At 38.7% G+C, this 72,089-nt stretch overlaps 1 protein-coding gene across 5 annotated transcripts; it reads right to left on the reverse strand.

The window, feature by feature from the left end:
- Positions 1-2,962: 2,962 nt before the first annotated feature.
- Positions 2,963-60,024, reverse strand: dph6 (diphthamine biosynthesis 6). Of its 5 annotated transcripts, none has more exons than XM_023951413.2 (15): positions 59,856-60,024; positions 59,391-59,482; positions 58,447-58,631; positions 44,742-44,815; positions 43,660-43,778; positions 37,074-37,135; positions 35,724-35,818; positions 35,552-35,645; positions 33,614-33,764; positions 33,091-33,216; positions 31,333-31,462; positions 31,074-31,248; positions 15,629-15,877; positions 10,275-10,662; positions 2,963-4,387 (listed from the first exon to the last, which is right to left on the reverse strand). In XM_023951413.2, the coding sequence occupies exons 1-15, from the start codon at positions 59,879-59,881 to the stop codon at positions 4,269-4,271; spliced, it is 2,085 nt and encodes a 694-aa protein (XP_023807181.1). In that variant the 5' UTR covers positions 59,882-60,024; the 3' UTR covers positions 2,963-4,268. The 5 variants fall into 5 exon arrangements, 4 of the variants coding, with proteins under 4 accessions (XP_023807181.1, XP_023807182.1, XP_078796967.1 ...); XM_023951414.2 differs by having other exon boundaries at positions 31,333-31,459; positions 59,856-60,023; XM_078940841.1 differs by lacking the exons at positions 59,391-59,482; positions 59,856-60,024 and adding an exon at positions 57,839-57,854 and having other exon boundaries at positions 58,447-58,578.
- Positions 60,025-72,089: the final 12,065 nt, after the last annotated feature.

The following is a 72,089-nucleotide window of genomic DNA, read 5'->3' on the forward strand; positions in this document are numbered from 1 at the left end:
TTAGTCAAAACATGTCTCCAACAGCAATATTTAATCTAAAATAATGAATAAAGGACAATTAAAATACCCCAAAACAGCTTTATTCAAAACAAAAGAATGAAAATGATAAGCTTTGCATACATTAGAGGCATATTTGACTGTTTCACAGTGTAAGATGTCAACTGTCAAACATGGAAGTGTAAGTGTAATGGCATATGGCTATTTTGCTGAATTCAGGGTTGGTGAATTTGGTCTTTGCAACAACGTCTGGTATGCACTTTGTTGGTAAGAGGCTCAACCTACAAGAAGTGAATACCCCAAACAGTCTAAAATATGCCATAGCTAAAGAACAAGACGGTAACCTTTAAAACATGGAGTAAAACACCTCCAGATTGGAATCCCATTGAGATTAAAAAAGAGCATTTAGGCTACCAACATTAGCTTCCTTTATAAATTAAATTAATATAGACGCAGATGCTTTATGGTATACAAACCGATTCCAGGATTTGTTTTATAATTCCAGTTGCTCAGTTGTAATACACTTTCATTTCAGACACTGACAACTTTCCAGTCAAGACCTTGATACACTGAAGTGTTCTATCAGTTGACTGGTTGTGTTGTCCCCCCACTTTTTTTGGTGTTGCTCACTCTTGTAATTTAGAACTTAGACTTTCAGAATCCCATCATACCCAACATAATTTAAAAAAAAAAAACATTTGCAAATGGACATTTTCATTTTTTGCTTTTACACTGATATGGACAAATTAACTTATATAAATGAAGCTTTTTTTTCTTGGTATAATCATTAAATTTATAATTCTCAAAATTCTAGCATCACTTGCAAGATGCTGTTCAAGACAAGTCTGCAGCTCTCAAAATGTTCTGTTGAAACGCTTTTCAGTTCCCATCTCTTTCCTTTATTTGGTGGAAAGGTTTAAAACTGTATACAGTTTTTTTCCCTGTTGCATTTCTTATTGACTTACACGGTGTGAACAAATTTTTAAAAACCTTTGATCAGAAAATTACAGCAGTGACTAAAGTGTTTAAATTGGCAAAAAAGAATGTTGTTCTTACAGATACAATGGATAGTTATTTATTTATTTTACATGTGAGAAAGAACTTTATTTGCTTGTGGTAAAGATGTGGCAGTTTGAAGAAGGGTCATGTTGATAATGTATATTCCAGAAAAATAAGCAGGTTTATGTTCAAACCCAGACTAGGTTAAGTCAAACTCTGACAGAAATGTTTCTAGTGGGTCTCACACTTCTGCTTCAGTTGGCAGTCAAACTTGACAGAAGGATCTAAGATCAAAGGTTAGACCAATGCTACTAAAAACATTAAACAGTTAATGTTTGCAAATGATTTAGTATTTTAGGAAATGTATTTAAGTTTTCCAATCTATTCTAGAGCATATTACGTAAGTTTGGAAAATTACTATACATGAAGTTATAGATAATGTTATAGTTATGTATGTGCTTTACGTTAAAAGTACATTTTAATTATAAACTGCCTATCCCTCCTCCCCTGCATACTCTCGTCTCAAAGGCCAAAAAAAATAGTCTAAGATTAAACTAAGAATCATTCATATCTTAGAACTAGCTTTGCAGAACCGCCAACCAAATCTTGGCCGCTGTTTTTACTTATATATTTTTTAATTTTTTTGGTTGTTCTTGCTAAAAAAAAAAAAAAAAAAAAGTCAAATTAACTTTCAAAGCCCAAAAGAAAATTGCCCTTGGGTTCACTTTGGTTAAACATGATTTTATTATCTGCAAAAATTGGACTATTATTGACATGTTTTGGTGAAAATATACATTTTTTGCCTGTCTGAGACAAAATGTAGGAGTTTGTTTTTTCTTTTTTGTCTGATTGGTGGTATTTAAAAAAAGCTATGCTCTTTGGCACATGAATAAACTGTTTCTTAAATACAATAAGTGTCAGATAATTGTTATTTTTAAATTAACAATTAATTTCAAGCACAAAAAAGTTTCTACTTTGAAATAGGATAACAATATATCATCTTATAAACTAAATAAGTAGTTTTTAAGATGAGTGGCAATAACGCTTTGCCAAGTGATTTGAGATGAAAGGTCTAAAAACTGGTTTTGAGATATTTAAAAAAAAAAAGTAAAATTCAGGTTTGTTTTGAAAAATCTTAGAGAACATGTTAAGACATTCAAGCCAAGGAAAAACTGCTGTACTTCGATTGACCACAAGAGGGGAGCACACACCACTGAACAGCATTTGTGACCGTCCCTTCAGCAAATGGAGAAAGTTTGATAAAGTCAATGCTGTGACTATAAACATGCATGCTTTCACAATCGTTCATGTGATGGAAACAAAGCATTACACAACAAAAAGAATGTCAAGACAGAAACAAACAAACTAAACCACAATGACTGAGTCAAGAAGACCACGATGTGAGGAGACGCCTCATGTGGTGAGGCTGGGCTCCCCCACTCTGAAGCCCACTGCTATGAGGAAACCGAGTCACAGACATCAGCAAGGTTTGCCTGGAGGAAGAAACACACTGTTTAAAGTCCATGTGCAAGGCCACGATGACAAGGGCCGTGGGCTGGTAGGGACAAGAACAGTATTAGCCAAAACACAGTGCTTCTTTGTGCAGTGGTTGCAGGTCAGCATGGCAGAAAATGTACATTTGACAAAATGCACGAGAAAAATAAATGTCACCCTGTCTTTGCTCATTTTATGATGAAGCGCTGTGGCGAGGATACAAAGAAATGTGCCTGCCATAGGCCATCACGATGTTTAAGACAAGGCTGTGAAAGTACACTTGTGGGTTTGCCAGAGTGTGTTTTAAAAACAAGCATGCTGAAAGACAGAGCATTATGTTTAGTGTTTGATGGATAAGTGGTGGCCATGCAGTGGAATCTAGCTATTGTGCAAAATTAAACCAAAGACATTGTCTTTGTGACATTGTCACAAAGACAAACAGATCAACAAATCATAGAGAACATGTTAAAAATTCATCTTCAAAAAGCACTATTTTTATTTATTTATTTATTTTAGAAATAATCAGGATATAGTAGAAAAAAGGTTTACAGTCTTAACAGGAATTATGCTAATGATCCACAGTTTGAGTATTTTCAAATTAAATTGTAGCTAAATTGACCTGACCAATGTGAAAAGAGTGCACAAATGGAAAACTCAAGGTAGAAAACATAGAAAGAAAATGTGATCTTGAAGTGGTTCTTTTTAGCTGTGTCGCTCAGAAACTCTCACTTTGTAAAGAGTCTTTACAACTTAACAGCTCAACATTAACACACTGTATGTTTATGGGGAATTGGATTGCGCCCTCATAAATAATTGCTTGTTTGTATTTTTCAACCCCCCGATACACATCTTCAGGCTCCGTTGGCTACCACCATTGTTCAATTTTTGATGACAACAATCAAAACAACAATGTGTAGGGTGGAGATCAATAGTCCACTTCAAAAGGGCGGCAAAGAGAAAAGCTGGGGTGAAGATGCATCCCAACTCCAACTATCAATACGGTTCATGATCTCTGAGAAAAGAAATGTTGCAGAAGCGATGGTTAATGGAGGTATTTTCTTGCAACATCGTCACACTGTTCCCAATGACTATCCCCCTTTAATACTTGCTCACTCATAGAAAAAAAACTTGCCCTGCAGCCATGTGTGCTAGTGTCCTTCTTCTATTAACCAGGCTGCCTTAGAATCAATAGAAAACATAAAAAGGTCTAATCTTTTCAGGTACTTGGCACTGATTGCCTATTACACAATAATAACACACCAAGGGCTCTATGAAGCATGAGAAGGAATCCCACTCACATCCTCTGAACATATAACGCACAGCTCCAAACCAGTCTCACAGTAAATCTCTAGGTTTACAACCCAACTGATGGCGTCAGAGATGGTGGCTCAGCCTGTACAAAGGATGCAGGTTAAGAAAGATTCCACCACAAACAGCGGGGTATCAGGGTGTGCTGCCTGGTGGAGTGAGGAACTGCTGGAGTCTTCCTTTGCAGAGGAAAGTTCTGTGGTATGCAGATGTTCCAAAAGTCTTCTCTGTGAGCTGAAGGGACAGCTGCTGTGGGAGATTAAAGAGTTTCTTGTTGGTATAAAACCCTTCGATCTAAAACGGAATAAAATGGAATAAATACATCTAAACAACTTGGATACATGTGTACTTTCAATTTTAACCAATTAAAAGCGGCAAGCGGGTCACATTAATAGGTGGTGCTTATTTTCTGGTCCCCTTAGATCTTCTGGTAGGCAGATCAAGTATGTCCGTTCACTTCAACTTTGTTTCTATGAACTGAACCAGCCAGACAGGTGGAGGATCTTGGAGTCGGGAAAGTCCAGGACAGGGACCAAAGCCACCGACGGACTGGACTCTAACAAGGAGCTTTTCAAGCTTTCTTCAAGTCCTATGGAAGGAAAGAGACAAAATCTGTTAATCTTGTGAGATTAATCTTGTGAGATTTCGAGCTTTAGTCAACATTTGGTACTTGTGTGGGTGTCCCAGTGGGGCTGTCCCAGTGCTGTGGACACACCTAACCCTTCAGCCAGACACAAAAGGCTTATTTTCAATTTATTGGCATGCTCAACTAGATTGCAGCCTCTTACCCCCCCCCACGTCTAATTCAGCTTCCCGCAGTGCTGACATATGGTCAGAAAGGACTGAACGCCAGACTACCCGTCTCAATTTTGTACACAGAGCCACGCATGACTTAACTCACACATACAAACATAAAAAAGGAGCAACCGAGCAGCTTGTTGGGAGTCTCCGGTGTAATAGATCCTCTGCCCCTGTTGAGTTGGGATGTTATGAAGCTGTGCTGGGACCACCAGCTGACACATACTGTTAGTATGTGTGTGTGAGGCTAGACTAGTGGACTTGGGAGAATCCATCGAGTGTCTCAGAGCTGTGCCTGATGACAGCCTGTCTGTTTAGCAACAGCCAGCTGGGCGGTGGGCATTCTCTCTTGTGATCTGTACATTAATTGGTCACAAGTCATGTGTCTTAGGGTTGACAGTTTGGCCTCATATCATCTGTATTAATGGCGTGCTGGACGGAAAGTGGGTGTGGTCAAAATGAACTGGCATTGTCGTAATAAATCCTGGAGAGCACCACTGTTCCACTACGGCCATTGGAAGTGTCAACCTAAATACATTCAGGGTGACATCTGTCTAAACTAATTTCTGTCAAAGCATCATTCCTCTGTGGTTTTTCTGGTAGACAAGCAAACTAGAGTTCTTTTAATATCCTCTACTGTATTCCCTATTTCACATTTGAACTTCCAGAGATGAGAGCCATTCAGCACAATTCATAACCCTCATGCTCTCTCATTTGAAGCCCACTCAGCATGCCAAACATGTTACAAAGAGCCCCCACACTCTAATTAGCTAATATGCAGCACGGCTTAAAATGCTACCATAGAAAACAGGATTTTTTGGGAGCATAAAAAGCCTAAAAAAAAAAAAATTGTTATCAGAGCACAACGGGAAGTCGGATCCTCTGGAGATAAGTTAGCTGACAACCGATTCACTAAGCAGATCACACACAGCGGCCTGTTTCATTGAGAAGAAACAAACCCTTCATCACACCTTCAACGCTGAGCCTGTTTTAAGTCAGGATGTTTTAATCTTTGTGCCACCAGATGGGAAATAATTGCACTCTCTCTTTTAGTCTGTGCGTGCAGTCGTGTCATGAAAGGTGGACTTCGAGGGTGGGAAAGGTGACATGAACGTCAATGCACTTTTCTGCTTTTCATCTGGCTTTAGGTAAAAATCGACCAAAGGCAGCACATGGGCCTTCAGACCCAACATTTCCTTTGGTTAAAAACAGAACAAATCCAATGTGAACCTTACATTACACACAGTGTTACCAATCATTGTGCTCTTCTGAAACCTGCACAAGAACCCAGACTTGAAGGTTAACCATATCTTAACTAATGTAAATTTTTCATACAAGCCCAAACTAAGACTGCTAACCTTTGCTAAACACCTAAAGACCCACTCCAATGAAACATCCAATGATGTTCTTGTAGCCTTTTTCTGATGATGGTGAACATATATAAAGGAATTTAAGCTTAAAACTGCATTTCTGAGTATTCCTTTAATCAAAGTGATGTAAATCACGAGCAGAAGAAAAAAAAATGCAGTTTGAAAATGCTCTCTGTTTTATGTAGAAAGAGAGATGGGCGGGCCACAAGCTCCCTGCTCCACTCCATTCTGATGCATCCACCTGCAGACGACTAGGACCACTCCGTTTTCCTCGTCTGACCTGACATCTGGCTCAGAACTGTACAGCTGGATAACTCAGATATTGCTCGCCTTTTTTTTGCATTGCTAATGTTAGCTTGGGGTTGTGAGGGGCTGTAAGGTAGCAGAAGAAAGGATTAACAAAGGGATGATGGGATATGAAGGCAGACTTACGTCTGTGCCAACAGTCCCGCCCCACAACAAAGAGGCAAATTTCTGCTCTGCAGAAACTACATCCTAGAAAGCTACACAGGTTTGATGGATTTTATCTTAAAATGGCATAGTCATAATTAAAAGACCAATGGGAACGCTTTTAAGATGGATCAAAAGGTGATTGCAGTGGGACTTCAAAATATCAAGAATTTTCAAAAAGGAGGAGTGTCATTTCAGTAACAAATAGCAATAAAGGGAGGGTATTTATGTAACCAAAGTGAAGTAACAGTTCTGTTTATAGCCCTCCACGCTGGTTAAATTGACCTTTGAAAGCCGTTTTAAAAACGTAATAGTTAAAAGATGAAGATAAATGTCTGTGCATGCAAAGATACAGAGAAACAATTGTTTTTAAACACCTGTTTTTCCTTTTTGAACATAAATATCTGAATTTAAGTAAAATATCAACTCTGCTTCTAGTAAAATTATTTTTGTGAATGGGTTTTAAAACTCAGTAGTTGGTGGCACTTTATTTTATTTAACTCTTTTTATTGCATTCGTATCTGTCTTGTATTGTTTTTTGTTTTTTATAATTTTATGCTGTTTGAAAAAAATGTTCTTCATCTGCCAAATTTTAAATGTTCTTTGGTCTTACTCTTTATTGTAAAGCACTGTGGTGCCCTGAGGGAGTGGAAAAGTGCTTTATAAATAAAGCTTCAATCATTATATTTCATTTGGGCCCCAAACTGTGTTCTTGATCATTTGAAAATTGTCTTATTTTTAAAAACTTTTCATGAAAAGTTTTATTAGGGGCGAAGACAATATTTAGTAAAAAATAAAATGAATGCACCTGTTTATGAAGTAGAAAAAAATACTAAAGGGGGGCAGAAGTTATTACATTAAACATACATTTTTTCAAATTAAAAAAGATATTTTACCAGAAACCAAAGAAAATGTTATTTTTTGGACTTCTGTGGACTCATCCAAATATTGGTCTTTTATTGTGACAACAGAAACATTTCCTTTAAAAGTGCTGAAGATTACTGGGAAAAAGTATCTGCAGAGCACCTCCTGTTGTGGTTTGGGATGCATCCACACAGACTTAATACCTGCGTTTCGGATTACCCAGGGTGCTTGTAATATCGGATATGAGTAGTTTCTTTGAGAAAACCTTTCAATTGTAAGTAACAAGTTGAGACAGGATGTTTAAAGGCTCATTCGGAGCATATGCCATGTCTATCAACTGTAAATCCTAAGAAAAAAGGGGGTGTGCAGCCACCTCCTGCTGCAGTGTTGCCTGTCTGCGTGCTGACAGCAGCGGTCAGAAGGCTGTGACTGCTAGCGCCAGAGGTGTTACTTTTTCTCCTTTGACTTTTTGGATTCATCACCCAGTGATTACAGTCTGTGACCCATAAAGACACCCGTGAGCAAGCTCACAGGGCTTAGATGTGCACCGACTGTAAGGTAACAGATTACAAATCAACGATGAGTAAGTAAAAGGTTTTAGAGAATCAGTTTGTGCAGTCCACAATCAAAGGAACATTCCTGTCAGGGGGAAAGATTGACATTCATTTTGCACCCGAATTACCCAGATTCAAGTGATTGAGGACACAAAATAACATTTTAAAGCTGAAAAAGCATTTTTTTTAACTTAAACATCATAGTTATTTAATTATTAGTAAGAGTTTTGTCTAAAAGAAGAAAAAAAATCATTTTCCCTTCTGGTACAGATAAACACAAAACCGACAGCTAACATTTATGATGAAATATTATTCGATATGAATGACAGAATTAGGCAACAGCACAAAAAAACATTTTTCCTCTACCTTGCATATCGAAAAATACTCAAAGTAGATCAACCTTTTCCCGTTTATTTCTGGCATCCATACATTTCATGTTTAAAATACACAGTTTGTCATAGCTAAATATGACAGTTAGATGGTCAGCTCAGCAAAGACTCCAAAATTTTATTTGATTGTCTCTGGGAGGTTTGACAAGCGGGTCTGTGTGATGGATGTACTCATTGGCCTTTTTCTCTCAGAGAAAACATCTCTTAGGACCAACAAATACCGCTTCCCGTTTGCATCATCGAGAACTGAGAACCCTGGGAGCTTAGAGACAGAGGAGTATAAAAGAGTAATGATGACAAAAGACCGTGCCAGCTGCTAGGATTACTGTACACACTGCAGACACAGCAAATGACTTACTGTAATTAAACACATGAAGAAATCCCGGGAAGGGTCTGTATTTTCTAAAAAAATACTTTGCGTAAACTAAAAGCACTTAAGAAACTGAGGTTGAAAAGGAAAAATCTAATTTTGAGTAAGTATAGTACAACTGTCTTCATTCACAATGGATAAAAGACTCCCTTTCTTTTATTAAGCTGGAAAAAAATCAGACTTTCTCGTAATGGCTCTGGATTTAAATTTTCTGAAATTGGGTCACCTTTTTTTAAAACATGTCATGTCTTTGACCATAGAAACAACCCAGTGAACTTTCAAATATATTAACAGGTATGAGGTGTTTACTGTCTTTGCTGGGCACAGATTGGTAGCACAGTATATTCATTCATTCATTCATTCATCTTCTTCCGTTTTGTCCCTTTCAGGGTCACGGGGCTGCTGGAGCCTATCCTGGCCACTTGTGGGCGAAGGCAGGGGGGAGCCTGGACAGGTCGCCAGGCTGTCGCAGGGCCACAATCATACACCCTTTGACTCTCACACTCACACCTATGGACAATTTAGAGTTGCCAATTGACCTATGAAGCATGTTTTTGGACGGTGGGAGGAAGCCGGAGTCCCCGGAGAGAACCCTCGCATGCACGGGGTTAAAGACATACTCCAATGAAAATGATGTTTTAGGTGTTTTTTAACATGTTACTGTGGCATTTTTCTGATGATGGAGGACATTTATAAAGATTAAAATTGCATTTCTCAGTATTTCTTTATTCAAATTGCTGTGAATCAGGAGCAGACGAAAGAAATGCAGTTTGAAACAGCTTGTAGGTATGACGTACAAACTACAATCTGCATGTCACATGATCTCTGCTCCGCCCTAATCCGATGCATCCACTTGCAGACAAATAGATCCATGTGCATCTTTGATTTTCTCGTCTGAGCTGCCATCTGCCTCAAACTGTATGGCTGGACAGCTCCGATATTGGCCGCTAATGCTAGTTTGAGGTTATGAGGGGCTGTTAGCTACCGGAAGAGAGGGTAAATAAAAGGCTGAGCACAGGCTTTATCCACAATGTATGTCCTAGAAAATACTTTTTGATTTTGCCTAAAAATGCCATATTCCTTTAACAATAAATCAAAAGATGATTGAGTGGGTCTTTAAGTTTTGTCATTTATTTTTAGATTTTTAACAAGTCAGACAACTGAGCAAATGATGGGAAAAGGTCTAATCTACAGTCAGAGTGGTTTATTATTAGAATAAGCTTAAATCATATATTCTTCTTAACACAAAGTAAAAACACTTTCATAATTCATTATTGCTTACATTTAAAAGCTACATTTTAAAATGGATGGTCTCAAAAACAAAAAACAAGGGGATTTTTCTGAACTTTGCGGCTCTCACTGGGTTTTGGTCTGTAAGAAACTCACCCAGGTGGCTGCGAAAGGTTTCAGACCCCTGGTATAGTAGATAGCTTCCACAAAAAGGAAATATCAACCAGCAATGAGATAAAAAGCGTCTCACAAACAGCTTTAGGATCAAGAAACAAGCCCAGGGTTTGGATTTGGTCTTTCAATTTTCATGGAACTGAACATCTGGGATGCTAAAGCAAAACAAATCCATTGGAAGTCACATTTTTAAAAGTTTGTTCTTTAACTTGAGCTTTCAGGCTTCACTAAATAGAAAATCATTTGTCAGCTGGTTTTATTGCTATGATTGACATACCTGTAACAATCTGCTGTGCCAGTAAGTGGCTGCACTTGTAGAAGACTCTTGCACACTGTGGCACCAGCTTCGCGTCCATCATCTTCTTGGCTTTCACAAACGCGGTACTAAGTTCTTCAGTCACCTGCCTGGCATCAGTGCTGCCCAGGTTATCAGCAGGCCCGGACAGGGAGATGGCGAGTGAGCCGCTATGGCCATCAGAAGACTGCATCACGTGGCATTCAATGGTCCCACTTGCCACCTCAGAAGTCACGTGACTAACAGTTCTTCTGGTGGGATCGTCTTCAACGGCGGTCACGTGAATCTCAACGGCTGCATCCTTGGGTAAGGCGGGCACCACTGCGATTAGTAGTGGCAAAGGTTTGATGTCAGATTCCCACAATAAATCCTGAAAAACACACAGATGGTGCTTCAATTAACGATGTGGGAAATTACATACCATGTGCTGTTATACACTTTGATCAATCCTACATACCCCCCCCCCCCCTTCCCCCGCTGAGATACATACTGTGGTCTCTGAACACTCACCCATCAACATCTTTGTAAAGCCCATCAGAAAAGAGCCACAACACTAAGAGAGGCTTTCTACTTGACAGACTGACAGGCCATCAATTAATGCAATGCTGTGAGGTGACCCTTGGTAATGATAGTGTACAAACAATTGAAAAAGAATCCCATGCACCAGAAATAAGATGTACAAATGAAATCATTTCAAGATGCACTTGGTCTAATTAGAGGATCTATGCAAGATGGATTCTCACCTTTGTGTGAAGATCATTCCAAGCATGTTAATGCCATTTTACCAATAACATTTAGTGCCTCAATTTATCCACAGAGGCAAAATATCTTTATTTTTTTCTCCTTTGGACTGAGGACCATTAGCAGTAAGAAAATGTCTTGGAGCAGTGCTACCATGCGGTCCTTTAATAATACTTCGCTGTGTCTCCATCCGCTAATGGGAGAGAAATGAGTGTTTTATGTAACCGTCGTTTCAGTCAGTCGATAGGGCAAAAACACTTAACCCCTTTTTCAATTTGTTGGATCAATTTTCATCCACTTACACCCCACTTCGTAAATGCAGAATAATAACAGGTTACTTACATTTTATTTTGATATTCGCTCACAAGAAAGAAATCACTGACAAGAGCAGATGGCAGCTTTTCTGTCCCTTCAACGGACAGACCCGTCACGAACCGAACCGCCAAAATCACTCAAGCAGCATTTACCTTTAGATTAGACGTAGGCAAACGCACTTTGTGCATCAATGTGAAGCTCTTCTCTTTAAGAGTTTGACATAAAAACAAAGACAAAAAGTCTTTAATGAGTGTCTGACAGGGTTAAGTCCTTGTGCTTATTTTCAAGAGACCTTGTATGTAGCGATCAACAACAATCACAAAAGCAGACAACAATTCGCGGTTGCCACAGACCTCTCTGCATGTCAAAGTGACAGCACATATATGTGTCCACCGCTTTGATAAATGTTATATTAGCACTGCTGGCACAGGTTAGGTTTTCTCCTAGAGGGAACTGCTCCTGCGCTTGTCAATAGTGATTGAACATGGAACTGAGAGGGCAAAGTGGTGGGGAGGAATGACAGGGCAGGGAGTTCTTGCTCAGCGAGGCTTAAAGGCCACCCTGCAGGCCTTCAGCGCCGAGGTACTATACCCAATCCACAGTCTGAGAGGAGATTTGAGGACTTCAGCGCTGTGCTACAGCCCCTGGCAGGATTTTGTTGCTGTGGCAGAGTTGCTGACTTTTTATAGGAGCTGTCAGATGAGGTTAGATCAGTTCCCATTTGTTTCTTATTTTAAGTATCACAGTTTTGCATCAGACAGGAAGTTCATTCAGCAGTGATGTGGCCCATAGACTAAGAGTGAATTTTGTTTGTGTGTGAAAGACAGAGAACCCTTTCCATCCTCAATTTGTCTGATCCAACATAAAGTTCAAAATGCGGTGGAGCTGAGTGCTGGAGTGGCAGTCTGAGAGGGCTGGCAGACGGTAGAATGTGTGCACATGTGTGCTGAGGGTTTGTCCCACTCCTCACTCACCAGATAACGCAATCCATCTCATTACTCTGATAGCTCCTATGCTTTCCTCTCTGTGGGCAGCAGGTAAAAGCACATAATCTGAATCTGCTGTGTTCAGCCTTCTACACTGATGGGGTGTGACCTGCTTCTCTTTATGTTTGTTTTCTTTCTTCTTATTTTCCTCCCTCTAACTGGCGGCCGTGCGCCTGGAGCGTGCGGAGGGTCGGAGGGCTAAGAGGCGTGAAAGCCGAACGGTAAACACGGTAATAAGGAAGAGGTGTAAAGGAGGGAAACAGCAGGGAGCTGATGGGAGTGCACTGTTTAGCCAGTTCCCCTACATTTCCTGCCCAGCAGGACACTTTCAGCATGTGGTTCTTATATCTCAGCACTTACTATAGCACTGTCAGTCTGCTGTATTATCCTGTCTTATTCACTTTCATTTTCCTGAGATCCGTCTGCAGAACTCACCTGACTGTTTAAACAGAAAATTGCGTCAGTGTGCAAAAAATTATCTTGAACACTTTTGCCATTTTAAATTAAATTTGCATAAATGTGGTAATAATTAAAATTAGCAACAGTTAAGGTATAAAAACTAACAGAACAAAAGGCTTTCTTAAATTCTATGTATTGTGCAAATACAATAAGCATTTTTATTTAAACAAAGATTTAGTACTCACAAATCCAATTGAAATTTAATATAACTCAATATGACTTTACTATAAGAGACGCTTGTTTAGCATTTATTGATTTCCCGTCTCCCCTGTAAATGAAGCCTTTTGGGCCCACACTTGCATGCACAAAGACAAACAGACTCTTTGTGGTTTAATGCAGCGTAAATACAATTTCACACATGTAGCAACTCCGGTATGCTCCCAATTAACCCTGCAAGCTTCTTCATCCACCTGATTAGAGAAATTCTCAACGCACAACAACTGAGTTCATGGGCTGCACAGACACACCAGAGGTTTCTACCAGTGAGGTAAGGTTTTTTTCTCCATCTCACAAAATATGTTTTTACTGTCAATGTATGCAGTCAGTATCTATATAATACAACCAAACAGTATGCATTGTTCTGGCAATTTCTTAAGCACTGTAATCTAAAAGGAATATTCTCTAAAACCCCTTTTACTTACAAAAAAGAAAACCAGAATTTTTTTTTATGAACGCTTTAACCGAAGTGGAAAACAGTTCAAGGTTAACTGAAAAAAAATCATTAAAGCAAAACAAACAATATTTTGAATTATTTGATTTAACTTACATTCACTTATAAACATCAATATTAAATATTTGTAATTTAAGGGTAAAATGTAACATTTCCCTGCTAAACAATTCTTTTCTTAAGATATAGATCTAATGAACCTGCCTTTTTCATCTATGCTTTTTTAGAGTTCATTTCAAGTGGAAGGAGCGGAACGTTTGAAAAGCTGTTCTCAAATTCATTTAAGATGAATGCATTTATAGTTACTTTATTTTTACTTGTATAGTTAACATAAAAAACATGGAGCCAGTTTAGCTCGTGCTGGTTTGCGGCGCCTTCCGTCCGTGAAACCCGGGTTCGACTCCGGGCTGCTCCCTGTTCCCTTCTCTACCTCTGCCGGTTCCAAGCCCGGTTTGAGAAGGTTGCGTCAGGAAGGGCATCCGGCGTAAAACATTGCCAAATTTACCATGCGACTCGTTCGCTGTGGCGACCCCTGATGGGAGAAGCCGAAAGTGGAAGAAGAAGTTAACATAAAAAACATAAAAAATTCTCTCACAGATTTTTTTTTGTAAAAGAAATTACATGATTTATTTTAAGGAAGCTAAAATCAGACAAAACATACCACAATGCATTAGAGGTTATGATGAAAAGTGGCATTGATGGAATTAAATATTTCATCTGCAAAAAGTACTACTTAGTCTGCACCATTTGGTCATTTCTCCATTTAATTATTTTTTTATTAAAGCCTCCAAAGTGTTTGTGTATAAATTGCAACAAAATAAGGATTTCAACAATAAATGCGAAATCCAAGATGATTTATAAAAATCATCTTGTATATGCATATATATATTTGTTCAATTAAATACATACTGGGAATATCTGCTCCCCAGTTTAGGGTTGTGGGTTACTGACCCTGAGCACAAGATGGCTTTGTCTGAAAAACAATTTACAGGTGGGACCCTGAGCTGTCAATTAGTGCTGCTTCAAGGGGGAAATGTCTCGAAAGGCAATCTCTTGGCAGCAATCCTGGGTCAGTTAAATTAATATTTTGATTGTTGTGACAGGATTCAGAGGCACAACAGATAGACAATGCCATCCATCTTCACTAACCTTTGACTTGAACCCAAAATGCTAACTTTAGAAGCTTGGCCCCTGAGTTAGCCTTGTTATTAGAGTGATTGACTACTTTTAATGGACACTCACTGCCAAGGCTTTCAGGGTTTCTATTCCAATATGAACTGCAAAAACGAAAAACGTGTCAAATCACTGAACAAAGGCACCAGCTTATAGATGATGCATGTGAACTGTATGTTTTAAAATTCAAAAATTCTTTTTTTAATCATTTTCAATATGTATCAGCATGATTACTGGCTTTAACTGTCTTTATCATTTTACACAGAGTTCTACTAGTGACACCAAGTTGACATTCTCTTCCCAGTCTTTAACACTTTTTACCATTAAAGCAAGCCACATGTTGGAGGTGGGCTCCTGCCTTTTCCCTAAGGCCCCATCCCCATAGTTAGACAGATTACTGTGGGAGGAGAAGGGCTGCCAAGGGAGACTGAAGCCCCTAATAGATGTGCGGAGAAGGGGTTGTAAGCCAGGGCGGTAGAATAGAGGCAAGGGTGGAGGGTGGTGGCAAGGAAAAGGAGTTAGGAGGGGGATAAGCTGCTCTGAGAGTTCAACGGCGCTCCAAAATGGTGTGTGGGGGCAAAGGATTAGGGAGGCTCTGAGGAAGACATCTGCTTCTGTGCCAAGCTCGGCATTATCAAAGACACGAGCGCTTCCCACATCATCAACTTTTCATGAGTGCACTCACTGGTAAATATCAGTAGCAGCGGCTCCAGTCTCAGGGGGGCAGAGAGGGGAGCGAAACACTGCCTTATTTTACAACTACAAAACACAATTCTAAAGGCCTCTGAAAAACTCTGGTACCAAAGTAAAACTACCCTCTTCAACTCATCTCTGTCTTCTGATTCATTAAATATGGCCTCATCCTATTTGAGTACATTGCATAAGTATGATCAATATTTCCTCTACATCTATAATAAAACAGCTAGACGTTAGTATTCAACACAGCCGCTGCTTTATACTTCATAAAAAGAAAATACAGCTCAACAGCAACTGACCTTCTCCTCCTCTGTGGCCCTGAAGAGGCTTTTCCAGGCGTTTCTAACCAGCCAGATGTCCTGGTACCTTGTGATGTAGCAATGGGCCTGGATAACATGAGCCAAAGTCAAGCTGTGGATTGTAGCTTCCAGAACCTTCTTCACATGGCTGAAGACCAGCTGGGTTTGAAGATGGGTGCTACCCTGAAGCAGCTGCAAGGTGCAAGGGACCAGAGCGATTTGACCAGCACAGAAAACCTCCTTGTTCACCTGGAGGAGAGAAAACACACAAAAAGGTTGTAAAAGCAAGACCAGAGTCTACACAAGCAACTTGAAGTAGATCTTTTAATGCAGGATCAGGATGCCAGAGGGCATCATCATAACAGCTTAACAAAAAAAAAAAAGAAAGCAGACCAAATCATGAATCAGAAACCTCAAATGTCTGTTCAACACAAACAATCAATGCACACAGTAATGCTAAAATATGTATGTCCACAACACAGACTGTCTATATTCCCTTCGGCTACACAAGTATGGCCTGATTCACAATGACTGGGAAAAAGAAATAGTCAGAAATGCAATTTTAATCATAATGTTTTTAATATATGTCCACAATAATCAGAAAAATGCTACAAAAACCTGTTAAAAATACCAAAAACACAATTTAAATTGGAATGGGTCTTTAAACTACATACCGTATTTTCTGGACTATAAGTCGCACCGGAGTATAAGTCGCACCAGCCCAAAAATTAATTATAAAGTAGAAAAAAACACAGATAAGTCGCACTGGACTATAAGTCGCATTTTAACTTTCACAACCTTATATGACACAATCATAGCAGACTGTTTATCTTATAATTTCACAGTAATTTTTTCTCAAACTTATTTATTTATTCCTTTCATGAAGCATCATTGGCCAACTAATACTCTGTTTTCATCCTGTTTTTGTAGAAACAGTTGTCATTTTTATTGCATTTCTGAATCTATGAAATCATTGGAAAATAGAATATTATGTTGTTAGCCTTCAAGATCTTATTGTAAAAAAAAGTTTGCTGATTCTCTGAGTCACTGAACATACTCTTAACACTTAACATACCTCATACATCAAATTGACCCAGGAACATCATCTCTGTTCCTCACAAATGAACATAACAGGAGGGTTAGCAATGTATTCATTTCAATTTAGTTCTAATATAAGTCGCTGCAGAGTATAAGTCGCACCCCTTGCCAAACTATGAAAAAAAGGGCGACTTATAGTCCGGAAAATACGGTATACAAAACTCATATCAGTCTAATACGAGTGAAATAAAAATATTGTGGGAGAAAATAAGAGTGGGTTTAGGGACAGATACACTGCAGGTTGCCGCTAATACGGCTGGTTTCAGTGGTGGTTTAACCACTTGTTAGGTTTACGGTTCAATCGAACTTTGACATGGGCCTAACAAGTTTCAATAGCCCTTTTATCCTAATTAAAAAAAATACATTATTTATCCTTTCGCTTTACTTAACCTGAGTTCAGTTTTCCAAAAGTTTTTAAAAGCTTAATTCCAAAAAAAGAAGCAGACCATAAGGTGCTATAATCAAATCACATCAATTAAAAGCCTCTGTTTTGTTAGCAGTACATTAATTAACAAGTTCAACCTTCACCATTTTTCGGCATCTTATCACCATCATCCTATAGTTAACACCTCTGAAGGAAGCTGGTATTCTACGAGATGTTCACCAATACATCACACTGGCACCAATTTTAGTCATAAGGATAATTAACCATGTGATAATAAGCTTGGTTCTCTGTTAAATACCGTTGTTAGAAATAAGCTCTTTGAATAACGAAATGAGTAAAGAAATCTATCTGCTTAATGCATGCAGACGAGAAGCGACGAGGACTGGCATTAAAGAGGTCAGGCCTTATGAGACCTGGTAGCTCAGCAGTGTTTAAAGTTGAGCGGTGTTAATGCTGGACGAGCTGCTGGTCGATGCAAAAAGAGGCTTGTGATGTGTTTAGAGTGGCAGGGACCCATGTGGATATGCAGATCTCCTGAGAGGATCAATTGATACATGAACGGGGTTATTTACTGATTTGCTGAGACACAGCCAGGGGTTTTGGGTTACAAGTGAGATTAGAAGGGTTAGAAGGGACAAAAGGGACTTCTTGAGAGTTGGCACCCTTTACATGAAATGTAATTTGTATTTCTAAGACATTTTTAATTGGTTTTGATCAGTTTAGAACTGCCAAACTGAAGCATTTGCATATGATGGCAGACAGTGACACACCTCTTATTAAATTAGAAAATTTACTTCAAAATATTCCGCTTTTTTTAACATATGAAACCCGACTTTGATTAAATACTAGCAGAACATGATGTTGCCCAGATAACTGTTTGGCTAGAGGGCAGACATTGTCATTTAATTTCCATAATTGAATGGGTTTGCCATGATCCTCAGCTCCTGGGTTCACTTGTCAGCTTTGATGAAGCTTCAGCTTCCATCTCTGCTACTGCAAATTGCTAGGACAGTGCATGAGACGAGAGATGGAGGGAAGATGAGCTGGAGGTGCGGAAGGGAGTGAGAGGGCAGAGAGGAGGGAGATAAGGCTCTCACCGCTGTCAACCACTCGGATCAATCACTGGATCATTTACCTGCTAGCATGATCTGCCTAGGAGCCTGCATTACTGTGATGGCCAAACATAAAAGCTAAATTCTCAAACGTCAACAACAAATTGTCATTGGCATTCCATTTATGAGCCATCAAATGCCATCACATTGAGTCCAACAAAGGAGAGCTCCATCAGGTTGGACGGGTGGCCACAATCTTTTAACGCACTTTCTCCTCATTCGGAATTCATAAGGACTATAGCTCCATTTGTCAATTTGAATATCAAAAGGTAATAGCATGGGGTCCCTTGACTGTTAAAGGCAGACTCCCAGAGCATCTACCAAGCAGGTGTGTGATGATCAATTATTAAGGATCCCACTCTGGTTTCTCTTAGTGGGAGGTGGAATTGGGGATCTGGGGTCTTTTTGGTGTCTGTTGATCCTAGATGGGGCAAAGACAATGTAAAAGGGGAATGAATACTATTTACATAAAATTAACAGTTCAAAAGAATGAGTTCACACACCAATCAAACTTGTTAATTGACTGTCAATGGTGTGTTCCCGAATACACAACACAACTACATTATTCATCTAAGGCCTTGACAGGGAAGACAGTCCAATTTGCATGGGCGTTCTAAACGTGATCAACAACCACAACGCCACATGCATCTTTAATAAGCAGGAGACGAGAAGCTTTAATATTCATAAGGGTCAGACAACTGTGTATGACATTAAACTTTCTTTAACAAGGTAAGTATTTTTCAAATACTGGCCCTAGCAGTCTAAATGGCCCTCAGAGAAATGGGATAATGTCTTCCATTGGGACAGTAAATTAATACAACACATTTCTATTAGTTTATATTTGTTTTTCTATTTCTTAGTAATTTTGGATCTACAATAATTGAGGGAGGTGATTGAAAATTAACCGGAAATTAGTCAAAAATACGTTGTTTTTCGTCTTTGCAGTATCCCTGTTAGGATAAACATTCACATTTTTCCCATATTACAGCTGCATCAAAAAAGTCTCTCATTTTTAAACATTAAATGGACTTCAAGGCTAATTCCAAAACCAGTTTTCACAATCTTAAAGACAAGACTGCAATTACTGGAACAATTCTTTCTGGTTTTTGTTTTATATTATCCTTACTTTAACCTTATGGTCACACCACCATCATCTTTGCTAATGGAGCCAGAAAATGCTAAAAGGTCACCAGCATCAAAGACAATTATTATCCTATTTCTGTATGTTTGGACAGCAGCACAAGTAAATGAGCTCAGGAAACGCCTGGCCGCGTCTGCTTCCAAACCTTAACAGTGTCTTGTTTCACATTGGTGCGTCTGAGGTGTTCCTAATTGCAGTTTTTGTCAAAGGGCTTCTACGGATGTCTGTGCCAGACTACTTTCACGTCGGTGCTGGAGCCCTCTGGGCCCCCCATCTTGTTGAGAACGTCTCTGAGTGTCATTAGGGGAGCTTTGGAATGGTGTAGATGAACTAGGTCGGTCTGGATAAAATGACCTGGTATTGACTAACAGTCAGGTTTTTCCGCCTGGTTCCAAGGACAGAGAAAGGTGGAAAACTGTCCTACCATTCCTATCGGATATGCTAATGGTCACATTTCTCCCCGTTGAGACCTCATACATAATTTAACTAGGAAAATGATAATGCAAAATGAGTAAAATAGGTTAGATTAATATGATATAACCTTTCTCTTAAGCATTGAGCCATGTAACCAAGAGGTAATGAAGGCCCAAAAACAGATAACTATGTGAACTGATTTTTGGGGGGCAGAAGTTATTTTGCAATTAGCAGTTTCTAGTTATTCTAGTTAGGACTATGTAAAAGAGAACATTTTCAGGTTAAGGGTGTCCATGATTATTTTAGAATTTTGTGTGTCCTTTTCAAATCATGCTTTGTGGTCAGCAGCAGTGATGAGCACCACATCCAGGTTCAAAAAGTGGATATACGCTTTGATACTGTAAAATTAACTAAAAGTTTGCCTGTTATTTGTCAGTTTTCTCTGTTGTAAATCTCTTTAGAAATTCAGCTGAAAAGAGTCAAAAGTATGAATACTGAAGTTCGTTTGTATGTTCTGCCTTTAGGAGCATGTATGACTTGAACATTTTGGCAGGGATTTGACATGCAAAGGCCGTTTAATCCTTGTGTGTTGAATGGCAGTTTGTCAGGTTTGTGTTGCTGTGATTTCATCTTAAACTGGCTTCAAGTCTGTGGGGCTCTTTCAGCATTAGTGAATTCAAAGCAGATCACGTCTGGAAATGGGAAATGATAAGAAATGGGCTCATGTTGTGCGGCGCCCTGAGGAAATCCTGCCTTTTCTGACACCTTATTTCTACAAATGCAAAGCTTTGAGGGGAGCCACAAATTTCTTCCATCCTACAGAACCTCTCACTTTGTTGGTCGTCTTAGTGTACGACTTTATGGAAAAAGCGAAAATGCATTTGCCTTTTTCCATTTTTCCCTCTTTCGCCACTATCACTCCTTTTCTTTTCGCCTTTCTGTTTGCGTTCCAGTTTGAGTCTAACCCATGTATGCTCAACTGTCACACAACATCAGTGTAACTTAATTGGTGACATAAATAGCTGTATAAAGTGCACAAGGGAACACAAATAGAGCACAAGGTTTCTGAATGCATTTTTGTGCGTCTAAAATTGCCTAAATATGCTCTGAATTGTTAATATTTTCAAAATGACCTACATTAGCATTAAATTACGCAATTTTCATATGATAAGCTATTGTTTTAAACAATGTGTGGTCAGTCTGGGGGACACTGGCCATTCCCCAACCCCCCACATCCTTCAGGCTGTATTTTTATTTTGCCGTTTTTAGCCTGATTTTCTTGAAAATGCTCACCCCACAGAGCATCAACTGCATGGAGCAGTGATTCAAAAGGTCTAGACTCAACTTTACATTCAACTGAACCTGAATGTTAAATGCCCACAATATCTACCTGAAAATTAGCACGCGAACAAATAAATAAATCAATAAAGAGAACGGGGACACATTGTTAATTTTTAAGAAATTGAGCCCTTTGAATTCTTGGGTAAATTTACTTTTGCTAAGAAAATGCAAAAAAAAAAAAAAAAAAAAGAAAGAATAATAAAATTTAATACAAGAAAACAAATACCCAAGGCTGTTGTAATGAAATTGCCCACTGCACTGGAGCACTGTACCATGCCAAAGCTCGACTGTGAATGAAGAGTGATGGAGGGGCATGGTTTTTCATTGCGTTAGGCAAAATGCCCTGCTGCCTTCAACTGTCCCGACCTCACATTTTTTGACAAATTGGTTGTGAGGCTTTTACGACTGATGCACATATCGCAAAAATCATTTCTGCCAAGCTTCCTCTATGACCTGCCCGTGGGACATGACAAGCCCCTCCATGCATCGCTCTATCAAGCTGAATCTTTCCAGGACAATGCAAATTATGACAAATTCCATCATCCTGCATTATGCGTTTTCTCGCTAATCTCTCTAATTCAAGAGAATCGGGGTGGGTCTCGCTGTTTCAGCTGAGGGGCATGTTGTCTGACTGAATGATGCTGAAACTGCAACCCTCATCCCACAATCCGTCTCACTATCCAGCTGCGACCATTTCGTCTCTACTGTAGTTGTATATTTTTGATCTGTAAGGCAACATTTCATGGTCTGGCCAATACCAAAGACAACAAAAAACAATAGACGATGCAACGTCAATATGTCAACAAAAACAAAATAGTATTTAAGATAAGTCCTTATGTCTGAGACAGGAACATCATGCGATTAAATCTATTTAAATTCTGTATTTGAATCTGAATGAACACACTTAAAATAGAATCTTTTATGTCTGCTTGGGTGATATTTTATTTTATATTTTGAAAAGACAAATTTTTGTAGTCAGAAAATGACAATGAATAAATGATAAACAAAGCAAATGCTACAGAAAGGAAGAAATAAGGCAAACAAGCCACACACATGCACAAGATACGTAGTTCCTCTGTTGACCAATAGATGGCAGTATGGCTGCACTAAAAAGGTACACAGCTTTTTTTAATAACGGAGTGCACTAAAGCACTAAAGCTACAGACTGGATGGCCAGGCAGCTTTAAAAGTTTCTCTTTTTTTTAAGTTTCTTTTTCTCAACTTTTGTCTTTCATTTAAGTGTTGACAAACTATTCACACTAACAACTGAGATCATTTCTAAAGTGGAAAGTGGGAATTTTGAAAAAAAAAGTGAAAAAATAAGCCTAAAAAATTAACAAAATTCAGATTCAGTGAAATATGAAATTATTTTTTTTCTTGTCGTTTTTAATCAATAAATGCTAGTGATTTTACAAACTTATTTTTAAGCAAAACATCTAAAAGCAAAACACAAAAAATCAGAAGAGAAAACTCTCATAATCATATTTTTCCAAAACTAACTTTTTTTATAAATGAATTATCTGATACAGATAATATTTTTCTCAATGCATCTGATTAAAATTTGTAAAAAGTGCATAACTGTAAAATAAGTTAGCAGAAAACAATAATATTTGAGACAAGATTGATATTTTTTGCATTTAAATGCAAAATATTTTGTATGGATTGAATCAAAATAAACAATGTGAATGAAAACCTAACTTGAAGAGCAACATTATCTTTAGAGTATCAATCTACAATATCCAAAATATAATAAAAATATTTAAAATATTGATACTTCTGAAAAAAGAAAAAAACCCTGAAGCCTTGTTTTTTCCAGCAGCTTTCAAAAAATGGGTTTTGAAGGAATCTATGAAAAAACAGTTTTTAAAAACTGCTTTACATTGAATTCAGTACTTCTAAGAAATAATCTTTATAAATCAAAGACAAAATGCAGACAGTCCCATCTTGACCTGGGCTAAGTAATTCCTTCTGTCTAGTTGTTCTAAATGTTTGCAGCTTAATGAATAATCAGCAAAAAAGCCTGGAGAATTGCAGGAGGATAAATTCACCACAAGCCATTCTTAACCTCTGAGACATGTTGTACAGATTGTGTTTGTCAGGAACATCAGTCCTGGTTTTGCTGCAACATTAGTACTGGACAAAAAGAAGAAAAAAAAAACATTTTTATAATGTGTTAAGACAATCTTCTCAGATCAGTTCAAATCCATTTTCCTTAAGGTTTGATCAAGTTCTTGTACTGCAAGATTGCTTTAATTCTCCTGTTCAGATAAAAGATTATTAGAAGAAGTAAAATATTGACAAGGTAACAGATTACATTTCCTAATTCCTGCCTCACTGTCGTGTTTGGGTGTTAACACCCACCTATGTGTAGGAGTTGGCCCCTATATTGTTCTGTCTATATTTGCCACAAGTGTAGATTTCAGAGGCAACCTCTTTTTTTTTTCCAATGTGAGCGTGTGTTTGTGTGTGCACAGGCCCTGTCAGCTATGCCCTCCCGTCATGGTGGGGGAAAAAAAGCACACCCGGGCAGCTCTGAATATAGTGGCTAGTTACCATAGTAATAGGATGGTCATACATCTCTCCTCTCTTAGACAGTGATGGGAGTGGACAGGACACGCTGCTACGCTTTTTATCTATGCATTCGGTATTCGGTTATTTCATTTCACAAATAAAAAGCCAAGCCATCCCACCTCTTCCTTCTCACTATTCAAATAGGGGGGCCAAACAGGAAGTAAATAGCTGGATATAGGGGTAATAATTCACGCAGGAAAAATGATGTGTTTTGACTGGATGCTTGTGATTGCAATTGTATTAGTGCGAGTGTCTTGGCAGATGTCTGCAGCTGTGCCATCTTTACACGATGCTTTTCAGATGCCTTCTTGATGTCTTTGAACCGCTCACCCCTCCACTGCTCATCAGCCCTGACAAATTGAGAAGCAAACACTGGTGCTCTCTCACTAATGCAGCATTGTTGTTGACTCAAATCTACAATGCAGCATTTGTCATTTATCAGATGTAATTGTACTCTAAAGCTGATTAGATTTATCAAACTGAAATAAAAATGTTCTGATAGTCCCCTGAGAGAGACTCACTCGATAAGATATCATTTCTATTTACAATCCTTCAGAAATGATTGACTAGTTTAGGTGAATATGGATTCACTAGAGACCCCCAGCATAAGGACCAGCAGATCCCAGAACGATAACCGAAGAATATACACACAGTAAATGTGTAAACACTCTGATGTGGATCTCCGCTTGTTTGTCTGCACACTGTGTGCATAAACATGAAAGAAAAAGAGGCACGATAGCTGTGGCTATCCTCTCCCGACTTCCCATGGCTTGTTGACATGAACCAAAGCAGTCAGGCACCAATAATACATGAAGAGCTGCTCAAAGACAATTAGGATCAGTTGTCAGGCCTGAGCCCATTAATGAGTTGGCGTGTGGCAGGGGCCGAGGCACAGGCGCAGCGCAGGCGAACGCCATTGCCTGAGAGCCGATGCACTCTGACAGATCCAGTCCTTCCCCTGTCCTCGCCTGGTACAAGCTGATACTAGCCTGCGCCCACATGGTGCCGCGGCAGCAGCACAGTACACCGGAGCAGAGGATACTTTTTTTTTGCGGGAAAATGAAGGCCGTCATGGCAGGTCAGCCTCTGTGCCGTCACAGCGGGAGAGGAAGGGAAAGCACAAGCCTTGGAGGATAGGGTAGGGAAAACAACATAATTACCCCTGTTGTCGTCTACCACTTCCAATAAAACCACCCCTTCATCGGATTAAAGAGGTGCCACGAGTTGACCTCTCACACATATGCATCCACATTTAAAGGCACAGGTTCCCATCCCCCTTTGAGCAGCTTCATCCAAAGATGAAGCGATGGCCAAGTGTCAACGCAGATTTATTGCTTTGGCTGAATTAGGGGAAAGAGTTCATGTTTGTGTTGAACAATTGAGTTTACATTGAATAAAAAAATAAACAACATGCTGTCAGCACAAAACGAGGTGAGAATTATTCAAATACTTTGAGGTAAAGAGTTTGAACTCAACAGCCTTTTTGCAGTATTTGCATTGGACTCATTTGAATGGCTAAGCCTTTCCTGTCAGTCATGAATGACTGACTGGCTGGACCGTGACTCTTTTCAATCAAACCATTTCACCTTGTCACACAGCGGGCGCTTATCACGTAGAGCACACAGGTGTATGTGTGTGTCCCTGTAAGTCTGGCCTCAGGGCGTACAGCAGACATGCGTCTGTGGTCAGGTCCTGCTGGGTTTGATCAGTGTATTTCCAACGTGTCCAGTTCAAGTGAAGACAGCTGACCCTGGTGTTTAGGAATGAGCTCACCGAGATGCTCAGGTGATGCTCAGAGATGGGAGCTGAATCAATGCTCGCTGGGGAGAGGCTCTGAGGTGCAGCTTGGCTGTCAGTCAAAAACCGCTCTGGTCCTCCCCTAACAAAAGGGATGAACTTGATGCACACAATTCCGGAGAAGAAACAACGAGCCTATCCTCCTTGTGCCTCGAGTAAAATTAAACGGAAAAAAAAATCTGTGTTAAAATCATCTGCTGCATAGAGGAGCGAACACACGTGGCAGAGGACACAGCAGCTTCCAGCAGCCTTCAATCTCACAACTGCTCAAACCGCTGAGCCTTCAAGACCTCATTTTTCATCGACTCAATTACTCGACAACTGTTCTCCTGGCCCCACCCCTTCATCCCTGCCTCAACCCCCCTCTTTCTGAGTTGGAAGTGATCATTTGTTCCTTTATTAAACTTGATAACATCCCTCACAGTGTCTGAGCTTGCATGCTGGAGAGCTGCTTCTACTGTTCTAGCCTCCAGCATTTCCTATTATTGGTGCATTATTTCACGCCCGCTCTCCCCTTTTATCAAACGCTTTTGAAATAATGTTAATAGACTAGAAAATTGAGACATTTATGAAGTATAGGCCATGTTTATGAAAAAATCCATAAAGTATGACAGGAGAGAGGCAAGATAAAAGCAAGGTTTTAATAGATAATGGCAAACAGGGGAGACGCGTCAGATGCTGACAGGCACCTCCTCTGAGAACCTTCATATTTTATAGGATTAATTTTGTCGTATTAGAAACGAAGTTAAATGTCCTAATTAATCTGTTCTTGCTGCATGAATACCTCCTCGAACGCAGATGCATGCACTGTTTTTTAGCTAATTACTCTTCAGTGGTAATTGAGGTGGATGTAGTCTCTAGATATGTGCTGAGGAAGTTGAAGGAGGCGCAGGGAAACTTGATGTGGTGAGTTGTTAAATTTTGAAAGCCGTTTCTTTCATAACGGTGAAGTACTGAACTAACCATTAAACTTAAGCATTTGTCTTAATTTCTGCATTCGTCCCTTTTCTTTCTTACATTTATAAATGGAAATAACTAAATTTATAAAAATATTCCACCTTAGAACAAAGACTAATTTCATAATTTTTAACAGTTAAAATACTAGTTTTAACTTAATAATATTTTTTTTACTTTACATAGAAAATGATTTATACATAGTAAGTTTTTTGCTATAAAGAACAACTCTGATTACATTTTTTCTCACGATAGACATATAAAAATAATCTTAAGCTTAGAATTGCTTTTCTGAGTATTTTTTTTCTTTCAATTGATGTATTAGAGCTAAAGGAAAAAATAAAAATTGGACAATTGCTTATTTGTGTCGCAGAAATTATGCTGGGTGATCCAGCAAGCTCCCTGCTCAGAGCGCTCAGCAACGGGGAGGGAAAAGGGGGTGGGGATGCTCAGCACCTACCTGTCGTGGCCACAACTCAGAGGCAAATTTTTAATGAAACGATGTCCTAGAAAATGACAGGTTTTATTGGCAAAAAACCCCCGGCATAATCATAATTAAAAAGACCACTGGGAATGCTTTTACAATAGATCAAAAGATAATCAGAGTGGGAAAAAAAATCACTCTGTGATTTGAATTCCTTCTCCTGTCCACCATGGGTGGGCTAAACTCTCTTAGACTTTTAGACTCACCATCAAAAAGAACAAAGAAAGTTCAACCCGTTGTTTTTAGATATTTCTAGTACAGTAAGAAGATTATTCGAATTCTATCACCCGCCTTAGTACACTCCTCCCTTCGATGTTAATGGGCACCGTCGGGTTCGCTTCCGTCCTGATGGCTCACAAGTCCACTTTGACAATGTTAAAAATCCAATGCAAATGCTGTTGGACAGGAGAAGTAAAAACAAAAAAAGACAAAAAATTCAATGCAAATCCTATCGTGGGCTTGGGCAAGACAATCTCCCTTATTATTGATTGTCACTCACAATTAAGGGACTGAAACACGAGGTTGCTGCTCAGGAGCAACCTGAGGCTGGTGCAGTCGGCTCCCTAAACACACCCCGCAGAATCTGATCAGTGAGTATAATTTCCCAGCAAATATCCCAGGGGTGAGCCACTTACCTTAACAGGAAAGAGGAGATGTTTAACAACCATTCAGCTGATAGTCCTATTCAGACATACGGGACTATTGCGTTTGACTGTAAATGTGCCACCAAAGGCGTTCCAAACAAGAATCAATTTAGACAGACAATAGGGTTCTTTTAAGTGCAGTATTTTTTCATTTTAAAAATATTCATTTACTATCAAATTTAACATGTTGATAGTAAGTAAAGATATTCATCGTGCTTTCATAGTTTGCCATTTAGGGAAGATAGAAACACCTTATTTTCTTCACAAGCAAAACACGTTTGACGTTTCTTTTATCAAAATAATTTGTTTTTCTTTTACATCTAACCTTCTAAAAATACTTATTAAAAACAAGTGCAAAAAACCAAATGTTTATTATTATAAATAAAGATTTAAGATTAATCAATGTACACTATGTATGAATTGCTAAATTTATCCATAAATTAAAAACGAAGTTTCATTGTGCAGCTTTAAATATGGTTGCCATATTGTATATCGACCCATAGGAAACCACCCCCACGCCCCCCTAGCGCTGACATTATAAAGGTTAACTAATTCTTTAAATCAAGTCAGATCCAAATCTGTCAGTTTGCTAGGCAGAGTCGACATTCAGTCAGCTTGCCATTTCCATGAGCAGACGCAGAGAGACAGGACAAGCCGAGCAAACAGATGAAGAGACGGATGGATTTTGAAAGTCCAGCATCCATCACATGCCAATCTGAAACACAGCTCCTCAATAACTCCACCAGCAGCAGCCCTCTCAGGATAACCATCATAAAAATATGCAATGCCCCGTTCTGTCATTGGCCATGTGTTGTTTATCAAATGCCAGGCACACATAAAAAACCAAAATAGTCCTATCACAGGCTAGACAGGAGACATCAGTTGCATTTTGGCTCGCAACATCTACAACTCAAACAGCTTAGAGCTTTATAGATCAAACTTCTAAAATATTAAAAACATGAAATAGGATTTTCTCCACTGCTAGAAGGAGCAGGAAAAGTGTTGCCTTACAGGAAGGGTCGGTGATTGAATCCCCTGACTCTCTTTTTATCCTGATTCTTGTGGAAATGAACAGGCTGAGGAAAGGAGCTCCTAAAGCAACCCAGGAAAAAAGGACGTTTTCTTTACTGTAGCTACAGATATCAATTAATTTGAGTAAATCACATTCAAACAAACGAAAGTAAGAGTTTTTCACTGGATGTGTTCTCTTTTTCAGACCATTCTCTGTAAACCCTAGAGATGGTTGTGGGTGAAAATCTCAGTAAATCAGCATTTTCTGAGATACTAAGAACAGCCTGTCTGGCACCAACAGCCATGCCACGTTCAAAGTCGCTTCATTCACCTTTCTTCCCCATTCTGATGCTCGCTTTGAACTGCAGCAGATCGCCTTGACCATGTCTACATGCCTAAATGCAGTGAGTTGCTGCTGTGTGATTGTCTAATTAGAAATTTACATTTATATTTAAATTTTCTTAAAAGGAAGAAAGACAACTCGATCTCTTAGGCATCGCCTTTGGCTCCACATAGGTGCCCCCCATTTCATGAAGTCTAACTAGAGTCTGCGTTTCGCCCATGAAAACAAACAACATCCTAACTTTTGCAAAGATGGATGTCCATGTTATACATATAGAATGAAAGCCTTTTACCAATCACTGCTAGCTCCGCAGAGAAAGTTTGTGTTAGTCTGGGGGAGGGGCTGGCAGCGCAGACTCCCCCTTGAAGGGGCTGTTCCTCACTTATAAACATCACAATGTGAGACACAACTCATTTCCATGGATTGGGAGGGGCTGGTGCTCAGAGAGAAAGGTTTTTAGAGGGATACTCAGAAATGCGTGAATGGATCAAAATACCACTTTGGGGTTGTTTTTTGTGAGGAATTCCCATTATAATACACTTAGAAGCTCAAAAAGTTGTTTTTTGCATCATATAGGCCCTTTCATTGATCACTGATATCAGTTGGATCCTTTTGTTTTTCAGGACTTTCGCAGCTAAATGGATCCCTTCTTAACTTTGTGAGCACATAGAGTTCTCTTGCTTGGTCTCAGACAACAGTTTGCCGGAGCCTTGTCTCTATGGTTGTCACGCAGCAACAGTTACCAAGGAAAATTGTCATTAAGATGGAGACAACATTGTGGCGGTGAGGTGGGGTGGAGCTACATGCTTGCTCACAGCAAGGGGGTAATTATATCAATATGTAAAACTCTCTGGCTGCACTGAAGAGCTGTTAATACATTTTTGATCAAATTAAACCATTGCTGCGTGGAGGAGGAGTAGACATTGAGGGGGTACACAGGGGTCGTGTGAAGTGCAACGCACAGCTCTGAGCAAGCGAACTCCTCTCATTGTTTTCTCAAATTGCTCTGAATATGAATGGTAATTAGAGGAATGAGAGATTAGACTGTTTTCCAGAGGCAACAGCACATTCACACAGCTGACTTCAATTTCATGTCTCAATGAGGCTCCATTGAGGAAATCAAACACTGCTGGCATGTTAAAAGCAAACCGGGCTCTGTAGGTTCCATCTTGGGAATCCAAACTGAACTTCAGAGCCATGCTGCTGAGATATGCCGTCAAGCTCTGAACGAATGGCTAATCCACACATGTTCTCACTCACAGGCGGATTTGGCTGCAGGATCAAGGACAGTGTAGAGGAGATGGACACTATCCTTGTTGACAGTACCTTGACAAGTGTAATCCTATATAATACACATTGGATAAACACAACACCAAGCCAACCGTGTAACCACGGCCTACACTTCCTCTGCTCTGCCTTTGAATTTCACATTCTTATTTTGGGTTGGAAACAATATGAAAGACGTTCAACGTGCAGCTTTACAAACAAGTGCAAAAGTGGATACACACTGCCCACTATGAGAGGGATACATATTTACGTGTATAGACAAAAGCAATCGTGAGAACAATCCATCGCATGAAATCACCATCATCTGCATCTAAAGACATCCATCTAAATACAAGTCAAACGTGGCAACTGTTTTGTTTTTTACAGCACAGCTAAACAAAGCATGAGAGTCACAAACATGTTTGATTATTTAGACGGTTTATGCTCAGTTACGTGTCAAGAAACCACCAGTGAAGGGCAACTTCCAAGATACACACTTTTACCTCAGTTCAACCTAAACAATTTTCAAAAGTTTGCCTCTATCAGGAACCAATTAGATTAAAAAAATGAGAATTAAGGGTGAAAAGGTTTAAATATGCAATAAAAATGATAAGTGAAGAGCAGGTTATTATAAAAGTACACTCACAAAGCTACGTACAGAAGCTATTTTGAAACAGATATCTGTGCCCTGTTTATGTACAAGTTAACTTTTTCCTGCAACTGTCACATTTTAAAGGAAGTATTATCAGTTTTTCTAACTTGTTAAAAAAAAAAAACATGTAGCCTCAAACTGCAGCACTTTTCTTTTTTTTTACTGCCACAAATCTAATGGCTGTCAGGACGGCTGTGCACTAGTGCTCCTGTGGGAGGATTTTGAGTCTTACCCTCAGGGCCTGGCTGTACGGCCCGATGTTGGCTGGTGCCCAGTGTGACAGACTCTGGACATGGAGGGCTTCTCTCGGACAGAAACGGCTCTCCTCTAAGTGTTCAGGCCGGTTATGGAGCAGACAGTCCATCTGAAGGAGGTGACCAGCAGGTAGTGGTGCCTGGACACACACCCTGCACCAATGGAACAGGAAGAAATTTCATCACAACATCAACAACAACAAAATTCCCGACAAAAGAGAGGTGAAGGACGTTTACCTGGCTGGGGGATTTGTGGTGAAATGTTGCTTATAGACTTCATTAAGAGCAACAAAGTCCTGCATGCTCCTCACATACAAGTGAACCAAAATAATGTTTTTCACCGCCAAACATCTGCTTTCCAACTCTTCTGGAGATACAAAGATTTTAAAAAACGGCATCAGTGACATAATACGTGATACAACCTGATATATAACATCGTAGTAAAGTTATAGCAGCAATATTACACGCAAACAAGTTTAATTTGATTCAAAATTGAATAAAAACTATAGGCTAAAACATCACATTTGTCTAAAATTAAGTAGAAAACACTTTCGTTAGACACAAAATAGCAGGAAACAGGCATGATTGTTAGAAAATATTTTTTATATTATTTGGTCTGAAGCATCCAGAAGTAGATTTTTAAAATCAAATGTTCTTGTTGTTTACATGAATGTATTGTTTTGTCACTATTAATCGACTTGTAATCAACCTTTTGTAAATAAAGGTTGTATAGGAAAAAAACTTCATTTTAAAAGTTAGAAACCTGATAGTTTTCCAACAAGATGATCATTTAACAATGAAGAATATTTTCTCTACAAAGAACCATTTTGCAAGGTTGTCACTTCCATTTGAGTAAACACCTCAGCAGTTTTTCTCCAGCTCCCATTGAGGAAATAAAACAACACTTCTTCAGCTCAAACGCCTTCCACCATTGGTAAAGCATTGTGGTGCAGGATTAGGGATACCTTTTGAGGGACAGCTAAATTTAACCTAAAGTAGTCTTTACAACACAACAATCAAATAGATAAGACAAAGAAAATCCTCTGCCTGATTTATCAGGAATTTTGGGGAGGCTGCGCAAAAGCCAACCTCTTGTTTAAAGTAGTAAAACTGTCCATCTCTGTGAAAAGAACTCCAACACAATAGAGCATGTGTGCACATTGTGGGCTTTGTATGTAAACACAGGACAAACCCTTGAAGCACAGCCTCCCATCTGAAAGATCTTCAAGTTTGTTTTTCCTTTGCTAACACCAGCATCTCAGCCTGCATCGCCTTTATACAAAGAGGTTCTTCATTAAATATTAACTTGTTTAATATTGTCTCTGAACTGTGAAGGCTGTTCAGCCCAGCACCACCATAAACATTAAATATGCTTTTCATCTTTCGCTCTTGTATCTCCATCAGAAAAAAACGGAAAAAAGAGAAGAAAAAAAAAAACAGTGAAAGTGAGCCCTTCTAAACTTCTTTAGGGCAAAAACAATAACTCGTCCATGTTTGCGTGTCTGTATGTGTGTGTGAATATGAGCAGATAAAACAAGAGCCTGGTCTGGGGTTAATTTGAAATGCTTGTTGTTGATTGGTGGTCAGCTCACCATGTCTTTTTCGTTTGACAGGCGACTCTGACACAAGGTTTGCATGCTGAGTTGAGAAACACTTCTGAGTAAGAAACGACTTGTCAAACGGGTGCTACATATTCTTGTGAGTCTGGCTAACACAGCAGGAAAAAGGACACACACTAATCAAAAGTTTGCTTGAAGTCGTGTTCTTCTGTTAGTTATTACATTTCTAGACTCCCCAAAGTAAATCCTAACAGAAATTTGCCATGACTCAGATTTCCATGAACATTTACTATTAGCGATAGAATCTCCTTTTATTCCGTGGTCACTTTGTCTAAAGGTTTTCATGAAATCGGACTTGAAAGTTTTTGGAAAATTTGTTTTTTTTTTCAATGCTTCCAATGCTCTAGTCTAGGAACTTTTTAACACTTTAACATACTTTGCAGCATTTTGAAAGCAGCCAGAGTCTGTCCTTCAATCCCAGTGTCTTCACTCTGGAGCCCACTGATGCCAGAGATCCACTGGAAACCTCTGGAGCTTCTTTGGGAGACAGATGGAAGAATTTCTGCAAATATAGGTTCAGTATCAATACGAAAAATGTGAGTACAACTTCATGGATAAAGCAAGGAAAAAAAAACACAGAGTTCACTTTTGTATCATGTTTGATTGGAAATTTGAAAGGATGTAGAGTACTTTTCATAATTACAATCATGGGGTGAACTGCTAAAGACATTAAGCAAGTCTGACTAAAAAACAAAGGAAAAAAGAAATGATTGAAATCTATAATCCCAAAAAGTCTTGTCAAACAGTTAAAAAACACTGATATTACAATGCTGGTTGCTTATGACAAAGATTCAGGGATCACTCCCACCACTAAAAGATATCATTTGACACACAGACGTAAGCGCACACCCATGCACGCACATCAGCACGTGCGTGTCTCACAAACAAATGAATCCCACCGTGGCCTCCCTGACAACTAAGGTCAGAATTTGATGTAAATTTGCACGGGTTGTCTTCAGCTTGATCAGCATATTCCAACTCCTCTGTCATCTTGTCAATGGCTTTCTGGCAAGGACAACTACCATGGGGCAAAGCTCCTGCCACCAAGTCCTGCAATGAAGCACCACAGGGAATACATCAGGCCAAATGCCCACCAAAGAGCAGAAAGCCTTTTGCACGGACAGACAAAACGTTGTATAATTAGCCAACCTTTTCCAACACGAGTGAACTATGTTTGTGCGTCAGTCTTGCATGACAGGGACCAAGGCACAGATAACTTCAAGGTGAATGAATATGAAACAACATGCTAACATATTCGTGGTTCAGGCAAATAGGGAGTGGTGTTTTCTGATATTGTAGATTCAATCATGCTGCCTGTCAGTCAAAACTCATGACTAGATGGGTGAGACATGTTTTGGATTTCACTAGTTTTTTTGGTATCCTGTTTGTTCTGCTGCTGCCTCCAGCCTTGCCTTTAAATAACAAATAATTACCATTCTCTAAGGCGCACATATTACCTGCCAAATCTTGCTGGGGCGTCACATATTTAAATACATATTTCATATTTTCTTAACCCAACATTCATTCATGTCTGCCCCCCCCACCCCCAACTCCACCCCATCCCTCCAAATTTGCTGTCAGCTGCATTACGCCATATGATAATCAAATTAATTATACTTCAGCCCCTCTCTCCTGGCCAGCATGAAAAATAGCTTGACTAGCATTAATGGAGGGCAAATCATGGTGGTCCAACCCTCGGTGCAGTTTCCTCTAGTGCTGGTGTCACCGTGGATCTGTCACCCTGACGAGAAGAGCTTCAGAAGGCTGAACCAGGGCAGGTTCTCCCCTGGTTGCCCCCCCCCCCGTTCTTGCAGGCTTTAGCTCTCTCTGCTCTTCTCAAAGCAACCTGGGGGAAGGGGGGGGGGCAGGCAAAAAGGGGCTAAGGGAGCATGTATGTGTGCTTGTGTGCTTGGGGTGAGGGCGGTGGTGGGAGAGGGGAAGGAAAAAATATATAGCTGTAGGGAGTGAGGCTGCAGGGTCAAAGAGGTTGTAGGATGGGGGTATGTTTTCTGTCCATAAGAGTCCCATCCCCCCACCCCCACCCCCCCTTATGATATACAGTACAAGAACAGGCATTTGCACATAAACACAAAAGCACATGTGCATATTAGTGTGCAAAGTAACGTTGCAAAGCACATGCTTGCAGACATGTAGATTTTTGAGTATTTCTTAAGCATCCTAACCCCTCCTCCCCAAAAGCTCAGAAACCACTACAATAGCAAGAGAGGAGCACTCGTCTTTAGGGATTCTCATTTGCTGCACAGATTATTATCAAATTAGCTGATTAGATTGAAAATATAATAATAAAGATTTCAAAATGTTTTCTATGCATACAAAGTAAAAAATCTTCATTAGTCTTTGAGGCCAAATTCAGCTTCCAATTTACCAAAAGCCAATTCCTATTGCCAGCCTGCAACTCTTGCATGTGTGCACTTAGCCAGCTACCTGAATGCAAAGCGCCTTAATGTGAGCAGACATGTTTATTAAGCTGGGCCTAGTTTCAGGCTGCAGCGAATATTGCAGACGTCAAAGTAGGCCATGTGAGGCTAAAGGAGCATGTGGATGGGATGAAGGGAAGAACCAAAAGCAAGAGTGAGATAGAAAGACCCTCTGGAGCCCGATCTGAACTCTGCCCTGCAGTCCTCTTTTTCTCCTCTCCTCCACAAAGTTATCAGGCACCACAGGGTTTTGCTCTTGCATTTGTTTTTGCCCTGACAGCAGTTTTAAAGTGATCAACCCCAAAGCAACCCAAAGTTTTGCTTGTAAAACAGACAGAGCATTGAACAGCATTGATCTCCTTTGTGAAACACGTTGTACTTGTGAAACGTTTGACTCACGCCGGTTTTCTTCTCTGTGTGCATTTTGGTGAAGCGCAGGTAGCCGACTGGAGCAAAGGCATCTGCTGAGTGGATCACTGTCTCTGCTGCATCACTGGGCAAAAGCATAAAAAAACACTTCAGAAAATCTCCAACAATAAAGTTCCTTCCAAGTTAAACTGTGTTTACTCACATAACAATCTTTTTTTTGAAGAGAGGACAATCAAGGGTGAATGTTTCATATTCTCCCCCTTCACCACAGATATTGACTCCATATTTTTCAGAAAGCTGCCCAGTGTAAAGAAAAAAATAAAGCAAGGCCCAATAAGAACACAAAAAATGTAATACAACAACAAATACAAAGTCTCTTTTTTTACTTTAACTTTGCTAGATTTGTCTTTTTTTCTTCTACAAAGGTTTAACAGCAGTTTTGACATGTCACGGCACAATAATTGAAACACATCGTCCATAACATTATGCCACTAAGTAAGAAAATAAAGATCATATTATGGCAATAAATTAAAAGGTTCAAATTTCAATAAATATTTCAAGAGTCTTTCTTTTTTTAATTTATGAAGCACTGTTTCATTAAAAAAAAAATCTGTAACAGCTGTGCCAGGTAGAAAAAAGTCAAACCATTTTTCACATTTAGAGTTTATTATATCTTCAGAAAGAAGTAAAGAGGTTTTTATGACCATTTCTGTAAAATACATTCAAAGAACTAAGAGTAAAATAATAAAAATGTATACTACATAAACCTCTAATCTAATTCTAATGTGGGAATTATTCACATTTGAAGTCCAGTTTGTGGTGTGTTTCTGTTTTCAGTTTCTCCTAGTAGAGGTAGATATTTACGAGGCAGCAGATCTTGAATAAATAGCGGAGCTAATTATTCCTAATTTCCCCTGAGCGGTATGGTACGGTCCAATTCAGCCCAATCAGGTATTTTAAGGGTTTCTGATATAAAATGGACCAATTAAGTCAGACTAAATCATGCCATTTTAGGGCCCCCATTGGTTGTAGGTCCATAGAAAAATGGAACAAGCTGATTAGAGCAGCGTTACTTTTGAAACCTGTTGATTGGCTGAAGGTCATTGCGAAAAAAAAAAGAAAGCTCCAAGAAAGCGGGAGTCTTCCTCTTCACCACCCACAGTCTTCTCTCAGACAACAATAAATGCTTTGAAGAACCAAAACACCAAGCGGAAAAAAATTAGACCTCCATTGTTGTTGTTAGCCTCACCACACATGACCGTGACTGTCTAACTTTGAGTGGAAATGCTCACCTGAATTGCCTGGATCATTCTAAACCGGCCCAGACGGGACCGCTCAGTGGAAACGAGGCTTTAGTGTTTGGTGAAAGCCTTATGAGACCTTTTTCTCATCAGAAAGCCGAGCTAAAAGAATACAGTAGTTGAAATACAAAGGTAGAATCTAAACTATGTATTGAACGTTAGATGAAAATAAATAGCGTAACATAATTTTATGACCAGATCCTACTTTGAGCATGAACACTAATCTCGAAGGATATCTTAAAAGACAAAACCTTTTTCAAATACGGCTCCATGTCAGCAAGGGATTTTCCTAAGTGCTTCTCTGGATCCAGGCCTGGCATCCACATGGAAAGAACACACATGAATTTAAACAACAACAAAAAAAAGTTAAAAAAAATAAACACTTAAACACAATTTTATTTAAAAATGATGCAAGGAAAGGGGAGAAAAAAGGTCTGATCAGAAAAAGTGAACAGTAATTAAAGATGACAGCCAAGGAGGTTTACAGGCAGTTCAAAAACACACACATAAACCTGCACCCTGGATCTATTTGTTTGACTTTGGGAATAATGTACACAGATCTGTCCTGGTAAGGGCAACAATTATCAATTGCTGGCCACATCACCCCCCGAAACACACGCAAAAAACACCCTTGACCTTTCAGACCGACATATCGTTCCATTTGAGAACGTAAACTCTGGAAAGAGATTGTGTTTATTTGCCTTTTTCCTCCCCTTTTCCTGAAAGGGATCTTGGAAGTGACTCACAAGCATAGAAGGAAAAGCACTTTTCTAAAACATTGGAGCTCAACAAATTAAGAAAATTTCTGGGAATCAAAGTCATATAAAAAGAAATCCTCTCTCCCTTTAATATAAACATATCTACCTCAAAAGGAAATGTATAGATATATTTTAAAATCTGACAATTTAAGCGCAAAAGAATGGGATTTGGCTTAAACTCTAGATTTGACCTTAAGGACTTGAGGCTTGACTTTTGTGAATTGTGAACAGTGTTTACCCGTTTTTGTGTTTTACTTTATTCACTTATTTGTACCTCAAGGACATCTGTCCTTTTACCTTAAGGTCTACAAAATGCATGATTACGTTTTTTGCTATTGTTTCATTGGGGAAGATGTAGAAACATTAAATTTCAGATCTTGTGTCGACAAATGTTCTACAGACATTTGAAGCATCTGTGCAAAAGAAACCAACCAATTATTAATAGTAATTTTTTAAGACTCGGGCTTTAATTTTATATCAAAAGACTTGGGACTTGGCTTTGACTCAAAGCTAAAGATTATGGACTTGACTTTAGTTAAAAGCTAAAGACATGGGAATTGACTTTAAAATATATGTAAAGATTAGACTTAACTGTAAGTTAAAGTCAAGACTTGGGATTTTAATCTAATGCTTATCACTGGGGAGTTGGCATTAATTAAACAATAAAGGTTAAGGACCTGACCTTATTTTATAGCTTAAAACTTGATACTTGACTGAAATTTAAAGCTAAAGACTTGGTACTTGGACCTTAATTTATAGCTAAAAACTTGGGACTTGACTTGGATTTGTAAGCCAAAAATAGAATAATGGGTAGACTAAAATGTGAAATGCCAAATTTAAAGAATCACCAAACACTTTACTTGTTGGTACAAGTTGCAATGTTTGGAATAAAAAAGATTTTTTTTTCTTGTTCAAAAAGTTCTTTAAATCCAAAAATGGTTTCTTATTCCTTCAACATGTTTCCACTTCCGATATCTAAAACTACCTATGATTGACATGATAATTAAAGAGCGACTGAGAACCCACACAGGGTATGTGCATTTGTGACATTGATGTCTCTTGAAATAAAAAAAGTTGCTGAATTGGCCTAATAAGTTCTCTGAAAATCCAATAGAAGCCCCTTCATCACATGGCTCTGCTCATGGGCATGTTCATGTGGTTAATTAGAGGGAAAAAGTTAATCCTAATGTGAGAATGTCTCTTCTCTCGTGTCCTGACAACCTCAAAGGTTAATGTGTCATCCTCGGGCCCCATGGGGGGCAAAGGATGAAAGCAATGGACGGGAGATGTGAAGGAGGGATGTCGCATCCCATCCTTGGTTCGTCTTAATCCCACATGTAATTCTCCTCCGGGCCTGTTTGGTCCAGAATTAAGGGGACGGGGGGGAATTACAGGGTCACTATCATTGGAAAGAGGGGGACTAAAAGGGTGTACAGAAGAGCGAAAGAACACAACCGTATTCTCCTCCCAGGGGATCTGTGGTTTTAATTAGTGTGAGAATATCTAATCTTAACATCGTCTCATCTTAACCCTGCCATGAAGGTAATAAGGGAGGTGGAAAAAAAGCATTAAAATTCAATCCCATTTGAATATCCCCTTTAATTAGTCATGGTTTTTAACAAATTTTAATAATTGGCTCCAAATTGCTGAGTGGATGCAGTGTTTTTTAATGTGTTCATTAACTTCCCAGCTCTTAAATAATATATGACACATGAAGTGATATTTACAAGTACGGAAGAAGACAACAGATAGCCAGGAAGACAGGAGTGAGAGGTAAAATGATGCAAAGATTGAATTAACGTGGAATATTCCTCCCTGGACCACTTAGCACTTCTACGACTGTTTTCTTAATTGACGTACCTGACTGAATGAAACCATCTGGACAAGAGGGAAGGTGGAATGAGTGTGCACTAGTGTAATACATGCTTTGACGAAAAAAAAAAAGAATACCTACTGATGTGAGCCCTTACCAATCTAATGCCACTCATTTACATGATCTTCACATCTTTGTCTACTCTGAACCTGTTTTACAACTTGACCTAAACTCAATTACCTAACCTCATTATGCCACATTAAACCCAAATAAGCCCACTAGAAGCTGCCATTAGTCTGCCACAGGAGACAGCAAGACTGCACTTCCCTAAGAGAGACTGAGTGAATAGTTCTCTTTTAAAAGGGCTTTTTGCCTTGTATTATCCTATAAAACTCTAATTAAATTCAGCGAACTTTAAAACCAGGGAGTTTAGTAATGAGAGACTACAATTTTTAAAAGCCCTGTTGGCATTGAGGGCTGGAAATTAACAAGGAAGACAAAGTTGGCCAAGGAAATAAGACAATCAAGCTTATTTTAGAATTAGGTGAGAAAATTCTAGGGCGATTTGCATTGATTTGCTGCAATGCCGTGATATTTGGATCTTACAAATACAAAGATATGAATTTGAAAGGACACATATACTGTTGCATGAGGAGTGCACACATCCTCAGAAAGGATGCCTCTTGATAGCAGTTTTCTAAAGTACATTCAGGCCACTCAAACAGTATTGAGAAATGCCATCCAGGTGTAAAGAATGCATTGACTATTCATTAAAAATATTCCAAAGATAAAGAATGTCATTAGTTTGGCTTGTAAACTGGAAAACTTCCTTTTTCTGAAGAGAATATTAAATCAACAGAAAATAAATTCTTTACCCAACAAAAACATGATCTAATCATCTCTTTTAATCAGCTTTAATTGGCTTTCTCACTTTTAATAGTTGAATTTGGTAAGCCGACACCATTGAGCTCTCGTTCTAGTTGTAGCTGTGTGTAATTGTGCTTACTGTGCCTAATGCCAAATTACAAGATAGGAGATTCCAGATAGACTGAGCTGAGCTCAGGATTGAAGGCGTCTGCGATTGTCTTAAGATCTAGCGTGTCAGCTGACAGCTAGGCTTTAATTCAACCCTTCGCAGAGAAAAGGCACAGAAAATGGGATTCATGTGTAACATTCTAGTCTTTAAATGGAGGATATAAGTATTTCTTTCCATGTAGGTGAGCCGTATCAGCCTTTAGACAAAGCTATAAAAGACTCCTGCCAAAAAAATAGCTGTTGCCATCAAGAAATCTTTCCAAGACAGACAAAGAAATAAAAATCCAAACAGAAGGGAGAAGGGGGGAAAGTGCCACAGTGTGAAGGATGATGAGATTAGGGTTGTATGTGAAATTTGTCATGCTCTTATCTTAAACTCTGTCTCTAGGGATAATAATTTTCAGGGCAAATTGTGTAGCAATAACTAGCAGATTCAATCTTTTTAAGAAAGAACAGGGGGGTCATTTTAATTCAGTTTTAAGAGTTACCCGAATTCAAGAGAAACTGAAATGCTGATAGAATATGATGTAACAAACATCAAAACGGTCGTTTATTTTTTGGGTATAGGATAAAACGAACCAAAGTAGGACTGCAAGGGGATGCATTGGAAAGGAGTAAAGCAGCAAGCTTGGGGCGCGCCCATTGTAGTTTGTACCTAACAACTACGAGCTGTCACTTCTTGTCTGCTCTTGATTCATCACAATTTGAATAAAGAAATACTCAGAAAGGCAGTTTTAAACTTAATTTTCTTTAAATATGTCCTCCATCATGAGAAAAATGCTACAAGAACATGTTAAAAACACAATTGTCATTGGAGCTGTCTTTTTCATTGGAGTTTTTACATTTTTCAGTTTTGCACATTAAATATCAAGGTACTATAATTTAATTCTTCTAATTGGCTTTAAGTGATAAAACAACAAGAGTAGAGGCAAGATTATAGATTCTCATCTAAGAAGCTGACAGATTTTTTTATGTTATATATAAAAGATCCAAGAGTTGGATCTTGGTCACACATGGCAATTCTCTTTGGAGCTGCAGACCAATTAACTGGCGGACCTTTGTCCTGATACAAACCTGGACTACCCAATCAATCATCTCATTACATTAATATTTAATAATAGCTTTTACATATGTCATTTAGCCCATGAGATACAGCATTTTGAAAAAGACTCCACCACAAGAAAGTCCAACTCAAAATTCTTATTTGGCGTTCAATAACAGACTCCAATGGTTACGTTTTTTTTTCCCTGTACGGGAGATTTAAAGCAGAATAATCGTTTTTTGATGATTCTGCAATTAGGACATAACCAAATACTTATAAAATACATATTTTGGGACAAATTTCACTTATATGTAAAAGAAAAATGATAAACATCTATCTTAACTGCCACAGGATGTCACAATGTATTGTTTCTCTCAGTTCAAATGCAGAATTAACCCTTGCCCTGTGAAAGTTGGGTTTTTTTTCCCCTTGTGAGGTTTTCACAAGTAAATCCCTCCCCAACTCTCTGCCTATGCACTCTTCTCATACACACACACTAACTAAAACCAAGGAGGTGTACCCCCTTCTGTCACCCAATCTCTCCTAAAAGGCACACCTCACTGCTCAGACCTGTTCCAACCAAAGCTGCAATTATACGAGCGCTGCCTAAAACGCCTTAGGTGCTCACCCCCATTGAAATCTTTCCTTTCTAATTACTACTGCCCTGGGACAGGTGAGAAGTCAAGGCTGATAAGATCTGCTCGTTTTATCTGTAGCCACAGCACACATGTACACATGCTCACACAAACATCTACAGTGGGGCAGCCGAGGTACACGCTTGAAGGCACCGGAGTTGATCCTCCTTTCTAATTATGATCTTTCAAAAAATGTTGAGAATGTGCGCCGCAAAAAAAAAAAAAGTTTGAATCTAAAAGCTGGGAGGAAGGTAGCAGGGTTATAGGGTGACAAAGATCTTAAGGGCGTGGCTGTTTTTCAGAATATATTGACTTAATTATCAATTACATTTGAAATAATGTGTTAGAACTCTCGGTATAAAGATTTAACAGTAGTTTTGATTTGCAAACAACTACAATGTAGCATAGAGGAAAAAAATCTTCAAAGTATGGATTCTGACATCATCCTCTCTGATGGGCATCTGACATGTTATGCTATTTATTACCAAAATGTCCTTTAGCAAAGCCATTAAAAATGAAAAATGGCTCCAGTAACTAAAGTACCAAAGATAAATGGCTCAGAAAGTGCATTCCATAAGAGGTTTTCTCAGCAGTGTTGAAAGATATGCAGAATATCTCGGGTAAAGTACTGAGCGGTGCGGGTCATCAGTCAGGCGTGGACCCCTATCGGCTGATTGCTCCCAAAGGTGACAACAAGCACTTAACAGGACGTAAACAGTGTCTATATGATGATCTATCCCCACGAACATGTGAGAGTAAAAAGAACCATTTGAAACCCTAATTATCATTTATCACTGGCACCGTCAAAGAAGAAGCGGTTGCACTGTCAAGCAGATCTCAACATCAAGTATTAGAGAAAAGACTCAGAGAAACTTTTTTTTCGGGATCTCTCCTGTTTTTCAGTAATCTGATCTTTTTGTCCTCAGGCTCCAAAACAGGCGAGGAGACAGCATGTGACATAGCATTAACCCCTTTCCTCGGCGTTCGAGCAGCTGAAAATCTCAAATGAGATGCCAGATTTTAATCTTCGCTTCACGGACCATGTATTCGGAGAGCAGAGCTCCCGCAAAGCTTCACTCTGCAGTGTTTCTCACACAATAGGGACATGCGTCGCTTATTGACAGGTTGCATTAATGTGCGGGGCGATCACCTGTGATTATTTCTCAACTGCCAACCCTCCCTCCACCTTCCCGTACAATACCAGTGCCTATTTCCCCTCACACCTCCTCCGTTTGCGCTTCTTATCTTTCCATTTTGTTCTCTGCTTCAATACCTTTGCCGCTGGCGCAAGTCTTAACACTAATGCTAAGCCACAGATTAATGATTAGGGCAGTGTTCTACCTGTCTCTTTTTTCCCTCCAGTTTCACCCCCTCTTTTCTCCTACTATCTTTTACTTACCCAAATTCTACACACTCTGTCAAAGCAACAGGGGAAACTCAACAATTTTCACTGAGTAGGAATAAAAAGTGCAGGAAAAGTGTTGCTACAAAAAGAGGACATCAGAATGCTCACCGGATGGTGGAGACACAACCATAAAGTAACAGGAAACTAACCTAAGGCGGCAACTTTGATGAGGATGGCATGTAGGTCAGACGATATCATCTCGTGAAGAAGGGACTCTTGGTTCCGGTGCCACAGGTAGGCCAAGGGCTGCAAGTGAAGCCGTGAGCATCTTTGGAACAGGTGAAAGGGATGGAATGTTAAATATTTGCCAAGTTTCCAACAGCTTCTAAGCTACTTTGATGGGCACCTTCTTCATTTACAGAAAGGCTGCCACTCTGAAATGCCTATAGCACATGCTCCCATCTGTTATGGCAGCTAGATATTCAATGCTTTGAGGTTTTTATTTTATAAAAAAGAAAAGTTGAAGAACAGGGATAAATCCAGAAAAAAACAGAGAAAAAACAAGGAAATCAACAAGAAATAGGGGGACTGTGTCCATTTCCTAGTTAAACAAGCTATCATGACAGTTATGACTTTGGTGTATATTGTTCCTAAAAGATACAAGACTTTATAAAAAAACAAAAAATTTGGTTTAAATTAAGGGTGTAATGATTCCTTTTAACAATGATTAGAAAAATTTAAAGTGTTTCCACTCATTGGTCTGTAATGATGACTTGATCATTTTTTGCTGCCATCACATACAGTACAGACCAAAAGTTTGGACACACCTTCCCATTCTATTGAATGAGAAGGTGTGTCCAAACTTTTGGTCTGTACTGTATGTCTTGTCTGTTGTGATGCACTTGAGTGTTTATTACGTTATAGTAAAATAAACCTACTGTGCCTCAATCCAAACAGTATTTGCAAAAATCAATATAATCGATTAAAACATTTTTTTATCATAGTATAAATTAATACAATAATAACCAACTTGCCTCAGACAGATTGATCTGGTGGGAGTGTAGGAATATAAATCGATTAATTGATTGAGTCGATCAAACGTTACTAACCTAGTTTAAATAAAAAGGAACAAAAGAGTTGTGTGCATTAATGTGTATTAGCAAAACTCCGGTTTGAATTAACAATAAGATAAAGTTTATAGAGAAACGTTTTTTTTATTAGTTGGCATTTTGTTGCCTGATTATTGTATCTATTGTCTCTGTCCTTTTATACTTCAGTGAGCTTGACTTACACATTCTCCACACGGACTCTCTGGTAATCAGACATGATGGCCCCCACAGACACTGCCTCAACACATTCCTTTTCCTGTGGGAAGGAAGACACGATGGTCACATAACAGAAATTTCAAAAACTTTCCTTTATTGGGAAGAAATATCATGAACCATTAATGCACTATGATGGGACTGTAAATTCTGGTTTAAATACACCTGACGTGACTTTCAAAACCGTAACTGAAAACCAAAACTACATAAAAATACATGTTAACACACCCAGGCGCACACCAATGGGAAAAACAAAGAAAACAGATTCCTGACAGGTCCTGCCTTTTAACTGGACCACAATCCTGTGGGGATGTTTACACTCTGGTCATATCAAGGCCAGTGCGGTCCAGCCCATATCCCTTCGGGGTTTACATGAGTGAATGTGTGTGAGTGTGTGTGTGCAAAAATGGAGGCAGAAGCAGCGCCAATAGGAGTTACTGGACCTTATCAGCCATCTCCAGTAAGCAGGACATGAGTGCATCTGGTCACAGCTTCCATCCGCTTTACACAACACTGTGAGATGGACCAGTACTGACATCTTGAAGTACTGTATCAGCTGAACCTCCATCTTTGAATGGCATGTATCTTTAATATTGCTAAAGGCTAATCTAATTGCTTTTCATTTCATATTCATATTTCAGAAACAGTGGGACAACAAAGCACTCAAGAGATACTGGCAGAGCCTTGAGATGCATTCAATCTTCCTCCATAGAAACAGCCTTGATCTGGAGTGACATGCACAAACAAACATGCACACAAGCAAGCAAGAGCACCATGCTGACACATATACGTCCATAGACACCCCCACTTCCCCTCTACCCACACCTGCAGATTCATTAGAACATTACATGGGCTGTAATTAGAATGAGAGAAGCGGGTAGACGCAGTGGAAGGATGCACAAGTCTCCAGTAAATTACCTTGTAGCCATTATCAATTTCCCTGGCTACTGGTCCTTAAGATAACCCCCTTGCCCCTCCCCTCTCCCTGTGGTCCCTTCCTGCAATTTTTCTCTGCCTGATAAACATGCTGATTAAAGCGAACAGCGTGTAAACCTTTGATACTTTTCTAAATGAAATCCATGCTCTGCCTGAGGCCTGATGCTGAGCTGAAACGCGCAGTTCCTCACAAACGCAAAGACGTGCACAGCTTCACATAGGCGTGCTGGCTAATCAGATAAGGGGTGTGCTCTGTGTGTGTGTGTGTTCACTGCGCAGCAGATGGTATGAGGTATAAAGCTAAACACTGATCGGCAAACACACAGCCAGAAATTAACTCTTTGACCTAGGTTAAACACCAGCAGATCACGGCAAGAGACTTTAACCAAGTTTGAACATTTCTGCAAAGAGTCCAAAGATGGAATGTCCATTACAGTCAAGTCCACTGACCAGTCACAGTAATTAAGTCAGACTGATAACATTTCCGCCCAGCACAGAGGTAAAGGTGGCTGCAGGGAGACTCATGTAATTCCACATAAGCCTTGAGGCCAACAATCTATCCTAATGTAATGATAATCCTTCTCTTTACTCAGAGACCGATTTTGGCTCAGGTGTTAGTCTTCCTTTTTCAGACTGGCCACTATTAAAGTGTCAGTGCAGGAGCCTGGGCATTGATCAAAATGTTTTCATAGGAGTATGACTGTATAAAAAGTGTATTCAGTGTATTGGGTTAAAGCTGTTGAAACTGTTAGTTGCTGACTTCCATAAGTTTAACACCCACTCCAAAGAAAATTGGGTTTTTGGTGTTCTTGTGACATTTTTCTTATGGTGAAGGCTTTAAAGAAAGAAAATTGTTGCGAACCACACAAAACAAGCCATTTGAGAAAAGCTTGTAGTTGTTATGTAAAAATCTACAATAGCCGGGCCACAAGATTCTCCTTATTTGGTGTGTCCAAAGACTTTTAAAAGTGCAAAGCTTACGCACAACTAGTTATGGAATGAATGATGGCATAAACCCACATGGAAATATGAATTGTTTTAGCTGGCTAATGCCACTGATGTTATGTTGCAGGCAAAAAAAACAGCTTTAAAATTGGAAAAATAAAATTAAAAAAAACTTTCAAGTTAAACAAAGCAGCTCATAAATCATTGTAGAAAAAATAAGTCAAATGTAGAAATTTAGTGCCCGAATGCCTAATTGTTGTGCTTATTTTTTATTTTCTGAAAAGAAACATAACAGGATTCCACATCTTAGGCCTTGCAGCACTTGTGTTTGGAGAAAGTCTATTTCTGGCACAGTGGTGTGTAACAGCGCAAACCCCTAGCATCTCTTTCAGAGGCAGACTAAACAAAGGCAGGGCCCGACTTCCTCTGCCCTCGTTGGCAGAGAAGCTATTAATGAGGATCTATGGCTCAGAGCAATGGAAGTCCTTCATCCCCCCAGCCATGTCCATCAGGGTACTTAGCCCCATGCAGTCATTAACTTCTGTTACTAATTGTCAAATTCATTAAACTAATCCTTCCCCTACATCCGGATGTCTCCTGTGGAAATGGATGGAGAGGGCTGAGTTATTAAGATGTCAGCTGTGGAGAAGATTAAGGCCAGCAGACATGCTCCACAAAGAAACGATATGGCCATTAAACTCTATATCAAGGTAGCGTGCGTGATATAGTTTGTAATTATATATACATTTATCTTTGTAAGGGGAGTAAGAGACTGCTTCAAATGTTTTCAGTCACAGACATGCCTTCAGTCAAGAAATGTTTCTGCCCAAAAGATACACAGTTAAAAATCAGGACCAAAAAAACCCCTTAAGAATGTAACCATTTCATCTGTTATAGTGTTTCAAAGGTACTTAGCCATGCCACGTATTCACTCAGACTAATGCTCAACAGTAAAAGCCATTAACGGCAACCAAGGCAATTAAAAAGCCATAAAATATTTAAAATTCAATATTCATATTCATATGGAATACATCAGAACCCTCATTAACTCTTTCTCAATGGTTGTCACAATGAGGTCTTAATTATACACCCTAACAATACAAAGCTCCAATTTGCAAAATGGTGGGTTACTAAAATGCCTGCTTCTGTCTGTTCTGACAAGCAGGAGCCCAGAGCTGCCAGGTCATAACTATAACACACACACACACACACACACACACACACACACAGTCGTAAATTTCCATAACAAAACCCTCTTTTTATCAAGCCCAAAGTTGGTGACATGTGCATTGTATTATATCATTGCCTCCTTGTATGCAGTGTGCTTGTCAGAGATGGCAGGGAGGTGGGAAAGTGGACAAGTAGGGATAATTAATGAAAGTGGTTTGACTGACAGTTTGCTCAAGGGCACCGGAGCGCCATCACATACACTCCATAGCTGCAATCACAACGTTGCATTATCACTTCATCTGACCCCACCGCCTTCAACCTCGTGCCTCCATCTCCTCAACATTCATCTCCATCCCTCCCTTTTGGATCCATCAAGTAAGTGACTTGATGCGACATGGTTTTAATGTTCTCTGCATCTGATCAGCTATGAGCCAGTTGTAATGTAATGGGATTGTTCCCCCATGTTAGCTGACAAAGTGGGGGACATCGAGAGGGGGTTGTTGTAGCTGCTAAAGTAAACGCAGTACAGGAGACAGGGTGTGCTAAGGTCAAGAGATTGTGTTTAATGTAATGCTGACATAGACCTGGGGCATGTAGGGAAATCCTGACAGCTCAGACAAGCCAAACTCACTGGAAGCTTAGGTGTTACGGTTCAGTAATCGCTGCTTATTTGTTCTTTATCATCATGTCGCGTAGTTTTAGATGAAAATCAGGTTGGGTGAAAAAGTAAAAACGTAGGAAATCCATACATTTGGAGGGTATACAATCCAATGTACAAATGGTTCTTGGTGTATATTAGTCTATATAAAATTCGCAATTCGATTAAAACCAATTAAAACCAATTCCCAACAAAAACAGACAAAACTTTTACTCAAATGTAAGTAAGCTACGAAAAGGAAAAAAGGGCAAAACTCATAAGAAATTAAAGAAATTATTTAAAATGCAACTAAATCACACCTATTTTTTGTCACGAGAAGTACATAAAGGTGATGAAATTAGTCAAATTTGTTGACCTCTATGTACTGTCTGTATGACAAGGATACAGTGAAAAAGAAAAAAACATTTAATGTTAAATGTATAAAAAAAAGTTTGTTGAAATGACCTGTATTCTGCCCCAACATGATGCTGCACTTTGTTCTGTGACATTTACAGTGGTAAGATGATTAATGATGAAGTCATGTCAGTATTTGTTTTATTGTAATGTACCATGACAATAACATGCCAATCTAGACAAAGGGATCTTTGTTTGGACTTTTTTGTTGTTGTTACACTGAGTTAATGTAATTCTCCAATCTAACACATACAAAACGACATGTAAGTTTTGTAGAATCTACCGAGTACCTGAGAGTAAAACACTGTGACCTGTTTCTAATCCATCGTAACAAAAGAAAGAGCAAGTTTAGCAAGTGCCTTCAGAGAACAAACACCAGTCAAGATCTCGGTCAGAAAGGCTTAAGAAACATTCCTATTGGTAAATTAGAGGTGCCCTGTGTTTAAGGCAGCCGTTGAAAGACAAGCTTTTCCTTTGTGCTTTCGGATGGGCTTGTGAGATGACTCACGGCATGTCCTTCTTCAACCTAAGGCAGCACTAAAACTAGAAAAACAAAGTGTTCCCAAGTCGAGTGCCTATTAACGCAAATGCTGAGTTTTTGCAGTTATTCAAGTCAGAGAAACAATCAGTTAGGCAAGGAGCTTTAGGATAGTAAACAGGTGAGACCAGCCATCAGAAGACTCATTGTCACTTCAGTGCAATGACTGATGAATGCTTATTAACTTACTGCAATGTGACGAGTGTCAAGTAAGTCTCTACTGAATATGGTATAACACAGACAGTAGGACAGATCCTTTTTGTGGAGGTTCTGCAGCAGCATTTCATAGCCATGTTGGTATTTATAAAGTTTTGAAGCCAGACATTTATACGTAGATACACAACCGCCATGGTGATTCATTTACAATGACAGAACTGTTTTGAGGAATAGAGGCTGAGCGTAAATATGCCGTGCTGCACAACTGGAAAATGTAGAAATTCATCAGAGCTAAACACGTGGGGAGACAAACGTTTCCCGAGGTTTCAGAGCCGGCCAGTTGTCAGGCTTGGAGAGACTAAGCCTTGGCCAAAGCAAGCACAAGTCTTAGTTTCATCCAACCAAGGACGAGGAAGGTTTTCATAAAAAAGCACGTTCAGAAAACTACATGGAGAGATGAGTACACACAGGGAGGTGTTTAGAAATGTAACATAATTTATTAATACTTTAAATGCAGGCAAACACGTTTGTAAATGGATTTTAAAAGCTGAATATTTTACTTTAATCAAACTGTCAATTGAAGATTTTACTTTAAAGAATGGCCTTTAATGGTGAGAGAATAAATGGAGTTCCAAACATTTCAGGTTTTGGTTTGTTTTTTTTTCTCAACAAAAAGGATAAGACTAAGCACAGGTTTTCAGTGGAGGATAAAACAAAGTCATAATCCCAGCTCTGTCGTATTACCATTCCCACTTGGCTGATGTAAGAGTTTCTTTGAGCATCTTAGACAGGAAGCGGCCTTCAGAAAGAGAGAGGGACAGAATCAAAGCGCAAGTCTCATGCCACAGAGAGGTAAACTATGTCGGTTGTTTTTTATGGTCCAGAACAAGCACCTAATCCACAGGGTACATGCACAAACATGCACTGATGTCCAAGTATACACACGCAAGCATCTGCTGGCCTAAGCATGCACACAAAGACACACTCAAAAATGTAAATGTTTTCCTGGTGAGGTCACGTTCCAGGCTCTTGGCATTGTGGCTCTCCCGTCATCCATCCACCATAGTGCCAACAGAAATCACGGATCCCTCCTCCACTCCCCAGAGAGACGGAGCAGAGGAAAATATAGCAGTGATGCTGGTTTAACCAACTCTCAAGACTCCAGACTGTGTTATTTATTTATTTTTATATATGGTTATGACTTTAACTGCAGGAGATGATTGGGATAGAAAAACATCTCCAGGGGAATGGCTCTCAAAACAAAACATAAAAGCCTTTTCAATTTCGAGTGGATGAATGGCAGTTGGGAGACAGACTTACCACCATCTTTTCACAGCTTCGTGTTAAACAGACCATAGCAAACTTACCAGATGAGCATTTAACCTCAGTACATTTAAAGTTGTAATTTCCCTAAATTTCTAGTGGCAACCATGCAAAACCATGAATATTTCTTCAGACAAAGCTCAAATCTAAGTTAAGTAAAAATATGAAGATTTTAATTTTTTTTTATCAAATACTAAGATTTTCTGAAATACTGCTATGATAAAAAAGAAAAAAGATCAAAAATAATAATGATAACAAAATAATAACTATTTTGTTAACATTTTTTTACCCGCGTGTTAAAACATAAAAGATTAGGCAATACCTAAAATTAAAGAGGACCTACTTGACAGTAGAGGTTAATGTTGGTAACATCAATGTATGCATTTACAGTTATCTAGCATAATTATAATTCATACATGAGCGGCTGATTGAAAGTTACAATTTAACATTGTTTTCATTCCTCTGATAAAGTTGACTGAGAAATAGAGCTGACGCCTTTTAAATGACATAACCTCGCTGCTCCTCTGTTCTGTGCTGTGCAGATGTCATATCTGCCACATGCAATTTCTGTTAAGAAAACCTAGCAGGCATACAGTAATATTTTTAGTTTATGCTCCTAAATCCTTTCTAGTAAAGCGCTGTTGATATCTCCAACAGTTGGGTTAATTATTAAAATATTACTAGGCTTGTTCTTTAATGGCGTTATAACTAAAAAGAGTGTTGTTTAGTGAATTGGATGGCAGATAATTGTGGACTAAGCTTGATATTTTCAGCAGTCTCAATAGATAGATCCACAGTGGAGTTAAAAGTCACACAAACAAACCAAATAAACAAACAAAAAATCTCTGGGTCTTTATTGGGAAAGTGTTCAATCAAGCAGTTTGTGGTGACTTATGCCCTTGGCAAGGCTAGATAAGGCTATCAGCTTCCATCATTGCTAAACAAGATTGAGCAAAGTACATTAAGCAGAAAAATGCAAACAAATTACAAAGGCTTGAGGCTTGGCTCTTTATCTAATGTTTGTGGGGACTGCTAGAGTCAGTTGGTGGGAAATGGGCCTGCATCTAATAGATCCTGTCCCACCACTTCCACACGGCCAGCGAACAATACACAGTGCCATTATCTCAGCGCTAATGCTATCCTTCCTCGTGTGCAAAACAAACCAGCAATCTCAGCCCCACTGCCACTGTCTGGACCAACATAAGTACAAGGATCCAGACCAGAGCAAGAGATAACAACGGCTATCATAAAAAGGCAGGATAGTTGTTTGAAGTCATCTGAACCTCCTCCTACAGAAATACATTCCCAAATAATAAAACAAACAACCTGAACTTTGCAGAAAACAAAAAAATAAATCAACAAATCTGTTGGCCCTAAACTACATGTAAGCTACATCCAATAGCAGCGTTAACAGGTCTGTCTGCACCACAAACCAACTACAACACATTAGCTTTGTTATTGATCTCATCTCCTAAACCCTCACTGTGACCCCAGAGGTCATGATTTATGTATTAAGCAGCTTTTTAAAGAAATCCATTTTCCTGTTGAGCCCCCAATGTACATCTAATGCGGCACCATACCAGTAATCAGAGAAGGGTTGGGTGTTTGATTTTGAGCCCCCCTCCACCTTTCTTAGTTCACACACCTCCTCAACATCTTGTCTCACAACACCTCAGCTGCCTAATCGATACAACAGCGCTCTTGAATCAACTAGAGATTCCTCCTCCTCCTCCTTGTCTCTTCTGTTCATTCCTTTCTCCTCTCCCTTCGGTTTTTTGCTCCTCTTTCCTCACAGCAGGATGCGCCTCCATCAGGACATTTGCAACAAGACTTCAGATAGATCCGGATGAAAGTGCGACGACACCAGAACAACATCGGTGGAGGAACGGAAAAGGGTGAGGGAGAAGAAAGAGGGGAGATTTGGGCTTGTGGACACACTGCCTAGGTGATCTCAGAGGGTCTGTTTTTGCGAACTGATGTTGATAATGAAGTGACGGAAGTGGCTGGGGGTGAAAGGGAGGTGGGATACATGGTGGAAGAGTCTCTGCGAGTTGGAGAAAATTAGATCACCAAACAAAAAAGTATTTTAACACACCAGAGGAAGCAGCTGTTTTATCAACAAAGACCAAGGATCAGCCTACCTCTCCGAGCATTAAACCCCTGTTACAATGATAAATCGTGTTTTAACATCTTTTTGCAGCAATTTTTTTATTATTATGGAGAACATACTTTAAAAAGCTAAGTTAAAATTGCATTTCTGAGTACTTCTTTATTCAGATTGCTATGAATCAGCAGCAGATGAAAAATTCCTACTGGAAAATGCCTGTAGCAGTGACTTAGAAGCTAAAATCGGCGGGCCACGAGCTACCTGCTCCGTTTCATTCTGATGCATCCACTGCAGTCAAATAGACTGCTGTCTGAGCTGGCATCTGGCTCAAAACTGCGGCTGAATATTAGATATTGTTTGCCATTTTCGTTGCACCACTAATGCTAGGTTGGGGTTGTGAGTGACTGTAAGTTAGCAGGACAGAGTGTAAACAAATGGATGATGGGAAATTAAGTCAGGTTTACTACGTGCCAACAGTCCCGCCCACAACTCAAAGGCAAATTTCTAATGAACTACTGCCACTCTGCAGACACTAAGTCCTAGGAAACAAAACAGGTTTTCTGATTTTGGCTAAAAACATCATAATCATAATGGAAATTCTTTTACAATTGATCAAAACATGGTTGATGTGGACGTTTAACATACATTTCTTTTTAAATTAAATAAAAGGAATATAAGCCTTTATTGGGGGAATACAAGAATACAAGAACTTGAAAAAATAGTAGGCTGACTGCCTTAGGATAAGAAATTAAATTAGAAAATAACATTTCCATCCTTCTCAAAGCTGCGTCTCAGTATGACAGAGATGTTTCAGGGCTGCTAATTAGAGCTGGCGGAATAGAACATGTGCGTAGATATCATCTATTGTTTCTCATCACTCTAATGAGCCTAAATGTCTTTGTCTTTATTCATCAGCTCAAAGGTTTCACAGATGCTGTAGAAGGTTGTTTTGCTTCTATATGTTTTATACACAAAAATGACAGAAGTGGAAGTTTTCCCAAAACTCTGTATCATGTTTTCCGAAATGCTTGTACTGTTAAAGAACAATATTCCCTTAAAGTATCAATAAAATATCTATCTGTGTGCAACTTCAATTAGTTCAGTTCAGTGGGGGGAAGGAGGTGCGGGGGTCCATGGATGAGAGCCAGGAAAGTACCTTTGTTTTACCTGCAGTGTTGAAAGAAAGCAAACCGGGGCAAAAGAAGAAAGGAAGAGGTGTACGCGGAGAACAGAGATGGACCTGTTATCATGTAACAGAGGCCCGGTTTGATCTGACCTTGAACACACAAATGTGTATGCAGGGACACACACGCACGCAGGGTCATGGGGCATAAAGAGCCACTGTGTCAGGTCGCAGCATGCAGAGAGAAGGATAAAGGACTTAAGGGATTTGATATGACTAATATGAGGGGTTTTGCTGGCTTTGGGCAGAGGAGGGGGGTACTGGCGTTACAGCCAGGGGTGACTGACACTGTTGATCTGTATCACACATCTGAGCAAATCATAGAGAAAAGGGCAGACCAACCACAAAACAAATTGCCGGCATACAACTCACAAATGCTTATTTGAAAAATGTCCCAGACATTTAAAAAAATTTAAACAAAGAACATCCTATTGCAATAAGAAGAAAACATGCATTCTTATTGCAATTCTTGTAGTTCTTGTTGACAGAAACAGAGATATCTCTTCACTTAAACGTTTATTCCTCCTCACAAAAAGCAGGTTCAAAGATCAGCACCTTGCAGGACAGAAGGGGGTACAGTGCGTCTTGCATGTCTATCAGGTTACACACTTCAAAGAAAAACTGCGATGCACAAGCAGAAACGAGAGCAAAGGGTCCAAGGAAAGAGCCACATTATCGTTCTGTCATTATCATAAACGCCAGGAAAAGAAAGCTCTTTTTTTCCTTCTTTTATAATTGGTCTTTTTCCTCTCTATCAACCAACAATGGTTCTGAAGAATATGATCTCTTCCCTTTGAAACTTTTTGAATGGCTCCAAACATTCTCAGATGCACGTTTGGGTTTGGGAGCTAACGGGAATGATCCATAGATGGCACTGTTGGCTTACGCTATGGGGTGGTTGTCCGCACTGCAACAGAGGAGGAGAGCCACCGAGCATCCACCTAAAACTCTTGAACTCTGGATCAGACGGGAAAAAATCTTTCATCTAAGCCCCAAGTGTAAATTGCCATATATAATTTTAAAGCTTCTAATTAATTCAAACTGCTTGAGAAGATCTTTGAAAATATCACAACCTGCAAACACAACATGTTAAAACTGCTCTTTTTTCGCTATCTCCAGCAATAGAGGTTTATTAACGCCTCAGTGTTTTGCCTAAAATCACAGACTTTACCAAAAGTCAAATAATTTTTTTTTATTTAAATCTCAAAATTGAGTCAAACTGTTCTCATTAACCATAGGTAAATATTTCAGATAAAAAGAGTTGCAGTAAAAAACGTTTAGTCCAATTTAGTCAACTAGCTCATTTATTTCACTTTCAAGAACTGCAGCTGAAATGGAAATCTGAGATAGAGAGTTGTATTTTTACATTTTCCATCACTCAGTCAGCATGCAGGGAAGCCTGTTGTTTATAGAGCTGGACTGTTTAGGACACTGAAAGGGGTAAGCTGGGATATAAGTGGAGGTCTGCAAGTCTGCTGTGACCCCCATGGGAATTCAACTGCCCTGATCTGTGGAAGGCCTGACTGCTGAGGTCCTGCCAGACAAACCCTGGAAATGAGAAATTAGCAGACTTTTGCTAATTTACTATCAAATGCATCAAAGTTGATTAAAAAAACAACTTTTTTTTTGTCTTTTTTTGCAAATAATGGATCACTTGACACCTGGATTTATTTCCAGCAATGGAAAAAAAAGCATATATTTTTGCTTTCAACTAAATACTAAATTAAGCCAAGTTTGGAGCAGAAGTGGTCTGTTGCGTTTTTCCACCAATAAGCATCTAGGGGTTAAAAAAAATAAATGTTAAACCAGATTAACTGTGGAGAAAAATACGTACATTTATAATTTAAACATATAACAACAAACAAAAAAAACTACAGGATGAAAAACCCCAAAAAGCGGGATTTGCTGCTACTAAAGTGAATGGTAACTGTTGGCATGACAAAGCTCCAAATCAGTCCTGTGCTCCACTCAAACATGTCCCGTCACAGAGAAGCAAACTCACTTCCTTATCATCCAGGCCAACAAATTCCAATCCACTAGTCCACAAACGCTGCCTAAGTTTGCTGCAAACAGAAAGTAAAGAAGTTCTTCACAGGATGATTCCCCACACCGGTGTGCGCTGACAGCACTGCGCTCTGCCCGCTGCTGATGTTTCTGTCCAGGTATCTTCCTCATAACTGCAGGCAGTCAGATAGGCAGGCAGCACTAGTGGTGAGTAAAACACACACGCAGTTATCTCAAACCTGTCAGTCAAAGTCCTTGTACCATGTTGGACCACCACGCTCTTGTGCATAAATTACAATTGAATTAATATTTTCTCAACATAGTTTAAAAAAAAAGTGGTATTTGATTAAATTTTAATTCACTGATTAATTTTTCGCATTTGATCTTCTGTCAAGTGAGATAAAAAACAAGTCCTTTCTTTTCTTGTGATGGGTTCCTCTCCAACTTTGAGCATCAAACTTTGATCAAGCATCAGAGGAAGTGCTGTATAGCTCCAGAGTACAATGAAAAGAAAACCTACTTCACTTAAAAGTAAAGATAAGCATGATCAATGAGACAGACTAAAAGCACTAACATGACTTTGTGCACTTCTGCGTTGCTTGGTTACATTTCACAAATTGAGTCAGCTGGTAGTACGGATAACATCAGGAGGATGAAGTGAGTCGGATTCTATAAAGAGAGATGTGTTTAAATACTGTGACATAATGCATGGCTGGGGAAAGGAGTACTTCTTTAATTTAAAACTAGTGTTTTGAATCTTAATCTTCACTATACTTTTTTTAAAGCAGATTTGTATGGATGTGTTTATAAATATTCTTTATTTCATTTAAAAAATTTAAAGAAAACTACATATAAAATTAGAGTGAATGATAATATATATGTAGGGAATTAACAAATGCATGCTTTTAAAAAAAAGCTTCAAACTCCATTAACAATTTTGAATGAAAATACCAGTTAAAAAAAAAACATAGCAAGATTTCAAAAGTAAATTAAAGTCTTAAAGTCTAAAAATGGCATTTAGCAATTTTTTTGCACTTATTAAGTATTAGCCTCGTTTCATTAAACGTGCCAGAAACAAAATGCATAAGAAATAAAATGACATTAAAAAATAAAAAATTAAACAGCAAGTTTATCATCAAACATTTTGTTTCCAGGCATTACTGGTTTGTGGAAACACATGAAAATGTTTTAAATCAATGTTTTGTCAGTCACAATCTCTTTTTTGTATAAAGTATGCTCTTTATTTTTAGGGGTGTCTAACATGTATCTGACTAAATTTATTATGTTTTAGGACTGGAGGGAATTTTTTCTATAATATCCATGAATGTCTTGAATGAGTGAGGTTACCTTATTGTGGTCATGTTAACAGAATAGTTATCTGCAGAACACATACATGGTTTTGTGGTGTATGGAAAGGTAAGTCCACATTATGAAGCCAAAATAACTCACTTTTTAAACTTTAATTTAATTTTATACAAACATATTGTTAAAAAAAGAATAAAAAGTTGAAGTTCATCAAAAAGAATGATGAAATTCAAACTTTTTAGCAAAAAACAAACAAACAAAAAACTAGTATCAATAGTAAATCTTACTAAAAAGAAAGATTTCCTGTTTTTTTAATATTTAAATTCTCTGATGGCGTAAGGTGGTTACCTGAGGGATTTGTTTTCTCGTTTTTCCATCACATGAGGACCATAGAAAGACAAAACACACAGCAAAGAAAAAAAAAATCAGCATATATTTTTGTTCTAAGAAAGCCAGAAAAACTTGTATTTGCAAGAAGATGTAAACCTAATCCAGAAATGAACCTTTGTACAGTTAAGCAACTGTATGATACACCAGACCACCATGCATCCCAAAATGTACATGTTTAAAATGCTAACACCCAAGATCAATCCAAAGAAGTTTATCACAGTTGTGTTCTTCTTTTCAACACAAAGTCCAACTGCTTGTAAATGTAGGAACTTTTTATTGAGTAATGATCCAGAAGCCTGCGGTGTTTCACTGCCTGACAGTTTGTGATGATTTATGGTATTTTGGTGTTGAGAGCAGATCCAGGAAATAGGTCAAATGTGTACAAATTGAATTTGAGTTTCAATTAGCTCTTCCATCCAGTCACCTAAAAACCTGACACCAAGCTTGTTCTCTCAAGAGATATAACAGTTGACTTGAGGTTTGGAGATTTTTAAGCAATAACAAATCAGAATAGGTACATGTTACAGGTGAACCCCTTTGGCAGAAATAAGAAATAAAATATCTACCTTAACAAGATGCAGCAGCTGGTACAGGTCTTCCACCTCGTCGCCCTCCGTCTCACTGTAGTTTCTGCTGGTGTCCAGACTTGAGCCCTGAATTGTGTGTCGATACAGCGGCAAGTCCATGGCCTCTGCATACAGCTCAATAGCCTGGTGGCCCACCGTCTGGTACATGTAGCTGTCCAGCTCATCTATGATTAATCAAAAACATGTTAATGTCCCCACTGACAACATACTTACTTTACATTTTTAAAAAAAGGTAGATAATATCATCTAAAACTTACTGATGTTGCGAGTGTTAAGTGTACCAAGAAAGTAGGCTATGTCAGTCAGTGTTTCTGTGTATTAACAAGAATGAACTTGAAAAACTTAGGTCATGTGAATACTGTTAATTTTGCTCTAAATTATGCATACACAACAGACAAGCACATCCTAAATTAGTGGTTCTTAAAGAGGGGTACGCACTGTAAGGTAAATTTGATAGTATCCAGAGGTACTTGAGATGCATTTTTAAGGTCTAAAAAAGATTTATTTCACTTCTGTTGTCCCTGTAATAAAAATATGAATAGAAATTAGTGTTTAATGGTTTTCATTCACTCTCACCTTAAGAACTCGAATTGTGGAGTCAAACAAAAATTGAAGTTTTATGTGGAATAATTTCTGTTGACAATAAAATAATTATTTTATTTTTAGTACAAGCCTTAATTTGTTTTCATCTCTTTTGTTTTCAAATGTAAAAAAAAATCAAACATGAAAATGTGAATTTTATATCAATAAAACGTTTTGCTCTGTTTAAGTAGTAAACAGAGAAGGTCCAAGCTTTCCATATCTGTGCAAAAGTTTTTTCTTTTTTTTTTTTTTACTGAGCTGTTTAGACAGGAGACATGACTAGGAAAAGATTGAGACCCACTTTCAATATAATAATCCAGACATTATCAGCTGTTCTTCACCTGTGTGAGCAGGGCGTAGGTTGGCCAAAGCCACGATCCTGTGTCCAGCTGCAACACACTGCATCATGTTGTAGCAGCTGTCTTTACCCCCACTGCAGCACAACACAAAACACACGCAAAAGGGGAAAGACAAAATATGCTAACCAAGATACTGTGCATCACTTAAATAGAAATGGAAAATGTCTGTGCAGGTTTAAGTTTTTTTTTTTTTTTTTTAATAATTTTTATTTAGTAGATCAGAAGAAAACCCTCTGAATTTTCAACTGCATTATTTCAATGAATGTTTTTATCAAAACGCTAAATATTAACGACATCCCTTTAAACCTTCGTTTTGAAAAAGGGAGAAGGTGGATGCATATATATCATTGGATAAATGCAACACTAGGACGCCGGTTTTCTTTCTACAACAGTACATCACTGACTAAACTACAAATCATTTTAAGGCATTAAACTTAGCAATGTTACCTTATCAACGCGACCACCTTCATCATGTTGTACCGATTTATAGTTCAGGAGTTTAGAAACGCGAGGAAAATAGTTGCTATGGCACAGGGTACAAAATACACGCTAGCAACTTGCTAATGTAAACAAGAACATGTGAGTAACAGACTTCCGGGGTTCAATAAGGACCCCTTAAAATGGAAGTTGTCGTTTATTATGCCTGATTGTAATTCGATGTTATTTTGGTTTTAGTGTGTTAAAAAAAAGATATTGTTATTAAAAAATTATGTACCAAGTCAAGTTCCGAATAATAAAAGTTCATTTTTGTTAAAACAATGCATATTAGGATACAGGCTTTTTATTGTCATACATCATATACTGTTACAGAGACAAACATTTAATTAAAAAAATAATAATAATAATTTAAGAAAAACAACTAAGTGTATTTTTTAAATGTCCTGGCAGGACACAACTTAATTTTACCAAGCTCATTTGTAAAATAGACCTCAATTGAAAATATATGGGAATTTGTATATGGAACATGCTGTAGCTACATAAAAAAGAAACAACAAAATATTTCATAATTCAATATTAGAAAAATAAATTTTCACATTAACTTTATACAAATAATAAAAATGGGGATTTGCCTTTTATCAATTATGTTATCTTAAGTCATATATTCCCAGGTCTACTATAAACTTACCACATGTTGAATAAATGTACCAAGTTTTGTGATTTTTCTATTTACACCAGCCGCAGTGCATAGTGTATTACAGCATAATCAAAGTAGATAGGCCCCCTCACTTCGTTCACACTCATCCTTTGCTTCCTGTGGTCCCATGAGAGGACCAAAAGTCCATGCACTGGTATTCACACACAGAGGTAGTGCTTTTCCTCTAAGGGAGCCCTGTTTTGCTCAGAGGAAACCCTTTGATGCTCCTTTTGCTCTCTGTTGTTGTGCCAGAGCTGAATAATTGCAGAGCTTTTGTGTGCCTCTCTCACCTTCTACCCTTAAGCGGGCCAAAGGCAACTCATTCTGTCTGAAAGTACAAAATTGAGAGAGACGTATCTTCATCCCATCGCTTTTAACTAGGTTCCTTTTTTTGTTTTGTTTCTGTTTTTGTTTCATCCTGAGTAAATAAAAAGCCTAAAACTTGTAGATTTGGATAATCTGTGCTGTAGAACACCAAGAAAAAAGTAAAGTATATCTTGCTGTTTATTTAGTGATACATTTTCAATGCAGTATAAGTTAAATAATTTGTTAATTTTACACCAAAGGGACGAGAAAAAATGTTGAATATTTTATCTTTACCTTTTGCTTCTTTTTTATTTCCATGTTTATAATAAAAAAACTATCCTATTATACCTATCCACAATAAAAGAAATTGTGATTTATATTTGGAAAACTCAAGTATATTCAGACACAATGTTGTGGCATGGTAAAAGTCAACTGGGCCACAGGTTTGTGAAGTACACTAAATAAATCACAATAACAACCAACCAAAATAATATTTGTGAAATGTATATTTCATCTCTGCTGGACAGTTCATTTGACAGAATGAGTGATATAGTTTTCAAATGTTCCTTTGATATGTCGGCTTAAAAAATGTCCCTGTCCTGGAGAGAAGCAGGACAATCCCCCTGGGCCTGGGTGTCCTTCAGTTTTGTTAACTCATTAATATGTCACCTGATTTCCAATTTTGTGGGTTGTGCTTTATAACAGCCGTTCTCCCTTGTAATTTCCATGAAAGCCCACACTCATAAGAAATGGCTAATGCAAATTTTGTCACTTATCACATTTAATTTATGCAGTTTTATTATCCAGACAAATAAAGAGGTGTGTTGTTTACGTTTTTATTTGTGACAGCGTTTTTGCTGACGTAAAAGAACATTTTATGTCCTTATTGTTGGTGCGAATGGGGATAAAAAGTGTTGATAGATTGCCCAACTGAGACACAGCCAATGGACGTGAATATGAGACGCATAAATATGAAGGCAAGGCGGCAGGAGCCAAATGACACCCTTGGCCTTTCCTTAAAGGAGCATGTGCATATGACAGGTGATTTACACGGACATACAAGCTAATTTTTGTCACACAAGGACACAAAAAGTTTGAGTGTAATGAGAAACTAAGGCTTCAAATGACAAGACAATAAATTGAGTTTCAGAACAGGCCATCCAAGGTTGCAGGATAAGTGGCCAGAACACAAACACACATACACACTTGTGGTGCTTTCAACAAAACAACACAAAAAAATGCTGCATCCTTCTTTCTCTATACAGACCCAAAACAACGTGCCCATCTACAGATCATTGCATGGAGAAATACAGAAAATTATTATTTAAAGTTTGACTTTTTGTACTGACAAGAACAAACCATAAAAACAAATTAAGTTGAAAATGGGGCATTGTGCTGACTATAGATTTATGCCATAACAACGCAATCTGCATCACACATTCTGCTGAAGAATGGAACTCTTTGGAGTTTGATATTTAATTTATTAAAGTGTAAGTGTGGGTCTTTTATTGTTTGCCAAAATTTGAAAAAAATGCATCATTTTGTAGGGCAAAGTTTCTGCAGAGCAGCAATTGTTCATCAGAAATTGTCCTCTGAGTTGTGCACTGAACTGTTGCCACAGACTAAGCCTGTCTTCATGTCCTATCATCCCTTTGTTGTCACTCTTTCCCCCTAGCTTAAAGTCCCTCAAACCCCAATCTAATATAACGGTGCAACAAAATGGCGAGCCATATTGGAGCTGTCCAGCTGTACGGTTTTGAGCCAGATTTCAGCTCAGACGAGGAAAACAATCTTCTGGATCTAGTCGTCTGCAAGTGGATGCATCGGAATGGAGCAGAGCAGGGAGCTTGTGGCCCTCCGACTGAAGCACCTACATCATTGCTGCAAACTTTTTCTAACTGCACTTTTTGTCTGCTGATGATTTACAACGTTTTGAAAAAAGAAAGACTCAGAAATGCAATTTTGAGCTTAACCTTTTATGTGTGTTCTCCATCAAGAGAAAATGCTACATAAACAGGTTAAAAACACCCGGTTTTCATTGGAGTGGTTCTTCAATGGGAGCTTGAATAGTCTTTAGTGTTACTGAAGCTGCTCAATGAAATGACCCATGAGGTGAAACTCAGAGTCCCATAAAACAATAAATTAGCGACACTTTTTTCATGAAAGTCCCTGTGATTTTTCAGTGATAATGTGATAAAGGACCCCTTTTGAAATAAGTCCTGTAAAACATCAAAAAAGGAGAAACTAAAGTGGGCTTTGATTAGTTTCTATGCAGGTTGTCTTCTTTTTCAATTTGATTGGTAAAACACAAATGGAACAATGATCAGATGGACAGCAAACAAGTTTCATTCATTAACTTGTATTATGGTACCAGCATTCAAAACCTATTTATTATTCAAAAATAAAGGATTTTGTGCAGTTTCCATATTAATGAAAAACAAACAAATTAACGCACATTTTTTGAAAACTCTATAATGTAAGAGCTCAGCCAAAACTACATGAGTTCATCATTTTTTTCATGGACTAAAGTCTCTTTTTAAGTGTATGTCACGCTAAATTTACAAAGGTATTTTTTTCCACAGACTTGTTGTGCATTTAAAATTCAATAATGTCAATGGAGGAACCCCAAAAGCAAAAAACAAAAATAAATCTGTAACACGCTATAACAATTGAAAATCCATATAAAAATAAACAAATCTTGTTATACTTCCTTCTCTTTTCTTTTTAGATTAGATTTAATGAGGGCTGATGACTATAAAATGTTGTGTTGATGCTGTGATGATTTTGCACCACAGTGACTGATGACTGAAAGTAGACAGGCCTATTTTTAACTGTACTCCAGTCTGCAGTTGTCTCCAACAGGCACTCATTTTCTAAAGAACTATCAGCTTAATGATACCTCTTTAGGGCCCAACCACATCCAAATCAGTTAGTAAACAACCCAAACGGAGATCTGTACACATTTTTACAGACAATTAACTGTTATCACAGGAGGCCCAAATGGATTAGTGGGCTCATTAATGTCTGAGGCTAATCGGCTCTTGATTGGAAATGTGAGAGAATGTGAAAAAAAAAGCTGTGGTTGGATCCAAATTGTATTTGAACATGAAATCGTCCTTACCATCAGCCCCAGTCTGCAAACAGTCATTTCAAATATGGGCTGTTTTTTTTGTTCTTTCGATGTTAGTATCCTGCATTGATGGGAATTTAGCCTAGCTGCATTTAGTTCCTCACAAACAGGAAAAAATTAAAATAAAAATAAAAAAGAGATGTTTAAGTATGTGGACTCCTCCGCTCTGGTAAAAATCCTGAGATTGCTATAAACAATAGGTTTGGTCATCTAAATTACAAGTCCTTGTTTGTCCTTCCCCTTTTTTTAACATTGTCTTACTGTGATACAGCGTTTCTATAAAGGTTTAATTTTCTTTTTCAAACTGAATTTTTATGACAAATCATAGATCCTTTTATAGCAAACAGCAGATTACAAAATGTTGAGCTGCACAATTTACCTAAAAGGTGCAGCAAAGATAAAAAATAAAGCCCACACACCTTGGTGATGTTGGCATTAGATAGTTACAATTTTATTCAAACGCCTTCTTTGTAATTCTTATTGATCACAATTCTGCATGAATACGTTTTCTTTACTTCTTTTTGGTCAAAATTACCAACTTGGCCTGTATTTCCACATTGGTGCACTGGGCATTAAAAAAAACACTTTTTTGGAAGCACTTTTTAGTTCTACAAATAACAATTTATTAATAATAATAACAAAAAGGGAATTATGTGGCCACCTGCATAGATCCAAACAGAAAACACTAAAATTCATAAATGAAGAGCAAAACTGTGCAGCTTTGCTCTTTATACTGAACCCATCCAGTGCCAAATGATCTCAACTCTAGTAAGTACTCTCAAAAGATGAAAGTTACCTCAGAAAGAAGAGCAATAGTCAGACCAACCAACCTTCAAAAGCACAACTGCAATTTCCTGGATGTTTCTTCTTGATTTCAAAAATCCTACTTTTAGTGTCCTGGAAAAAAATTATAGCTTCAAATGGTTGGAGCTTCAGAAGCTTCTGCCAAAGGGATGTGGTCCATTATGGTAGGCCACCATTCAACCAGTTATAAAGCAGCCAAAGCAAACTGCATGCACCCCATCACCTGGCCAGGCTGCCAGAGACAGTTTTACTCCGGGGATCATCAGTCTCGTGGTTCACAGAGACTTTCTTCTTCCAGAGATCCAAACCACTAGACTCATAGCGTCATCGCTGTGCCATCCAGGTCTGTTATTAAATACATCCACAGAAATAAACCACCTTTTCTCTGCACATCCATATGTTTTGTTATAAAAAGCCCAAACATTTAAAGAATAATCTTTAGCACCATATTTATTGTTTTTTATTGGTAATTATTTTACTTTGCAGCCCTAAATTAATTTTCAAAATGTAAATAAAGTCTACTATAAGTTTAAAAAAGCAATGTCAACAGGACCTCTACTATGTTGTGTTAGTAAAAGAGTTTATAATCCTCAAATTGTCTGGTGGGATGCAATAATTAGCTCGTCTGCTCTCTGATATACAATCCGCTGACAGTTCCCCTCTATGCCGACAAACACACTTCTAATCCAGGAAATGGCCTGCAATCAGAATATCGAAGCTGACATCAGAAGTAGCCACTGAGGCGATTCCCACACACTCCTCCCATAGCTTCAAAGGTCTTCCTGGGCCTGTTATGGGTCTCCCTCGTGATGAAGTCTGACACTCCACAAACACAAAAGCCCCAACCCTCTTGTGGGTCTACTTTGCTTTTCTTGGATCACTCCAGTCCAAGCTATGCCAAGTCAACTTGGCGGTTGTCAGAGCGGGCCCCATATCTCTGAGGAGAGTGTGTGTGGCACAGTGTCTTCTTGTGTGGATGCATGTGGTTATGTGTTGAGAGTGTGTAGATAGCTTGTCACGGGGCCGCTGTCTGTCTGTGAGAGCTGTCTGTGTGTGGTTGTTTCCACACACAGATGACATCTGGCACAATCATAATTACACCACCTGGTTGTTGATGGAAAATGTTGCCTCTTAAATGTGTATTTTTTTTATCTTTTCACATGGTGTTTGACATAAAACGTGCTAGAAATGTCACAAATTTTTGACTGTCATCAAAAACAAAGTATTTGAATTTATTTTTCTTCTAATTAGTTTAAGTACTCTTTAGGCAAATCAGATTGCTTTCAAGTCTCCTTCCAAATCCATAGCTCCTTTTTCATTCCGCTTATTAAATCTGTTTTTTAATCTGCTCAAATACCCGGGCCATATATTTTTTCTTCTGCTGCAGCAAGACGTCATCTGTGCTAAATATCTGGCCACAACTAAGTCAAACCAGCACAGTCACTGCCAGGACTTTGCAAGTTCAGGTCTGCCATTTGTCTTGTGGTTTTTTGGCCAGGGGTATTTGTCTAACTTTTTGTCCAGTGTCAACACTGACTTTAAATACGTTTACTGCTGCATGAAGTGGTTCTCCTTAGGGAGGATAAGGATTAATGCTTGGATATTAAACAGAAGATGAGTAAGAAGGACATGCATGTGAAAAACAAAAACTGGTCTAATCAAAGCAAATATCTACTATATCCAGAAAGCAAGAAGAGAAAAACATACCGGCGTTTTGTTTTCAGTATAAGGTCTAAAAGTTGGAGTTTGTTTCCATCTGATGATCAATTCTTAACAGAGTCAAAAGAAGTGTAAAAATAATGGTTTCCTTCTCATAAGAACCGTAAGATTTCCAGTATTACTGCATCTTCATGTGCACACAGGGGGTTAACCACTTCAAGGCTGTGACAGACTGCTGGTAAAAGATGGCTTCAGATCATTCAGCACCATTCCTTAAGCTGTGACTAACCATAAATAACAAACAAACTCCAAGGCCTCCCACCAGCATCAACACCGGCATCCTCAGATGAGAAAATGTCGACCAGATAGTGGATGACCTCAGGTTTATGGCCTAAAACCTGTTGATCCCAGGCAATTGATTGCTACTCACAGGGAAGAGCCCCCCTCCCCTCCCCTCCCCACATGCACACCTGTACACTCCAACCTCCATTGGCTTCCCTCCCAGGAAGCAGATGAATTCTTGCTGCGATTCCGCCATGAGAAGCATATCAGCAGCCCGTTCCTTTCTTTTATGAGTAGGAATTCCACACTCTGGGCCCAATATCCCCAGTTACTGGTGTCTGGTGATTAAAGTGTATAAAAAAGGAGGCTGCACCACTAAAGTGCAGTGATTTAGTGAGCTGTCACCCTAGTTCAGACGGGGCAACAAGTTCAAGTCCCCACAGGAGAGTTGTAATGAAAAAGAAACAAGGAAAGAGGCAGCAAGAGAGAGGAAAGGTTGGATGGCTGGAGGTTTGGCGTGTTAGGGGGTAGGAGGTGTCGGTTGGAGATGAGGGGTCATTTGAAGGGTAGGTTGATGGTGATACATCACTTGAGGAGTTTCTGTTATGTTAGAATGCATTTTTTGCTGTTGGTAAAAACTTTGAGAAAAAAAGCAAACACCAGTGAGTTAGTTTTCAGAGCAAGCAATATGTTTTGTATACCGGTAGTTTCTTTGAATTAGTGGCAGAATAGGTTTCTGGGAGTGTTTATGTAGTATGGACGTAAAATGATTCCTATATGGGAACAGCGAATGACCCTTCACTGACCTCGTCCTGACCTTATAAAAACACTGAAGCCATCATTTCCACCCCTACAGGATTCATCTGTTCGCTGGACCACCTGCTTCTCCTCTAAAGGAGTGACGTTTGATGCCTTCAAGTACCAGCCGACTATAAAAGACACATCCTGATGGGCCTTCCTCTGTTGTGTTTAATAGCTGTCTGTCTCCCTCATCCTGACCTCTGCCACCACACCCGCCCTCAGCCTCGGTGTTGGCCCTTGGCTAACCTCAGATATTCAAGGTTCAGGGTCAGGGCAGCAGACTCACCGCCAGTTGGGCGGTTGCCCAGAGGAGCTGATGCGGCTGTAAGAAACGCAGGCACCCCTCTGATGTTCCTGAAAGCTTCCAAAGAGGGAAAGGCTGGAGTGTGTTTACAACATCTTAAATTTAGTGAAGGAAGGGGTGGTGAGCAAGCTTCCAGAGAGCATGACGAAAGAGCGGTTCAGTGTATAAATAAGTGTCACGTAAAAAGAAGAATGTGACTCTTTCACAGCAGTCAAACAGCCGAATGAAGGCATGTGGAAGAATGAGAAGTGCAGCTCACAACGGAGAGCAACTTATTAAATTTGGGAAACAAAAACAAAAAAAGTTGAAAGGTTTTAATAAAAGTCTTGTCTAAAATCTTTCAAGAGATGATGTATAATTTTCTTTAAAGTTGGGCTTTGAGTTCAATGAAAGGCTCAATTCCACTTAAGGAAGTCTATTCCTGCCTTGAGAGTTTACAAACCTGATCTGTTTCTTCTACAGAACAAAGAGATCTAAAAATACTCACACACTCGTGTAACATTTCAAGCTGTATTTGCGTCTGTATCTTTGACATTGTCAATTTATGTCGCACTTCTTTTGTTTCCTTCTCAGCTGTTGTTTGTTCTTGTAGCCTACTTATTTCCTAAGATACAATAGTCCAACCAAAATAAAAGATTTTAATCTGTCAAGGAATGCATTTCGAGGTTGAAAATGCAATAATGATGCAAACAATAACATCCACGAGGCCCTGTTTCCAAAATAAAATGATTGGAATGACGAATGTTGGCTGCTTACGGCTCTCTGATGGTCGCATTTTTCACTCTGTGCAACTTGCTAATTTTTACTGCTCAATGTCCTCCACTCAGCCTGTGTCACTAAGTCATAAGACTGCTGCTCACGGCTGATATATGGGTCCACAGCATGATGTCAGCGAAAAACACTTTCAATAATTGCTATGATTAATAATCTCAACCTTCCAACACCTTCCTGTCTTCATGCACACATCCGCATATCTCCACCAAGGTTCATCTGTCAGTCCGCTCTCAATCTGTTTAAGTCCTCTTAGTGATACATGGCACCCTGTACGCCCTGTGTTCCAATGCACTCTATTTACATTCATTCAGATTATGAGTCAATGAGCCTCTGGTGCATAAAATTGCCATGAATCAAGGAGGTGGAAAGTGGGACTTTAACCGATTCAACTTAATGATTTAACACAGGAATCCGTTTTTTTATTTGTAAGTTCTTTAAATTGCATTTTGTTTAAACATGTTCTATTTTAGGTTCCATATTTGTACCCTCTGTAACCCTCTGCAGTATCTCACAGTTGGCTGCACTTGTATGCAGAGCTGTATAAAGGATTGTTTCCACTCATTCTGCTCACTAATAGTTTGGGAGAAAATAGGTAAGAGATATATGTCTGGATGTTGGCTGACCTGTTGTATTCACCTTTTTTCTAAGGAGCAGAGTCTGTCATGTTCTGCCTCGAGGCATCACAGAACATACATTCTGGCTTCCTGGTCTTTGATAGATGGATTTGTGCACTAATTAGTAGAATTTTCAGTACATTTTATTTTTAATTAAGGCTTTTTGTTTAAAGAAAAAAAAACAAGTAAAAAGTTATTGAGAATTGTGCTAAATGCAATGCATCCTAGCTATTTTGAAAATATTTGCAGAGAATGTAAAACGTGTGGTTTAAAGATTTTTTGTTTTTAATTGTAATATGTTACTAAAACTGGATTAAGAGGTTTGTAAATTTATGTGAATTTAAATGATAATCTCTTTAATTTTATTAGTTCATACTTTTGCATAAATCAAACTTTTGTCTTTGTGAATCCCGGACATTCATATAATAAAAATGTATGTGGTCAAAGCCAGGAATACAGGATCTTAAGACATTGAAGTTCACTGTAACAAATTGATAGGAACCAATAAGGCATCTATTATTAACCTCCTATGGTTCACTGTCAATTATCTGTTCCATTAACTCTGTAATACTGTACGCAGTATGTGTTTAACACTTAGCAGAGCCACTGTGATTCATTTTTAATCATCACTTATGAAAAAAAAATTTAATTCAATGGTTAAAGCCATTTATAATTCTGTTCTTTGGCTCTCATATGATTATAATATATAGCTCACAATATAATATAATGATAGGACACATTCAGTTAGAATAGTTTTTCATTTTGTGGCCAGTTTTTTTTATTTATTAAGAAATGTTTAGTATGCATAAGCATTACACCTTTTAAGGTATCCACCATTCATCTAATGTTTCTAAATTTTCTGCTAAATTTAGGATAATATGATATTTCAGTCCTTTGAAGGTCATAGGGAAACATATTGGAGCAACTGTTCCAAGTAACATGCTGTCACTTCCTGCGATGTTCTTCAGCAGACCCTGGAGTCTATCAGAGGAAATAATTTTACAGCCACACTGATAGATTTCTGTGTACACAAACTTTTAAGAAAGGACGTTTCATTGTGAGAAATATTTCTTGCCAACATTGTTTTCCCAGAATGGACTGTCACCATAGTTCAAGCCCCAAACACTTGAAACAAATACCGCAAAGTATGGCTAATCTGAAAAGGAAAAATATGTGAAGAACCTCTTAGTTCTTCTGGACAAAGCCAACCTGCTAAGACCTTGTTTGATGTTGCAGAAAATAAAATGAGTCAGTCATGTGTCGTACATGCAAGGCTGAGATGCAGTGAATCAAGCAAATTAGTGGAGGAAACAGACTGCTTTGTAAAATATCTCCAGCAGTTACAACGCAGTCACAAACACAGACATAGATTCCTGTAAAAAGAAAAAAAAATCTGTTCTTTTTAGCTTTTGGGAAGGAAACTGCTCCGACCACAGAAATCCCCAATACCAGCTGGGTTGTTGCTGACATGAAAGGCAGCTTTGCCAAGCCAGACATGCTGTCATCTGACCTTTTATGAATGGGCAGCAACTGCCTACGCTTGTGTCTTTACACAGCATTTGTACATCCTCTCATTTGAGATGGACCAGCTATGTCCCTGTTGCAAAATCTCTGCCAGCCATTCTTCCTAATGGCTCTTTCTTGAGAGATTTATGATGCAGAGATACAAGACAATTACAGAAAAGGAAACACAAAAGCCTGAAGCTCTCCAGAGAAGGATTTACGGTCAAAGAGGTGCTATTTTTGAAATAGAAAGTCTAATTACAAAGTGCTGATGGTGAGATCCAGTAGAGGACTCTGTTGCACAAACAATGTCAGGTTCACTTAGGTGTATTTGAACAGTTAGCCTCATTACATCCTCTCCTGGTCTGTGGTCCGGAGCTGAGTTGGACATGTCTGCTGTGTTTGTTCACTGTTGTGTACCTGCCATTACCATAAGAAGATGCAATAAACAAGTCGCTCTGTGATTTATGATGTGATAGCACGGCTTTCTTGCCAGAGAAAAAGCCACTCCACCACTGCATCCACCAGTGATTATATAGGTCTCTCAGGAGGTAAAACTGGAAACAGTTGCATGTTCCAAAGACACTGGAAAGCCTATGCTAAAACACAGGGAAAAGGCATGATGGTTAAAAATAAATTTGACTAGCAGAACTCACAAAGACAAACAAGTGAAAAATGTGAGCCTCTACCCTCCAGTATTATGGTCCAAACATGGCCCACATCTGCCCTTTTTCTTGAACACACATTTGGTATCTCTGTCAGTGCTGACTGCGACTTACTCTGTCTGAGCACTGTTACATATCAAAAGGCTTTGGCCAGAACTTTTCCATGGCTTTTGATTCACAGATGGCCCTCATAACACTTTCTATAAACCACTTCAAAGATGTCTTTTGACATTTGAGCTACATCTGGCCCAGATAACACATGTGAAGTGAGCTACAAGTGCTTAAAATTGTCCTGGTTAGGTCTCTGATACTTCATTGCCTTTAATTAATCACACACAAATACCAATGTTCAATAAAAAATGTAAACGCTTAAAAAAAGTATATTTTTACCGAAGAAATCTGAAATTAATGGTCACTGTTCTGGTTTGAGGTTTAAATCCTGCGTCTCTCCTAAACACTCCACACACTAGGTTGACTGTGTTTTAAGAATTGCACATATAAAGATGTGGCTGTTCGAACTGCCGACCCTTCAATCATTGGACGACCTGCTCAACCGCCTGAGCCACTGCCGCCCAAATTAAACTAATTTACTCCGTTTAAGCATCTGGATGTCTTTTTCCATTATGCTTTTTACTTGGATCATTTGAAGATTTCTAGCACTGTTCATCTGAAACCATCACGCTTCTACAACGTCCTTCATGCTG

The sequence above is a fragment of the Oryzias latipes genome, chromosome 22, assembly GCF_053564925.1.
Source record: "Oryzias latipes strain Hd-rR chromosome 22, Olatipes_Hd-rR_3.1".
NCBI lineage: Eukaryota > Metazoa > Chordata > Actinopteri > Beloniformes > Adrianichthyidae > Oryzias > Oryzias latipes.

Bases quoted from the DNA above. Each gene is read 5' to 3' on its own strand.
- dph6 (XM_023951413.2), bottom strand. From the start codon at position 59,881: ATGATGAAGGTGGTCGCGTTGATAAG. The intron at 37,136-43,659 runs GTTAGTTTCCTG...TGTGGATGCCAG, and splicing joins CATCAAAGTTGCCGCCTTAG to GCCTGGATCCAGAGAAGCAC. The intron at 31,463-33,090 runs GTATGTTAAAGT...TTGTATCTCCAG, and splicing joins TGCTTTCAAAATGCTGCAAA to AAGAGTTGGAAAGCAGATGT.